The following is a 72,089-nucleotide window of genomic DNA, read 5'->3' as shown; positions in this document are numbered from 1 at the left end:
GAATTTATTTAATTGTATAGAAATGGCAAATCTGTGTCGAGATAAACATTCAAAGCACGTTTTGCTAAAAAGCACATTTAATAAAGTACAGAAAATGTGCTGATTGTATTAATTGCACTTAGTTTTAAAATATTTTAGGTTTTTCTTCAACAGACAAATATTATTTGTGAGTATTCTCATAGATATTAGCCGTAATCACTGCTACCAGAATTTAGCTCATATATTTTATGGAAGGAACGGGGGACCAATGGAAAATCGGTAAATAAAATAGACGAGCCTACTTACCAAGTATGGTGTATCCATCTCTTACATGTTTTGAGTTATGCTCAATAATTGCTCGGCTATTGATGCTAACCAAATATATGTACAACCTTTGAACCATTTTAACCTTTTCACAATTGGTGCAGGGTGACAAAACAAATACGATTTTCTAATGGATAGTGCTTGACTATGAAATACCTTGTACTTCAATATGTAATCCTTATGACAAAGCACAGCTATACGAATCCTGTAATTATTGCAGGTCAAACATATTTGTATAGATACCATCTGATGACTTCATAATGTATTCTATTAAAAGACGTGACATGTTCGTATATAACCTTGTTTGTGAGTGCAGGGTATAAAAGGCATCAAACCATGTCAGCCGTTTTGTATTGTGCAGTTGATACTTGTTTACTTTGTCATGCGATATGTTTATTTATGATATTGCCCGGCTAGACTAGCGGCACGACATTGACACTCAAGACGAAAATCACAAAAATCGATTGGTTCAAACCTAATTCGTAGGAACACGAAATATATAAAAAAATATTCTCAATATTTTGCGCAAAAACTGACATCATTGCCGAGCGCCATGGTCTTAAATCTATCTTTATTTTATTTAATTTATATTTGCCTGATTTTGAGCGAATAAACGATCTTTTAAGATTATGCCGCTGTTTTAGACCTTAAGTAGCCACTCGACCGACTGTGATATTGGTCAGTATGGGGCCGATAATGCGGCGGCTCACCAGCGACCAACCAACTCTGAATGAAAGATATAAGCATCTTATAATTTTTTCTTTGAAACAAATTAAAGTCAATGGCTGCAATTTGTTCATTAAAAATCAACCCTATGGCTCTTGATAATAAAAGAATAAAAGGAGGCATAAGAAATTAAATCACAATTATATTGAAATTGCTGTTGTTGCATTTAACCGAGCGACAATAAGGGGCAGGTTTCCTTGACGGCCACCAATATGGGGTTGGCTCCAAAGGACGCATTAATTGAATGCAGCTGCAGCTGTTGTCAATTTGACTGTGGGCCGGAGCTGCCAAAGGCGCCACCCACTGCAATACATATTTGAGTGGCTTTTTAAAAGCACCGCAACTGATGGAGAATCGGCGTCTCGACTGACCCTGTAATTGATTGTCACCCGCTGCAGCAATTAAAATGTCAGCTCAGTCGACATAAGCTTCAATTTCAGTTACTCTCCTTCTTTTTTAGACGATCGCTGACTGTCTTTTTTTCGTATAAATTGAAAATTAACTGTGCATATTTCATGCCCCAACCGTTGGCCTTTATTTGGTTTGGATGAAAACAAAAACAAAACAAACAGAATGAAAAAGTACATGCAAGTGTCGCCCAACGCCTACTTCTGTGGCCGCCAAGCGAGGGGTGAAAATGTCGCCATTGCCGGTGGTCACTTGTCCAGGCAGGCCTCTTGAAGGAAGCAACGACAAGAGCAATAGCAGCAATGGCTAAGTAAACGCTATTACCATTTAAATTTCTGTGTTTAACCAGGCGCAAAAAGGACACTTGAATGTTCGTTGTTGTTGCGGGCAGCTTAAAAGTTACCTTGTTGGGTCGCATCCTTCACCATTGTGTAAAGCTCTGAGGTTAACAAGTGAAACAGCTTCTCAGCTATTGGCAAGGATAATAGCATGCGGTAATTATATAATCGTTTATCGGATGGAACGAATATTGGATTTGCACAATATCTGTCCGTCTGAACGAACGTCATATATTTTTCTATTCACAGTATAAGAAATACATTGACCAAATGTGGATCGAACAGCCTCTGATAGTCTACCCAACAATATTTTAGCTACCGATACATCTGAATAGGATGTTTTGGGTTCCCGGCTGCCTCAATTCTATTATTAAGACATATCAAATTGAATATAATATTTTATATTAATGATGTGATATTCAAAGTAACTCACAAAAAAAGATTAATTAGTTTAAAATAATTATTTAATAAAAGTTATTTTTAAAATGTGTTTCGCATCTGTCATGCTGACTGTAATAACTTAATTAGTTTAGAGTGAATGTGAATGATATTGTTGCGTTTGGCTGGTGCCCACTTTAGCCAGATTGTCCACTGTTGGTCCTGTGCATCCAGGCCAACATTGTCAGTTGGTGCAACGCAGCTTCCATTCGCTTATTTTTGTTGAAATTGTTGAAAAGCTAGTTTTAAGTAGCCCCAACCAGGAGTGGAGCTGCGGCAGGGCGGTGGCACATTTCGGACTTAGTTGTTTTAGCAACTGGCGCTGCTCATTTGCTTTGTGCTTTTTGTGGCGTTTGGCATGTAAATTGAATTGAAAGTGGATATTGTAACGTTTGTATTTGGGTTTTGTTTAGCTTTATTTTATTTTGCTTTGTTTTATTTTAAACTATGCGAATGGTAAAATGAAATGTGAAATAAAATGAAATGAAGCGGTTTAGCTTTGCATTTTAAATGTCGCAGCGAAAGCTAGAAAAAGAAAACAAGTAAATGTGTGATAACGAGATACCCTGCATGCGATTTCGGTCTAAAATTACTGCAGTTTCTAAAATCGGCAAGGCTGACTGGTGGACATACTAATGAACATGGTTGGTTACTGGGCTTGCTTACTTCGAGCGAACTGAACGATTTTAAAGCAACACTTGTTTGATCAGAAACGTTCTCAAGCTTCATTTCGTCAAACTGAATTCGTTCCACATACATCTATTTTCGTTTAGTACACCCTTCTTGTTCATTTCTATGCCTACAGGGTGTTTATAGAAAATACCAGTTGTGACTGCGATTCCAAAAACGCACTTAATGCTCGACAAGTTGTTGTTGCTGTTGTGGGGCTTTTCGCTATTGCTGTAACGGACGGTTTCAAGTTTCACTTGCTGCTTGCAGCAAAGTGCCAGATCATTCATCAAAGCCTTCGCAACAGCGGCAACAGCAGACCCGCTGTCAGCTCCCAAATGCCATCAAACATAATAATCAAACATCAGCAACATAACAAACGATCCTGGCAACCCGAAATGTGGGTGCCCAAGAGCCAGTCACTCAGCGAAACCGAATCAGAGCTGCCCTCCATCCCTGCCACACACCACCACATCAGTTGCCATACTTTACACTTTACTCATACGGCTGCGCCTGTGTCTGTGTCTGTGTCCCGTGTCTGTGGAACTGTCTGGGCTTGGCCTTTTCTTTGCGCGTTGCCATATTTCTTAGCAGGACCGTTGACCTGCCCAGCGCTGGAAAGAAAATGTTTTCACTCAAAAGCAAATGCAATAAAAAAGGCAATTTATCAGCATAAAATATTATATGGCATGCCATTGAGTTGGCTCATATTTTCTCCATTCCTTGCGTCTCCCTTTTCAATCTTTCCCCTCTAACACTTTAACCAATTTGCGCTATTCGTTTATCCGCTGCACATTTAAAATTTAAACCGCAAATGTTATTGCCTCAGCTTAGCGTGGCGTGTGGTTGTTGTTGGTGTTGGCGCTGCCAGTGAAAGCCAGGCAATTGTTGCTGTCACTCGAATTAGCGCCGCTTACAATGGCAGTCTCAGTGGCTTTTAGTAACCCAACCAGGATGACGTTTTTCGTTTGACTGTGCCGTTATTTACGGGTAAGAGTATTTGCCAATGGTTGGGCCACTTGAGCTTCTCTAGCTGCTGCTTTTGCTTCTGCTGCTGTTGCTGCTGCTGCTGCCAGTTCCCATTCTCATGGGGTATTCTTCTCTTCTCTGTTGCATGCATGCTCGTTGACATCATTTGCCAGTTGCTGCTCGTTGGGCTTAACGCACAAAATGCTGCTCACTCGTTAGGCCTCACTTGTTTGGCTGCCACCACCCTCTATTGCTGCTGTTGCTGCTTATGTGAAAGTCAAGAGTTATCATTATGCGCCTCAAGTGCGCTGAGCGGGCTCAGCTGCTGTGCTATAAGAGAACTTAAAGCCACACTAGTCAGACTACAGCATCTGTATTTTTACCATTTTCCAAGCAGTTGCAACCAAATTGTGCCAGGCGGCACATAAGTCGCACAAAAGCCATTCTTTGGCCGAGCCAAGAAGCCAGGGCCAAGTCCGCACAAAGCCAAGCCATCCAATGCCAGCAAGTGACAACACAATATGGCCTAGCGAAATGTTGTGTGCAGCCATTGCGATAAGATCACCACAAAACAGGACACTTTCGGTTTGGCCCGATGCCAAAAAGTAGCCGCTGGTACAGACAAATCTGCTGCTGACTTCTTAAAGTTCTTCTTCTTCAAGTCCTGGCTGCCTAGTCCAAAATTAATTAGCTATTCAATTTGGTCGAAGTTTTACGCCCAGCTCAATTCCAATGCTGTTGATAATTCCGTGCTTCTGTCATCTTAACTTTGCGTGTGTCCAAAATCGTGTGGAGTCAACTTTTCAGAATTCAGGCGGCGTCTTTCTGGCAAATGCTGTGCCGCAGCTTCCGCCACCTTACCCAAAAAGCTGCCCTACGACTGCAACGATGGTTTGTTTATGAACTGTGAGTCAAAGAAAAACTTATAACAGTTTTGGTAGACTTTTTGTGGTGCTTGCGTTTCAATTGAAAAAAGTAGCTAATTTAATAAGAAATTTTTGTAAAGCTACACGAAAAAAGGCTTAAGTTCTACATGAATAAAGTTATAGAAAAGTTAAAGTTTTGAAATCTAATTTTCAAAGAATTTCTCCACAACAACAACTATGCCAAATGCTGCAACTAGACCGTTGGCCTCTTGTCGGCAAATACCAGAAATAACAGCTCGCAAGCTAAACTATTTGTTTTAGCATTTGCCTGGCCCTTAGTGGACATGAGAGCCATTTGATAGGTTGCTTGAATGTACGCAATCCTATATTCACACATATGCACAAACGTATATTGATATTATGTGTACAAGTTACGGAAATTGATGGCTTTGTTTGCCAAGGTAACAAGACTTGTAACTTGAATTTTGAATTTTAATAAGGATATTTCATTCTTATTAAATTTATATTTTCATGATTGTATTAAACTATTATTATTAAATATAAGCATAGGACATAGTTACGTGCTATCCAGATAACTTTTTAAGTAGTATTGACAGTTTACTAAGTGTCGTTTAGACAACTCATCTACCGAGAATTGACTATTTGCAAGTTAAATTGAAGCATATTTACGGATTCGCCTTTCAATTGATATGCTCAATCGCATTTTCTGTGCATGTCATGTGCTCATCATCCACTTTTTGTCGTGTTACACCATGTTGTGATTTATTTTTAGCTACAATTTTAAGCGTTAGCGTGAAATATTTTACAGGCAATCAATCACAGCGACTCAGATATTGAAAAAATAAGTAAGCATTTATTAAATAGATATATGTGTACTCTAAGATTGAAACTTGGTCGAGCTCGGAACGCGTTGTGTTTCAATTCCTGTTAACTATTTTATAACACATTTTTAATACCTTAAAAAAGGTTAGTAAATATTTCAAATCAATACAATAACATTTTTCTTAATGTTAGTTAGTAAGAAATAACTGCCAATTGGCTTGAAGTAATTTTACTTATATTTTATTTGTTCGAAATATTTGAATTGACTCTTGTATAACAAATACGCATCACGTTTTTTAGTTTTAAAATTGCAGCTACTCTTTGAAACTGAAAAGTCAACAAGCCAACAAATATGCATGCAACTATATTGGTATTGCATATTTGATCGACCCAAAGGCGTTGAGAGGAACTCTCTAAAGATTTTTAACTAATTGCCAGGTGAAGAGAGGTGAACAAAATCGAAGTAAAAATATTTGTTAACCGAGTCCCAGGTGAATCAGTGGCGGATCAGAACCATAAGCATCCACCCAACAACTGGCAGTTTGTGGAAAGGAGCTCAGCGAGAAAATAAAACAGAGCAAAACACAAGCGAGTCCACGATAAACGCCAGCGGGGAAAACAATGCAATTTTTACTGTTTTAGTGAAAATTCCAAAACATAAAAAAAAAACACTTTGCGCTGGCATGTGGCAGCCGCCAGCCTCCAAAAATGTATTCCCAGCCAAGGCAGACTATCAGCCCGACAGCTGGATGGACATAATGAAGTCCAGTCCCATTCAGCTCGGTTCAGCTTAGTTCAGTCGGTACTTGAACAAAAGAGAAATGCACAAAATCAAGTTGAAAACGCGCTTACAAAATGCCTGAAATTGAGTTTGAAAATAAATTAAATTATCATGGCGCGCCATGTAAGTAGTTCAGATTGAGACTGGGACGTAGCTTGGGGTCTGCTGTCAGGGTCGAATATCCCAATGAATCAATTTCAGCTTAAATGCCAATTTAAAAAGGCAGCAACTTTCGACACGCCATGCGAACTGTCCGCCAGCAAGTGTATCTATCGAGTTCAGTGGCAATTTTGCATATTGGCTTGCCCTCTCTCCAGCTGCCTGTCTCTCTTCCCCATTCGCAGCCCCCCGTGCCCGTTGCCCAGTGGCAAATCACTGGGGACTGTTTGAAAAAAGAAAACTGTCGAAATACTTGCAAATTTCATTACACTTTTAAATTAGTTTGCCACGCGAAGTACACTCAGCGTTCACTTTAAGGCCGAATGATTTCCCTGCCACGAATGCAATTAATGATTAAGCCGCAAATGCAAATTGTTCGCGAATGTCGACTCAAATTTCTATTGGCATCAAATGCATGAATTGCAAATGCGCGACCACAATCAATCGAATTAACCAGAAATCACTATTATATGATTACATTTAACCTATTACATAATTACTCTTTGCATATTTGGAAATGCTCCTTCTGAGGCGTGTGCGAGGCAACTGACAGACCGACTGACAGATAAACAGCCGCTGAGTGTCCAAGGCAGGATGAGGACGAGACGCCGTTTCCGGGGAGTATTATTTATTGTGCAAGCAGCGGCAGAAGCAACGTGACTTGCAAAGTGAATGCTGGAAAAATGATAACGTAAATATGGCCATGACACCAGACCCAGAAAGTGGCCAGGCAACAGCTAGACGAATTATCAATGCTCTATAGACAGTGAAAGTGTTGACAGAAACGTGCTAGGGTTATGACCTATAGCAACGGTTTTTCCCATTGTCCAACTAAGTCTGTTGCAATCTTTTACTATCAGCCCGAAATGATGCTCAAAAGAAGGCAACACTTTTCGTTTGCTTCACACTAGGTTGCCGATTATAGCCTTAAGCTAGTCGGATGCTTTGGCCATTTTGTAGCGCATTGTATGAATGTCTTCACACAATTCGTGCGAAATAAATTTCATAATATTGCAACTCATGTTCGTAGCTTCGTGTTTCTTGTGTTTTCGGTGTGTTGTGCCTTGCGCCTTGTGCCCGGCTTCTGTTGCTTGCGCTTGTGCTTGTGTCTAGCCTTGAACGCTTCGTTAACTGCATTTACGGGTGCCGGGCACGTCCTTACTACAGCTCCCGCTTCAGTGGCTCAGTGTATCACAGATATTCGACATAGGTATACAGTTTTTCCCGTAACTATGTGTGTGTCTGTCTGTGTGGTCTGAATGTATACCGTTCACATTGCAAAGCGAATTTCCGTCAAGGAAATCAAAGCTGCAAAGGGTAATAAAACTTCGTGTGTGGCAAATATGAAATTGCTGAGGACTACATGTAGCAGAAATCGTGAAAATTCATTAAAACTTTTTCAATTTTAAGCTGCAGTCGTTAAATCGTTTATTAATTTCGCTTTGTCGCTCGCTAACTTAGCGCCAAGTTGGCAATTCTCGGCGAAAATCACGATCCGCTTGCAGCATGATTTCCCATTGCTGTTAACCCAATTGCCTGGCCATTAAATGATAGCTGCAAATGTGAGCGACTCATCAATATGCGCAATTAGTGACTGCCGATTGGCCTTTTCAAGAGATAATCGATTAGCATAATTGTCGACAATGAACTCGTTATGACATGGCGCACATACACAGCCTCAGTCCTCGACACCACCTCCGCCTCCGCCTCCGCCTCCGCCTCCGTCCTAGTGCCACCTAGTCCACACGAACTCATCCATAAATATGCAATGCAAAGGCAAATCAAAGACAAACTCAATTTGTTGTCATTAAATTAATGACGTTTGCCGCTTGCTATCTAGGGCTTATCCTTAAATTTAACATTAGCATGGTCCATCCCAATGTTTTAGGCCCTCTGTTGTCGTTCTGCTGATTGAATTTCATGCGATAATCGCATGCCAGCAATGCCATCATGAGCGGCAGCAAAATCGTAAATTAGTCTCAGCAATTATGTTTACCTACATCTAATTAGTTTAATTGAAAGAGAACAAAGGCCAGCAGCAACAGCAGATACTTTCACGTACGAGTAACGATGACAACGGCTTACAGCCCAACGGCTGGCTTTGCACTGGCCAGTCTCGTGTTAGCTGCCGTGCTGTAATTTTGTATGCAGCTCAAACGATTCTAACCGCACCAACTGTTGATCTGAATTGTACCGATCAAGGTGGGCGCACAACATGTTAACAAATCTACTATTTGTAGATACATTCAGCTCTGCAGCCACAACTGCAGCAGGGCAAACAGCAACAGCTACTGAACAATAATCAAGCTAGTTTACAGCCCAACACCTGTATGCCCTTACATCTGCAAAGCTCTGATGCACCTTTGAAACATACGGCCCTTGTGGTTACCCTCACCAGCCAAAAGGACTTTATGCAGCAAATCGCGTAAGAATGGCGGGCGAGCCGAAAAAACATGGCGTCACATTCACATCCGCGCTCGCAATCGCATTTGCGTCGAGTTAAAGTCGAGCGCCATTTTGTAACCGCGACACTTAGCACAGACGCGCCGCATTAAATACAAGCGAATGCGTTTTGACTGCACACACCTACACACACACACACACACACAAACACACACGTGTGCTCGCTTGGCTACAGCGCATTAGCTTGTGCTGCTAATTTCAGTCGCTGCAGCAACTTTCGTGCGCATCATCAACACAAAACTAATGCGAAAAGTTTGCAGAATTTTTACTTTTAATTGCTTGAGTGTTTGCAACGCCAGGCGTTGCACGCAACCCACACACACACACATATCCACGCACTCACACGACCACACATGTGCACCCACACACAGACAGGCCGGCAGGCCGACGCCCCGTCGCCACTGGCCACAAGCACCGCAATTTAGTTAAAGCATAACGCTAGCCAAACCGCAGTTGATGCTGCTGTCGACAGCCACGTCGACTAAGGCAGCCTTCAAATGCTTTGGCGGCTCTCTTTTCCACAACGTCTGACGACCCACCCCGCGATATGGGTGGGTGTCTCCCCGTTCGCAAGCCAACTGGATTAAATGTTTGTTTTCATTTAAAAATATTGCAATCCCCTTTCGCTTGCCCTTTTGTCCTCTCATTTTGCTAAGCTAAATTATTTCGTTTTGTTGCAGCTGCGAAATTTTAAGACAGCAAACAATTTTCGGACCGGCTCTGTCTGTCTATAATTGTTTTAGCTGCTTATGGTTCAGTTGTTGTTGTTGTTGTTGCACAGCCTTGCTCGTCAGTGACTCGACGACTTAACTGTTTTACAATTTCCAACACTTTTATTTATTTTACCACATTGTTTTTCCCGCGCAATTTTCAAAATAAGTTAAAGTTTCCATTGCCACAAACACATTCGTGTTAAATGATTTTAGAAAGCCAAATCGCAACGATAACTATACAACAGACATTTGCATATGAAGTGCATTAAAAACGATCGATAAAATGCCATATCCAAATCAAGCTTGAACACTAATTAGATTATATGTTAAGTCCTCCAGACCTGCCACTGTTGCACAAAAAAAAAGACGAAGAGCCATCATAAATTTGTGTTGAGTTGATTAATTTCTCCTTGACACCGTCTTTAGCGTTTGGCTCAATATTTATAAGTAATATGAGAAACACACAATTCATTTGGTCCATGGTGAACAACAAAATGTAATTAAACTAAATATAGTTAAGTATATAAATTAAATAAAAACAAGTAAGAGGTTCTAGTCGGGAGCTCCCAACTAGGCGATACCCTGAACCCTCTTCATCCAACACCAAATGCAAATATATATACTATTCTAGAAGCTATATGCTAAGTTTGGTTACTCTAGCTCTTATTATTTACAAAAATTGCTCAAAAAAGAGGATTTCGATGTAGATTTTTATCGATTACTTGGAAACGGGTAAATTATCGATTATAGGAAACAAACTCGATCTGCACAGGCACTAGAAGGACCTACATCTAATTTCAGGTCTCTATCCCTAATAGGTTCTGAGATCCTTGCGTTCATACATACGGACGGACGGACAGACAGACAGACGGACATGGCTAGATCGACTCGGCTATTGATGCTGATCAAGAATATATACACTTTATGGGGTCGGAGATGCTTCATTCTGCCTGCTACATACATTTACATTTTGCACTAATACAATATACCCTTTTTACCCATTTTTAATGGGTTCAGGGTATAAATAGTGGCTGTTTGGAGCCGTTTGAAAGTAATATTGTCATACAAAATTCAATTTTAACAACTCTTGAATAATATTCTAAACTCGATTAGCTGTAATATAGCTGGAATTAATGCACTCATGCCGAACAGTATACCCCTCTAGACTTCAGTAATTTGTATGCCATGACAACTATATGAAATGTTTCGTGTTCAGCCCATGTACATTTATAAATCATACGCACCGTGCAACGTCAGTGTTGATGCGGCTTTAATTTATCACTCGCGCGCTTTGAATAGCTTATATCAAAATATGGTGCATCAAGAGAGTGGGTTGGTGATTGGCTTAATTTCGGGCTCTAAGTGTCAGCGTGCATGAGGGCAACATGGGGAACGCAAAGGGTAAAAGACGAGTGAGGGAATTCTTACTCTGAAATGTAATTCATTCTGTCCTATGGCTGCCTCTTTGTAGTTAAAATGATACCCAGTAAATGTATGTAAGCAATTTTATATACTAGCAAGCCCTTTGCTTATATGGAGTTATCGGTAAGCATAGCTTAGCCTATTCCATGGACCATTCGAGAACAGCTATGGCAAAATAGCCAAACAGGTTCATAACCAGCTTAGCATCGTTTGCTACTGAAGAATTTCATTTAGCAAATGGCGCGCGTGTTAAGTACAGGGACTTGCCAGACAAAGCTGCAACCGCAGTCGAATCCACATTCCAACACAGCAGCAACCGCGCCGCCCCATAGAGAACAAGCAATCCAGATCTGGTGGCCATGACATTAGTTGCAGTTGCATTTAATGTTATTGTTAAACATATTGTTTGGAATTTTCCCACTCTGGGGAATTGTATGCTTTTTGTTTTCTTTTTGCTGTTTAAACAATTGATTCAACTTGAAACTAAATTGGAATTCATTTTGCACTTGACCAATGGCAATTTCTAAAGCTTTCTATTATGTATGCCTGAGTAAATGGCTTTTTAGAGGGAGGGCTTGCGATTAAAAAGTTCTTTGACGTTGTGCAACGAGCTAATTTCCGGCAATGTCAGTGCCATTAAATGCAAAAGTTGATGCCCAAAAATTCCGTCAGTCAGTCAAATATCAAAGATGTCTTAATTATAAAATACAATATATAAAGACACTGTTTTTGAAAGCTATATTAAAAGCAAAAATTAAGACTTATTATGGCGTACTGCACGAAATTACCCTGTAATCTGGTCAAAACTGTCACTAGTCCTTTTTATATAATACAAATAATACCCTTCTAAATGCTCGGCTCAAATATATTTCAGTCAAATATGAAGTTTCACTAACGCCTTTTAATCACTATTCTACCTCTTAACCCACTTTGAAGCGAACAGGGTATTATTAATTGCTCTTTGGATAATATAAACTTTGTTTGCTTAGTTTGCCAAGAGGCGGGCCACGCAAATCGATGGGGTCAAATTATGTGCCCCAGAGCCGGAAGAAACAGCAGCAAAAACATCGGCAGCATTTGAAATAACAACAACAACAACAGAGGACTGACTGGAATTACAAACAATGTAAAATGCACTAAATTGTTGCAACTGACAAAGCATCTTTCTATTCGATGGGGACAGAGAAATGTTTGCAATCAAATCAAATTCGAATTGAGTTGCTCAACTAGAAATGAAAATCCAAATGAAAATGAAGACGAACATGAAAATGAAAATGAAAACATCACAAAAAGTGCTTGGCCCCAGAAAGATGTAGGCAGCTCTTCAGCTGATTGCAAATCGAAATTAAATTGAGTCCAGATACGCAAACAGTCTATATACTCGTAAGTACTCGTAACTCGTAATGTACATAAATGTATATCTATCTATATACGAGTATATGCACTTACACGCATATAAAGGCTTCCTATTAAGCACAGTAATTAACTCAACACTCAATGGAATGCTTGCCAGTTTTCATGCTCCTCGCAATTATAAATCAAACGGGCAGCATCAAGAACAAAAAATAAATCTGGCGAGAGAATGATTGCCGGGCAACGATGACGATGATGGCGAGCAGCCATAAAAATCAGCACATTGTGTATTTCAATTATGAGCATCGTTATCTGGATGCAGAATGTGGCAATCATTACGCTCGGCCATCACATAATTTTATTTGATTTTTATTTAATTGAAATTTATCACAACAATAAGAAAAGAGGGAGGCAACTTTGCGAGTTTCAAGGCGCAGCTCGTGCCCATGGTTGCACCGTGAGATTCTCATATCTCTTGAGAAGTTCGCTTGTAATGCAGCACGAGAATGTGAAATTAAATGAAGAATAATGAGATTTACAGCCTTTGTTGTTGGATATACCCAGGCGTGTTATGAAATCTCGTTTCTTCTCTTCTTTTTTTGTGTTTTCCATTATTTTGAGTATATTCGATTACTTCTGCCGGTCTTAATCACAATTCCCTTGATTACACCAATACTTATTGAGTTGTTAAAATTGCGACTGTTGATTAAGTTTCTCGACTGATTGACGTAGTACTTACTGCAACCTTTAACAAAATATGCTATTATTTCACAACTGAAACTAATTCAAATAATTTGCTTCGTGGTTGCTACTCACAAACGATCAACAAACAAATGACCAATGGCCATGTGTGAGCTTTGGCCTTAGGCCAACCCAAGTTAATTGATATTTAGCACACCGAAGAGTAAGTACCCTTGTAGTCTTGTGGGTTAGAGTTTTGCGCATATGTGTGGAGTATTGCTGATTTTGGTGAAGATATCTTTTTAAAAAAGGAAAAATGCCAAAAAAAATAATGCACATTTCATGATCAAATAATAACACACTCTAGAAGGGTATAATGAAATCAAAAGCCAAAGCAGTAGCGTTCATTTTGAATGCATAAGACAGGCGACATTTTACGCACTAGTAGCCTGTGGCTTATGTGGTCGGAACACATTTTCAGATTAAAGTATTAAAGTTTTCAAATTGGATTAATGTGTGTCAATTAAAGAAAAGTGTGTGTGTGTGCGTGTGTACATGTATGTTGCATGAGATTCGCTTTTGAGTGCCAACGCTCCCCCTCTTACCTGTTTTTGCCCTCGCCTGCGCGTAGATTAGTTAATTAAACAAGAACTAAGGTTGAGGTTGGCAGGATTTGACTGCTGCCTTATGCCCCGACCACTAATTAAAGGCCACTTGGGATTTGAGCTCTTGTGGGTTTGGGCTTGATGTATTTTGGGGTTTAATGTTGCCGGAATGGTACATGTATAGTTTTACCCTAGATGACAAAGCATTGGTAGCCAAAAACTATGTTACTATAAGCTGCAAACAGAAAAATCTGCTTCAAGCTGCGAAAACATTTGCATAGGAAATTCTTATGTCTTGTGCCAAGTTCCGATGCGAAAGGCGAACAAAGGACACAAGGCAGGCCGTGGAGCCATTTGGCTAATTGCAAGTACGTGCAGGCATCGACGGCACGCCGATGCCAGGACATGAGGCTGCGGCAGGTCGAGTGCCTGTCATGACGGTACAGGCCGGGCTAACAGCTGGCCGTTGATAAGTAGCTCTGTTCTCGCGACGCAGTCACGTTCAGTTAGGAAAACTGATATAAATTATGAGAGCGCGTATATTTTATACAACTGTCAGCACAGTTGCGCCACTAGAACATATTTGGCTCTCATTTTTTTGTTGTCTTGCCGCGGCCCAAGTTACGAGAGTCTATTCCCGCTGCAGCGGCAGCTGAGCCGCCCACGCTTCGACAACTTTGCGACATGTTGCAGCGCTGGTGGAGGCAACGCAAAAAGCAGCGCATTGCCAAAGATATGCTTCCCTGGGCAATAAATTCGCAGACTGCCACACACACACACACACATAGGCACACCTATAGGACTCGGCGCTTGGCCCTTGGCAGACTCTTCGCATACACATGCACGTAAACACTCTCATTCGCATCTTGCTCTCCTTGTGTCTTGGCTAGTGCTGCTTCTTCTTAAGCGTACACAGAAGTTTGTTGCCAAAAATTTGCCGCCATTGGGTGTGAAGTTGGCAGCACACGACCTCGGCGATCTCCTTCGCCCACGCCTGTCTAACATGCTCGCATATTTTGCTGGCGTGAAATACCTAAAGGCTTTTGGAGAAAATTTTATTTCAGGCTCTGTTGCTGCGGCTGCTGTTGTTGCTGCTGCTGCTGCTTCGGCTGTCTCTGTTGTGGCCATAAACATGCACACAGATACACACTAATATACGCTTACAGGCACACTCAAACACCTTCCACTGCAAAAGGCAGTCAACTTTGCGGAAAATCGTTTGAAGCGCTTTGCACTTCGTCGACATCTTTCCGCTGGCTTTCTGCGGTGCCTTCAAGTGCTCGCCGCTATGAGAATCCTGTCTCAACACGAACGTGTGTGTGCGTGAGACAGAGTTTTTACGTCTGTGGGCTTGTATCTTGCATTGTTTCGCACTTTTGCCGAAATGTCACTTTGAACTTTACGATTTCACAGTTTTCTATCTCCAGGGCCGATAGTTGAATATGTCGGTCCGCTTAAAATTCATGAATACTCTTAAGTCGTATCTATACTTTTGAGTGATAATCTATATAGTATATATTAACAATAGATTTCGTGTATGGGATCAAAATATTTTTCAAATTTTTATAAATTTTTTCATCAGAATATCTTATCGCCTCATGCAGATATTTTAATTTGAATTTAAGTTTTTAAATATTTATTTACTGGTAAATATCATACATATTTATGTGTCGGTACAAAATTTGCATGCATAAAAATGTATTGGTTTACATTTTAAAAGCTGCTCACGTGTTATTTTTTGGAATAAAATCAAAAAACTTGTAACAAAATTAATTGTATATAATTAAGAATTCTTTGCAAAAAAATACAATAAATTCAAATAGGTCCAATTATTTCATTGCATATCCAACAAGTTAAATATTCTGTGTATGCAAGTTTTGTGCCTTTGGCATTTTAACCTCATCCTAATTTGGTATATTGATTAAGCATTGGTTACCGTTAACTTCAAGTGCAATATTGTGACATGGGTTTTATATTATGATTTATTATCAATTCTTCTACACGTCACACAATCCAGAAAGACCAGAGCTTCGCATTTCATAACTCATTTAGGTCTCTGCACGTGTCAACAAACCAAGCGTGACAGCGAAAGCATCTGATGGCATCCACCTTCAGCTAACCACACAACACACTGATCCCCCACACAAACACACACTGGCTTCGAGGAGAGCTTTCAAACCGACAGTTACAAACAAACAAAGGCGCTTCAAGTCCTAGCTTTTCGGGCCTGGCAATCAATCCAAATGATATACACATTCCAGTCTCCGGCTCAGTTCTGGACTGGCCTGGGCCTATGTTTGCTTAGCTGCCAGGCCAGACAGTTGCCCAAGATTTGATGTATTTGACATATAGACTGCACATCAGTCCTTTGCCGCTATGCCTCGTTTTTTATATGAGGCCAAAGCGCTTGTGGCCTAGCACAATATGTCTTAGTCGGCCGCAGGCTACGTGCTGCGCGAACGGAATGTGACTGCGTGTTTAACTGGCATATGGCTTCCCAGTGGATTAGCTATTGATATTTGATTGGGCTGCTGGGCAAAGGCAAATTATGCGAATGTCATGTTGTGCGCTGAAATCTAAATTATGACGGAAAATATTGAAAATTGTATGTACTTAAAATAGGTATGTATGCCGCCCACTTCCAATCTCTGTTTACAAAAATATATTAAAAATGCATTAAATTGTTTTAAAAATATTAATACTGACAATCTGACATTTACTTAATTTAATTAAATGCTGCACACTGTCGCATTTGTGACCATTTTTGGTAACTGGCAAATTGACACGAATTGGACATCAGGCTCGCATCTAATTAAAATAATGAGATTCTTGGTGTCGCTTTTGACGGAAGTATTTGGGGGGCGTGGAAAAGATTTAGCGGAAAGCTAGCTGAACACGCTACTTGGCACTGTCCTGCCGGAAGACAAGAAATGCGTAACAAAAGGCGCATAAAATAGCAAAATTTACAGCCAGAAAGAGTTCTCTTAATGTGCCATGTCGGCCGCTGCGCACGCCGCCAACCAGGACGACACCAGACACCGAGTCCGTCGACACCGAGTCCAGGACTATGTCCAATTTGATGTCTATTTTGGACGGCTTACGACTGGCGACCAGCGGCTTTTGGCCCCATTTCAAGAGTTTACTTATTGCGGCTTTTAAGAGCTTCCGTTTCGTCACGCATAACGCTTTCCAATGACATGAACATCAAAATCATCAACATTCCTTGAGCAACGACACGATCCGTTACGGGCACGTCTCGGCCCGTGTACGACGCCAGGCATAGCCAGGATACGGTCAGAATGTGTCTGCATCTATTAAGTGACAGCCTCTTAAATGGCCACCAGATATAACTACAAAGTTGAGCATGTGTGTGTTGTGTGACTAAACAGTACGGTCTGTTGGGCCAATGATTAAGGTATTTCATGGGCTGTGTTTGGTCATGTTGGTACATCCTTTGAATGATGCCGACCCAACTAGTTGTGTTCGCGACGTGCCACACTTGGTTACAAGCCTCTGTAGGGGACTAACATGGCGTATGCATATCTTTTATGAGCTTGTTCTTATAACAATTGACATCAGCGTCCACCGTCAAGCGGCGAGCCAACATTTAATTTGACGCCAAGTACAACGACGAGTGACTAAAATCATATTGACTGCAGTCAGTCAGACAGGCGAGACGAATGAAGCACGGAAAAATAAATAAACCGTTTGTGTAATTATCCGAATAGGCACAGCGCGCTGCGCCTAATTGATTGTTTTATTATTGATTGAGTGTCTTTTTGTTTTATTTCATTTTTGTTTTTTATTTATCTATTTACACAACTCAAATCGCCACAATCTGAGCACAGAGTCCAAGCCACGTGTAAATCACAGTTGTAATAATATTAGTAAAACGCCAGAAACAACACCAACAACAACTTGGCAGCTGGGCTTAAACGCACGCAAATATTATGGTAAATAAATTGTACTGTAAACATCATCAACACGTTCAATAAGTTGGTAACTTAATTACCAGTGCAAACAATAATATGCAAATACAATGAGAGCATAATACCAGCACCCCAAAGCATACCCAAACACCTAGGTGATGAGCTCAGCATTTAAATCAATGAGTAGCATCTGGCAATCAAAGTCAATGGCAACTGCTTTAATATGTTCTGGGCTAGGATATAAGCCGAGTCAGCTTGTGATTCATTTGGCATGAGTCTATAAACTGCTTTTAGGCAGGGCACAAAATACAGAAAATATCATTCCCATTGGTGCAGCATAAATTCAGACATTGAAAACTATTTCCGTTGCAACGGAGGAACATTAAACGTGTGCTAAAAAGGGCCGTAAATGAAAATTACCTATATTTAGCTTAGCTCTGAAAGCTCACGAAATTATGGTTATATGCAGCCACAAGTTCGTAATCCATATTTAATTTAGAATTGAAATTTATCCTAATATCCTAATAATATAATTTCATGCACACAATTACTCACACTCATATAAGTATCAACTCAGCTCAAGTGCATCGAAATTATTTCGATATTGGCTGATTTGAGGTGTCTCAACTGACGCTTCACTCCCCCTTCCGACAATTAGTCAGTAATTTCACGCCTGACCTAATAAAGCACAAAAACAAGTATTTGGATAAAAATCTAAGGTTACTTTGGAAGTATGACTTTTAAATACTCTAAGTTAAAAGATTTATGTAAGAAATAATCAATTCATTGAATTTATATAAAAACTTAAACTAAACTATATACACGATAAAACTGATGACGAAAAGTATAGCAAGATAAAAACCAAGCCAAACATATATAGCCACTGATGCATACATAGTTCGTCAAATGAACATAAGTTTAAACTCGTAGAACATCGCGTATTCGGCTGCTGACATTGGATTTTTCAAATATGGCTAGGAAGGAACAGTACTTGGAATCCGCTTACTCATTCATATATTATATTTTGACTCTCTTATGCCAGTTGCTGCTTTGTGGTGCTGGCGAATTAAGTGAGAATATTGAAAGTTGGAGCAAAATGCTTCCACAATTTATTGACAGTCAGGCTGTTGACGGCAGACAGAAAATTTTGACATACGATTTCAATTTTTCATGCATTTCGATTTCGCACTGACAAGCTGTAATGCGATTTATATTTGGGATAAAACAGATGCGCTGGCAAATGCAATATGCCAGTCAGATTGCTGGCAAAGCGGGTTAAACGCAAGCTACTTTAAATATTTAACTAAAACTATAATCATGAGATAGGTCAAGCGGAAAAGCAGCATACTTTGACCGCAACACAGATAATCTAAAAGCCTTAATTCATAAATTAAGTATCTCAAAGATACCTTGAATAGATTTCATTCTGCAAAGTGAAAGTAAAACTATTAATTTGTGAATCGTAAAATTATGTTCAAAATAACCAAATGTGCAGAATATACTATATACAATAATTTTGCCCCGCCGCTGCCTACAAATCGAACGATGAATATCTAAGAATTGGGCAATAATTTATGAAGCTGGCATTGGAGTTGAATATTGTCAAAGCAGTAGGCGGCAAGCTTACAGTTTCGAGCATACAATTAATTGATTAATTAACACTGCATATGATAAATGTTGCACAAGCAGCTGTCCATATTGATGGCTAACTATTTACACAGCAACTAGAATACGTACCTAAGCATTATAATAGCCTATATACATCGGTCTGTAACCGCAGAAGCAGCCACGTGTGACTTTCTTTAGGAAGGGGCGAGCATGAAACTGCCAAGTAATGTAATTATTGCAGAACTATTTATCATGTTTGGTGTCGGGTAGCTGGCACTTAAGCGCTTCGCATCGCCTAAGGCCTGTCAAATGTGGCGTATGCTCAATACCAAAACCGACCCTCACGCTCGAATATATCGTAGGTATTTATGTGCTTTTGTTGTATATTAAACACGGTTATGGCTGCCAGGAAACTATGCGAGAGGTTAACTAATTAGCATGTCAAAGCCATCCATTTTGCAGCTGCCCAGTTATCCGTAGAGCAATCATACAAACCCCCTTGTCATGCCAACCCTTCTTCAGCTCAACCCTCGGGCTGGTACCGACTTGAATAGCCAAAGGCGTAAATCCCATTTAATTATGCTTTTACTTTCATAAGCTTTGCACATACTATAAAATAACCGAGCTCATTTACAAGCACATCACTCGAAGCCAAAGGAATCTCGCTCGTAGCTATTTGAATTTGCTTTTCAGTGGCTTAGGGCAAAAAACCAATTTGCTGTCAATGTCATTAAAGGACCTAAGAAATTGGTGGTCGTTAAACAAAATAATCGGACCCAAAGCTAAATTTAAAATTACTTTAATTAAATTACTTAGTTGAGCGACAGGATTAGCAACACATGTCCTCCATGTGAATCTCACAGGAGCTAACCGCAAACTGTCTAAGAATGTAGAGATTTAAAAGTAAAGTTTTGAGATCTGGTTCCATATTATGCAATGTTATTTTGTATATGTAATGTATTATTTTTCATATTACCAAAAGAAAAGCATATTATCCTTTATTATAAGTACGCCTAGTTGTCTATTTACGCCCGTACACGTGGCTCTTGTGCTTATATATACCAACCTTACCCAGCTTTCGAATGCACCGATTTTTGATTCCCAGAACCTCATAGGGGCGACACGCACGACCGCTCCTGAGCAGCCTTCCTGGCAAGTAAATATATTTGTGACGTGTCTTGTGGCCCACAGGATTATCGGTCTTTATGCCCTGGACCGTATTACTGTTCGGTTTGCCTATGGGAGCAGCCCGAAAATTATTTGTTTCTTCACTGTTTTCAACTAGCGCAGGTAGGTAGCCGGCAGCTGCGTATACCCTTTCTCCATGAAGATGGCTGGGCAGAACAGGTACTCGCTCGTCGTTGCCGAGCAAGTGCTTCCTTTCTGGCGTGCAACCAATGGGCGTCTGTACTTGACCATCGGGGCACTCAATGCTGCGGGCCAGTCCAGCCTTATCCTTGGCCTCGTCCAGATTCTCATCAGCCCAGGCTCGCTGGAGTATCTGGTGCATATATAATTCACGATTGACGCAACCTTTATTGGCGGTCAGCACCTCGGTCGGTTTGCACTTCTTCGTATTCTTGTCCTTGGTTTCCGATAGCCTTTGTTTCTGTGGGTATTTTTCATCACCCGCTGGCTTCGACTTATCCGGATGCTTATCATTCCTTGGTTGAACTGACTTATCCGGTTGCTTGTTGTTCCTTGGTTGTACCTGTTGTACTGGCTTAACCGGTTGCTTCTCTATCTCTGGATTTAACGGTTGTACTGACTGATCCAGTTGTTTCTTTATCGTTGGTTGTACCGGTTGTACTTGCTTAGCCGGTTGATTCTCAGCTTGTTGTTTTTGTTGATCCGGCGCCTTCTCCGTCACCTGCTTCTCCGGTTGTATTGGTGGTTTGGGCTCCGTATCTGCCCTTGATTGCACCGCATTTGTTAGCGGTGTCGGCTGAGTTATTTGCCCAGCTGGATCTTTCACGGTCGAATCGACCGTTAGCCCAGTTTTGCTTACCAAAAGCAAAAGCACAACATAGTACATGCAATGATATAGCTCCATTTAGCTACTGTTACGTTAAATTATTGGCTATAACTGTTCTGGTCTTGGGCAGATCTCTATCATGTAGGGGCACAACTGGGCGTTACGAATCGTTTACGTTTGGGCGTGCAATCTCAATGCAAAAATAATTAAGCTTTCCATTAAATGTCATTGGAGACGCTGCTCCAAGGCGAATCAATTTCGTTCTTATTTGGCTTCCAACGACTTATTTACCATGCAGCGCGTCTGCCATAGTTAGTTGTTATTGTTGTTATTGCCGCTTCGCTTTGCAATCTCAATTTCCCCCACAATAAAATTAATGTTTTACGTAGCCAATTCCGAATCGTTTATTTCACATAAAAATGCGATAAATAAGCGACGCATCCTGTGCGATGACGTCGAGAAAGAAGAAGCCCAAAGGCGGCAGGATAAGTCCCTTAGCTGCTGCTGCTGCTTTTGCTGTTGATATTGCTGTTGTAGTTGTTGTTGGCTTGTGCACCTACAGCTTTGAGTGTTTATAGCACAAACGATGCGGAGGATGTGCTGCGAGGCGTACGCGCCGGCTTTAAGCGCAAAGGAGAGCTGGAGCAACTATGGGTTCAGAGTTTAAAAACAAAGTGCACAGTCCGAAAACAACAATGAATAAGATAAATAGGGTGGCAAAGGTTGGCAAAGTGAGAATGAGAGAGAGAGAGAGAGACAGAGAGAGAGAGAGAGATAGAGAGAGAGAGAAAGAGAGTCGAGGAAGAGCAGTGAGATCCATTGAAAGCAAAGACAAAAGCTTCCCTCGTTGCAGCACCATCACGCTGCTTGTGTCGTCTGGGCTTACCCACCACAATCACAGCAACTGCAAAAACAGAAATGCTAACAAGGATGTCGTCCACGTGGACCGCTGAACTTCTTACGTGACTGTTGTTAAAAATTTCATGTTAATGGCCACACGAAGCTTTGCTCCTAACCCTTTGCTATCGGCTCGCGCACATGTGTGCCGCTTTCCGCCCATCTGTTTGTCTGCATGTGCATGTGTGGGTGTGTGTGTAAAGAGGTCATTGTGCTGCCATATTTCGGTAGCACCTTTATGCTAGGTGGCTTTTTTCCTTTTGCTGTCCTTTGCAAATTAAATTTCGACTTGTGCACACGGTCCAAGCGCGAAAGCCAAACTCAGCCATAGGACAGAGGAAATGATTTTAATTGGGGATATCTTTTGAAACACTTGCCCATATTTATGGACTCCTTGATAAAGCAGTAAGAGGAGCAGCAGCAGCTGCTACAAAAGGGTGCACAATTAAAGGCGGAACTTCCTTAGAAAATAAAATCAAAATAACAAAGCGAACACGGCAAAAAGATAGCGCTGAGAGTTCCACTGAGATAACGAAAAATTAAAATGGACCCAGTACTGAGCGATTCAAGGACATAATGCGCTTTACTTTCTGCACTTCAGCTTGGCACTTGCTTCACTGCTGTCACTGTCACCTAGCTACCAAGCCCACAAAGGTGACTAGCTAGTCGGGCATTGTTCCTGCGGCCTTTGCAAGACTTTAGCTTTGGCTTTGGCTTTGCTTATTTTTGCGCATTGTTTGTGCTAGTGGTTTCTCTTTTGTTTTTTGTTTTTTTTATTCCCTGTTCCCATTGAAAGTGGGTAAGATGGGTATTATGGTTTTCGGTAAATGCATGTAACATGCCGAGCGACTCATCTTCAACCCCATATATATTGTTATTCAGTGTCAATAGATGCGGCGATTTTGCCACCTTCGTCTGTCTGTGTCTTCGTTGGTTCGTACGTCAGTAGGAATACATCGACCTTATAATGATTGAAAGAGCTACAGGTGTATATATAGAAATAGTTTTAATAATGCTTGTGATGTCAAATTGACGCCATAGGCAGGGTATCTCCTAGTGAGGCATTTCCGACTCGAGAACTCTTAGTTGTTTTATTTTGTATTTTTGTATCACTTTGAGTATTTGCTGTTTGTCCTGGTCCAATGGCTAGTTTGTTTGCTTGTCAGCGGCCCGGGCCTTTGCGAGGGTAATCAGATGAAAGCTTTAGTGTCAATTGGGCCAAGCTACTTAATTGCGAGAAGAGAAGCTTTGCAGTTGCTGCATTTATTTTCATCAGATTGAATAAGGCATAGTTACTGCAATGGGACAACATGAAACTCATAGAGAACACTTTGAAATTCATTTGCAAGGAGTCAAGTGGAAACACGTTATGTGTGTTTGCTTGCTCAAAAGTCATGTACGGGCAAGTTATTTGGCTCAAACAACCAATATAACAAACAACTAACACAAGCTGCACACTCGCACACATGCAAAAACAACAACAGCAAGGCAACAGTGTTGGCAATTGTTTTTGCAATGCCCACATCCAGAGCTGCATAAATGTTCATGAGAGCTCATGAAATATTAAATGTTTATGAATTTCAAATGTTTCTAACTTCATTTGCATAATCCTTGTGTTTGTCAAAACAACTAGAAAGTGTCACATATCATTTACATGCCGTCTGACGAATAGAAAATGCGACACGCAGCACTCGACACCAGGCAGACGACACACAAAAGACAACATTTAACATTCAAAGGCAACACGAAATGTATCGCAAAACGAGCAATGCTCCGATGAACCGTGAACCCCAGACCCAATATGAGACCCCACAGTAGTGAGCAGAAGTCAACGTTTGTATATCAAGCAATGGAATGCTGCATAATTTATGCAACACGCTTAACAGCTGCAAAAACACATGACTATTTCATACCATTTTTCTAGATAAAATTGGTATGCTTTGCTTGCATCGTAAGTATCGGATTCGAAGTTTCGGTATCTATTACTTATAACTTTATTAATTTTAATTGAAATGAATTTTAACAAACTAATCAATTTTATTTCTCTTTTTATCTTATACACTAAGCTCATACAATCCCTTACTACCTTGAAGAAATAGTAGTCAAGCCTTTCAAGAATTTTTAAGCAGCATTGAATAATCCTTCAGTGGCGTTCCTAAGCTGCTAATGCCCTCGCACGCAGTGCATTCGAGGAAGCTCTAGAGCTTTTCTCCAACGCACGTACATACCCAGAAACCAGTTTATTGTTATCGTTATCGTCTTGCCCCGACACTCTGCACGTCGCTGCCAACTGGCAGTTTGTGCATATTTTATTGCGTCCGTTTCCTGTTGCATTTTTGTTGCATACTTTCAGGCTAATTCGTGCTTCATATTTTTTGTCCATTGTTATTGCTGTAGCCTTTGCAGTTGGCGTGAATTTTTATTGTAAATTGCTTATGGGAGAGAGTAGCAGCTGCGGGAGCAGCGCCAGCAGCAATATAAAAACGTCAACTGATGGCCTTCTTATCGAGCGGCAACTGTTTCCTTGGCTATTTTGCATTAATTGCCACTCTACGCAGGCTTTGGGTGATTTATGAGCGCAGCTTAGCAGTGGCCACTTTCGCAAATATAAATACCAATAAAATAGCCACACACACACACACACACACACACACGCACGCACACACATACATTCCCTCGCACACAGCCAAGCCGTATGCTCATTCAAGTGTTCGAAATTTATAACACGAATCCGCTTGCCAAACAAGAAATTAAAAGTTTCTGACCCGCACACACAAACTTTTTGCACACGCATGTGGCGCATTGTAAAATTTATTAAACTAACTGCAAATTAGTGCAGAATTACATACACACACAGACACAGTTGACAACACATGTGTGTGCCAAATTTCGGGCGATGAAAAAAGAAACTGCTGCATAAATCAAGGCGCCTGCAGCAGGGCAATTGTTAAATAATGTTGCCAATTGGCTAAATACTTTCGTCAGCCCGCGCCGCTGCGCATCGCTCTGCGTTTCAGCTTCCACAATATTAAAGAAAAAGCGGCACCGCGTTTGAAAAGAAAAGTAATGCAGTGAGCATTCCCATAGATAGATGTTTTTCTGTAGCGGGGGGAGCACTTTCTTTTGGTGTTTTTCATGTATTTTTCCTTTATTTTTTTCTTGCGAAAATTGTAAAACAATTGTTATAAATTTAATGCGCCTTTTTTGGTGGCATGTTCTGGGCTTGATAAATGCAGACAATTAGCTAAATGCTTCACTGGCGCCAACAGCCGCCAACAGCTAGACAAGAGGACAGCTCTCGTTCCCGAGCTCCGTCAGTCCCGCGCTCCTCCAAAATGACTTAGTCATTGCGCAGTTTTTGACACGCGTCCAAATTAGTCGCTACTGCAGTGCAGACAAGGAAAACCAACAGATGAGTGAGACAGCGGGCTAAAGCAGCAGCATAAGGGCGTGGCCAGTACACCCAGTTGGAGGTCTCTTATTAATTGCGGCGGGCTGTACTGCAGGCGATAATAAAAGTTTCAAGGTGCTGGTCAGCAAATATTATTAATGCATTTTGTTTGGCCAGCGACTTTTGCGAACGCTCATTGCCATGGAAGTAGCTGCCGAGAAGTAAAAGTACAATTTACAACAAGACAGCCTTTTTCAGCATATTCAAGGCAAGATATCGCAAATATCATGATTCGCAATGCTTTGCTTTTCACAAATATTTTGGCAAAGCCACATTCCTATAAACATGTTTTGAATTTGGTATGCGCGCGCGCGTATGTGTATCTGTGTGTGTGTGTGTGTGTGTGTGTGTGTGTGTGTGTGTGGGTGTGTGTGTTGCACTTGTAAATCCCCTTGGCGCATTGTTATTTCCGCATTATAGAAAAGAGGGCATTGAGCAACAAGCGGAAATGGCTTAAAGGATATTGCAATTTTATTTTGGGAAAAAAAGCCAAATCAACCAACCAGAGGAACTGAAAATATGCAAAAGTGAACAGCACTCGAGGAAGAAGAATGCAAAAGAAATTGTACAAATATTACCTATGGTATACATATATGTACTAACAACTAGCATATTTCCCAATCGGCATTTTAATGGCTAGTTTTATAGCTACAGTTTCTGTTCAAGATTTAGCGCCGGTTATTGTTAAGTCACATGAACCTAATCCCGTCCAATAACTTACAAAACTCTCATTAATAAGTTACTTAGCAAATTAGCAATTTATGTGATATATCTGCAACAGCTAAGCGCCAAAAGTTTAGCAGACAAAGTAATTTCCCTTTACTTGCCTCAAAGTCGGTAAGTTTACTTTGGTTATTTTCATTCGATTGCAGCACGCAAATGCCAAAAACTTCAAAAGTGTTTTTGTCAAATGCTTGGGGTGCGTATGTGTGCGTGTGCGTGTGCGGTTGCGGCTGTTTCTCACAAATTCGCGTTGGGAAAACATTTAATACACACATACACTAACGCAATACTAGAATATATGTGAGCCACAGCAACTGGCTAACGAAGATAAATAGTCAAAAGTTTGCAGATGCCTAATTGACAAGAAAATCGAAAATTTCCTTAATGAAATGCAAAAATAACTAAAGAAAATATAACTTAAGCTGAGCTCAAGCGACTTCTCACCTTAAGTCTCTAGTTGTAAAATTAATATTTCTATCTCTTTCTCTACGAATGCTGCCTTTTCTTACTATTGCACAGATTAGAAATGTTGGAAAAGTCGCTGACTGCAAGAAAGCAGCGTAATGGACAAATTGTAATTTAATGCTCTTTTGCACCTTCAAAACCTTTCAATCCCTCACAAGATACGTAATCACATTCGAAGTGCTCGCCTCCCCCAAGCCTCGTTTACCCCTCAGCAAAGTCGGCGTAATCACCAACACTTGATGAAATGTTACAATTTATAAGACTAACCCACAGCGCGTTCCCTCTTTCCAAATGCCTTGGCGTGCATATATCTTGTGTATGTGCATTTGGGCGTATGTGCGTGTGTATGCGTGTGTGTGAGAGCATTATCCTTGCAGCGGCAGCTTGCTGGTTGCACAGTTGCCATTTGTACATTATTTTGAGCTGTACTTTGCTGTGCTCAGTGCTCGCTGAGCTCTTACTGCAATTTTGACACACCTGATGAATTTCATGCACTTAAGTGAAGAACTCCGCCCCGCCCCGCCACGCCCTATTTGAAGCTGCATCTGCACTTGTGCATTTTTAAATTATTTGATTGAAATTACAAACTGCAATTGGACGTGCGTCATTTGCACTGACAGACTTTTGCTGATTGCGGCTTAACAGCTATTGGAATCGGGATTAAATAAAGTATATAGGATATAGATATACATATTGTCCTTGTTAATAGCTCTGCCCAGGAGCAGCTGCTACCAATTAGCAAAGGCCAAATCGCCAAGCGCAAAACTAAACTCGTTAATTTTGCAGAGCTGACTGTGCCTTCGCCTCAGCGGCCAATTAACAGTTTTAGAATTTTTCATGTTATGCTCCACTGAAGTGACCTATATGGTGAAGGGAAAAGGGAATGGCGTCTACTGCTAGGCCTCGACTGCTTTCAGCCTTGGCTGTATCCCAAACTAATTTCGGCGCAGTGGAGCATGTGGCAAACTTTTTTGGCATATGTCGCCCATTATTTGCCATAAAATTTAACATGAGGCAGCTGGCGCACCTACGCAACACACACAAATACACACCGCCTGCTACCTATCATATGTGTGTGTGTGTGTGTGCGTGTCTGTGCCTGTATGTGTTGTTATTGTTCTTGCTGCCTACGTGCACCGCGTGCGGTTGGTTAGCTAAAACGGACCCAGCGGCTGCCGCTTAAGTTGTTCTGGCAAAAGTTTTTGTCATGCCTGGGACTAATTATAAAATAGCTCAAAGGCAACTCAAAGGCTGCCCAGAAAATAAGCGAGACAGACAGACTGGGAGTGGAGAGGGAGGAAAGAGAGAGGAACAGGGATTCAAATTTAAAGCTGATTTTGTTGCTGCGGAGATGGGCTGAGGAAGGGGGCTGCGGCAAACTAAACATTTGCCTGCCAATTTGTTGTTATTTATTTTTATGTTTGCTTCCGTTTGCCATTCTTCTCTCCCTCTCTCTTTCTGTTGGCCCCAGTAACTTGTAATGTTTGGCCATTAAAAATAATAGTGTGGTTTTTGTTGTTGTTTTTTTTTTTTTTTTGGTTGGTTGGTTGTTGATTTTGTCGTTGTTGTTTTACATAGCCAGCGAGTTTTCGGGCTACATAAATGCTACCTTAAATCATTTTTTAGATTTTATACCCTGTGCGAAAAGTGTATGAGCAGGCATATGACGCGTAAAAATTCCTTGTCTGCGTTGGTCAGATGAAAAATTCCCAAGTATCTCATGAGTATTTTGTTTTAAAAAATTCGTATGAATTTTAAATTTACAAATTCCGGCATTACAGAAGCATAGCCTGCCAAAAATACGTCCGAACAAAAATAGAGTAAGGCACGTGCGCGATTCTGTGTCTTCTGAAGAGTTTGACATGCGGCTCGTAATTGGCAAGCAGCATGATTTGACTTAGCCTGAGGCAGTCACTGGCATGTGCAGGTGTATCTTGGTGCTGGCATGTTCATGTGTGGATCTTGTTGTATTAAATTGCCAAAACCCCTTTGGCAACATGCGACAACACCACAAAAATTAGCACTTTAATCTTTGCTTAATTCGTGTCATTTGTGGCAACAATTTTTTTTGGGCCAAATTTGTAGCAATTAATTTTGAGCAAGCGGGCGAGTGGTATGTTCATTGGATTGGGAATGGGAATGGGTCTGAGGATTGACTATAACTCAGTGGCTTTATCAAAAAACCACTTACACACACAATCAACTTAATGAAGCCATAATTATTTGGGTTAACAGCTTGCGGCGAACAGCCAGAGCGACTATGGGGCCAGCTTCATTTCATTGCGGCCGATTCGTTTCTGTGTCCAACAAATCAAAGCGCACGCCTGCTAAGTAACCAGAGCAACGTGCCTTGCCAGAAAACAAATAAACGTACATTTGCAAGCCTATTTAACTAATAGACAAGCATTATTTTTCCTTTTCTACTTTTCTGGACATTCGATAAGCGCAATGGACCGATGAGGAATAAAGAAAAGCGTATGTAGAAATCATATAGACAAGGGGAAGAAAAATCTTCAAATTTCAAGAGTGATGTAGTTACTCAGAAAATTCTGGCACGCTAAATCAGCCAGCAGACGTTGAAAAAAAACGTTAACAATTATCGATACAGATACAAAACATAAATAAATAGCTTAAGCATTGCCATACAAATAATTGCAATGCGGTAAACTGTGCCAAATGGGCTGTTAACGTGTAATGCATATTCAAAATTATTATACATTTCAGTCAGCAACCACTTATTTAATTTTACACAATTTAACTAAATAAGATATCAATTAAATGATAGACCATACTGATTATAGAATGTATGATATTATTAAATTAAATTATTTAGTTGCAAGCGATTGTTGCCAGATAATTTTCGTTCTACTTACAGGCGAGCTGATACCCTATAAATTCTTAAATTGTGAAAGTGTAAAACAGGCAAAATCGATTACCATTTGCTAGGCTTAGACCTGTGAAGAGGTCCTACTCGATTCAAGCACTGTTGCCAGTTAGAAACCAAACGAGACAAAAGCAATTATTAGTCGGATTTCATATTTATAGCCTTACTGGTTTTGGCTGAGACATGATAAAGCAGGCAATCAGTGTTACAGCCAGCTGCTTTATATACAAATATAAAGACTTTTTGTGTGGCACGTATGTCTAGACAAACATTGAACAATGGTAAGCACAAGAAGTTTAATCGGTTATTGACATCATCTCTGGTTTCGTTGACAGTTGCAGCAATTGAGACATTGAATCACCTAAGCATACACATATTTAGTTTATTTTGGGCAACGAATCTGTAAATCCTTTCAATTGCAAAGCCCGCTCTAATTAGTCTTTTTTGTGCGACCACTAAACTTGAAAAATTAATCATATAGTCTGCAAACAAGTAACTTCATAGGACCAAAAGCGATTTTTAATGAACATAAAATTGTGCTAACCTTTGCATATTCGCATTGGCTTATTTATGTAATTAGAGGGATTTTGAACACGCCAACAATTTTGATAAACAATTAAAATTTAATGCTGCAATTAAACGCAGTTTTTCATTATTTCATTGTGAGCGCTGGCAGGCCCCAAGGCAACCGCCGAACTGTCAAAATGTTTGCCATCAAATGCTATTACGAAAACGTATTAGATTACACAGCGAACATTACAGTTAGCTTGTTTACCAAACAACAAACAAAAAAACGAAAACAACAACGCATGTTTTATGGCTCGACGCTAAAATATAAATATAATATAATAAGCCACATGCAATCGGGTATAAATACATCCCAGCATAGGTCAGGTTCCGTTAGGGCTAGTCGTGTTTATGTTATTTGCCTCTGTCAGGGATTCACTTCAGGGGCTTGTTTGACTTTCCCAAGCGGCTGAATATTTGCTTAGGCCAGCCCCGGCTTTTGTCAATAGTTGCCAAGATCAAAGCCAGCACAAAACTACTTGATTGCCCAGGGAGCAGGTGTCGCGTGCTAAAGCAGCCGTTACCCGAACTTGATGAAGCGGCAAAACGCTCATTCTCAATGCATGAACCAAGGCGGCAACGCACGGGCCGACGCAGCCTGAACTTTGCATAAAATATGAAGCCGCAAGGTTACACGTCTGATTTGATATACATCTGTTAAGGTTAGACAGCAATGCGACAGATCCAACTACAGACATGACATGACAAGCAGAAATAGGATATCTGCGCTTAATAATGTGCTCGATTCCTGAAAACTTGTAAGCTTAATTATGCATTAAGTACATAGCATATTTAAGCATATTATTTAAAGCTCATTATGTAAATGCTGTCGGAAACATTATGTTAATTAAATATAAATATTACATTTGTTATAGCAATAATATTTTAACTACATATATAGTGATATGTGTAAATATGGTATTTGGCACTACCTAAAGGCAAAGCTGCAGTAACATGCTCTACTATCAATGTATCCACTCTCGACGTTTTAGGCAACCACTGGGTCTGAGGTACCCGTATGAAATGGATTATTAAATCAGCTTGGAGCACAAATATTATCGTCTTGCTCGTGCTGTTATTAAAAATGATAGACACGTTCCTGTTGTTAATTATTAATTTTCGCAGACTTCATAGCGCTGCTAGCTAGAAACGTGTCGCAAATAACTTGAATTGCATAATAAAACGCTTCTCCGGCGTGCACATGACGTTCAGGTTTTTATAAGCTGTCAATTTGTTTACACGTCAACGTTCTCCATGTTGTTGTTTTTGCTGATGCTGGAGGAGCTGCCATTGACTTTGTCGCAGCCGCAACTGAAATATTAACGCTTCTTATGATGCGCCATGTCTTGGTTCACATGTATAACTCCCGGCAGTGTCTTGTGCTGCCAATGTTCCTGCCCCGGCTGCTGCTTGTCGCACTTGTGGCAAACACTTTGCGAGGCGCATTTAATATTTTCGCCAGACCCACGCAACGCACAGATAATGCTCCTGGGAGCTGGGGTAGGGGTAGGACCATGCTGAACCACGGCTATGCCACAAAAACAAGCAGCTCAGGTCGACTTTGACTGCGACATAAGGCGCTGCCTTGTTGGTGGCTTTCACGCGTGCGTTTATCTTGATGTTGTCCCAGGCGACTCCACGGTCTAGGTGTGTGTGTGTGTGAGGGAATGTGTGTGAGCCTGTGAGTGACGAAAAACGCATAAAATAGCATAATTTGTCAGCATGAACACGGCAAGAAAACTTCAACAGAATAACAATGAATCCAGCTATGCGACATGGTTCTGTCCGTCAATTGACAGACGACCTAGTCGAATGGTCATAACAGAAGAAGTCAGACTTCCAAATAATTGGGTCACTTTGACAAATGATCAAATCCGTTTTTAATTTGCCGAATTCCAAAAACTTGGCCCACGAAATGTTCATTAACACGGTCAAAAGCAAGCGACTAGCCGCTTTTCAACCAGTCTGTAGCGAATTGTAATAAAGGCCAGTCTGTCAATTTTAATTAACCAATGAGCAACGCACCTGACCTCTTCAAATCTGGCAGCATATGGAGAGCAAAAGCATTCCAGCTTTGATGACGCAAAGGTTCAAATAGGTGGAACCAGTGTTAGAAACGATGCCTTTTCTGTGGTCAGGTAATTTATGCCCCTTTAATTATGTGATGACTGTTTGAGAGAGGTTTCGTCTTATTGCAATTGTGCTGCCGCCTACCATGCCCTCCACTACTGCTGTTCCTGCTCCGGAATACGACAATGTGCGGGGTTGTTTTGTGACGTGTACAACAAGTAACACACAAACTATGTTTGCCATTTACTCTATCTAGTTCTTATTTCAAGAAAACTTTTGGCTCTTCATATAATGCTTTTTTTTATTTAATTTGCTTGGCTTTTAGTTCATTACGAAAAATTTGTTTGCCTTCCGCTAAATTGAATTGCATAAATGCTAAATAAAAATGCTGTGTGTATACCTTCGCGAAATGTGGTTTGATTCATTGCTGCATATGCTTGGAGTTTTGAACCAAGGAAAATCCGAGAACTTTGGCAAGCGGCAGAACTGGAAAACGAATTATATATTAAAGACTGAGTAAGAGACCGTTTTTCAAATAATAACAATAAATTATTACAAATAAAAGGAGTCATCTGGAATACCCAAGGCATATACAGGCTGAAAAGATTGTTTAGCTAAGGTACAAGTTTTTTATAGAAACAAGTCTAGTTGTATATACACCTCCCATAGTATCATATCATATATGTCTTCAAGAGTATTCAATATTCGATATGTCTTTTTTACGCTCTTTCTTGTTCTATTGTATGAAATTTTTGTTTATTTATATGCACCAACTGTGCAGTTGGAAAGTTGTGTTTGCTGTTTGTTGTACGCTTAACGTGAGTTCAATTTTCGAGCGCTGCCAATTAAAAAAGTTTTTACCCAGCCGCAATTGGCGCTACAACTGGAGCCCGAAAGTAGACTTTACTTTTATTGCATTATACAATAAAATCCATTTGGGCCACGCATCATTGCCTTGTGCCTCGTCGATATTAAACACGCATTCCTGCACGTATGTATACCTAAAAATATTTTCAATAAATTTTGGTATGCAGTTTTATTCTCATACTGTGTTGTATCAACGCAAAAAGCCTCAATTGAATTCTAGTATTATGCATTAAGATTTTCGCGTTTAAGTATTTGTAATACTGCTGCACACTGCTAATTGCGGTCCAAATGACATTAAACATATGCCTGCATAAAGGGGTATTCACGCACGGAAAACGCGCTCCAGCGTAAATACTTCAAAGATATTCTCCGCCGAGTACTCTGTACATTGCAGAGCCTGACGCTGTGCCTTACTTCCTTGGTGACATAATTATCATGTTTACACCCCTTTATATGTCTGCAAGAGGTATATTTCACGAAGAACCAATGTAGATTACAATTAGGATTATTTAAATTAGCTTTCAGCTTGACTATCTATATCTATAACAAAATAATCTGTATTAATTGGATTAAAAGTTATCCAATGTACATAGCTGATGCGTTGAGGTTTAATAAAACTTCAATTTCACTACGTGCAGGGAACAACATAGGGTATTTATCCAGTCTATACTATATTGACGTTAATGTAACCAGGGCCGGAACAATGAGACAACAACAGCAACAGCAAATGTAAGAGCGACTCTTTTAGAAAGCAGGCCGCTTTGGCAGCCACAATTTTGATTTAATTGTTGGCATGGCGACATGTTCTTTTAATTTATGCCAATTTATTTAATCATGCACTTGCTGCCTTTGTGGCTCACAGGACGACAGGGACTCGTATTATGTTATAAGCAGAAAGCTTGCCAAGCTAGAAGACGAGCTGCTCCGTGGCATTTGTAATTAAAAAGCACTCATGTTGGCCAGATAATTTGAAAAGTAAGTAAGTTAATGTAAGACAGCGCTTTGACGCTACTCTGACGCTGCTCACGTCCCAGGCACGTCATAAAAAAACCAAGAGCGAGCGCGATAAAAATACATTTATCAATCAAAACTTCAATGGGGAACTTTTGCGTAAGTTGCAGCATAAAAATATTCATTTTATACGACAGAGCGGGCATCCGAGCTAGGGGCGGAATGGGGCAGCTGCTGTTGAAGCAACCATTTAATAGCTTTCATTTTGCCAAAGCAATTCTCAAAATCTCGCGGACACAGGACCACGGCGGCAGGACGTGCACGAAATGCGCAAATTCACGCACGTCACTTGAACTTGCACAGTAACCCGGAGCGACGGCAGGGAATACGGGTCGAGTGGAGCAATGTGGCTGGCGGGGATTGGGCTGTGTGGCTAAGGCTAATTTGTGAAATGTGTTTTGCTCCTTATTATTGCTGTTGCTGCTGCTGTTGCATCATTCATTTCATTAACAAGCCATCAGCACAGCCCGCGAGTTCCCTTGCAAGAGCTTTAAATTCTTATAAGAAGTCCAAACACAAAGCTTGCCGATGAAAACTTTTTCAATATATATTTAAGCGCATTTTATGTTTTCACTTGCCATTTTTCAAGCTTACTTGTAGATTCTCATTGTGATTTTTGCTTTGAGCTGGCGTTGCAAATCGCTTGAGCTGTTTACTTGTATTCACAGCTTTCTATTAGCTATTGGGAGTCTCACGCATCAGCTGTTTATTTTGCATATGCTCAGTATATGCCAGCGAAACCCTAAAAGAAGGAAAAAGTATATTGCGAAATTATGAGAAGCTGCTGAGTAAACCTATTCCAGCAAATATTTTGGGCAAAAAACGCGAACAACTTACTCGGTTTATAATCAATTGCAGATCGTGCACATTTAAAAACCATTTCTTGTAGTCTTCCCCCTAGAAAGCCTACATGTTGGTCTCGTTTTTGTTTGGTTTTGTGTTGCAGCTATAAGGTATTTTTTCGTACAGACCAACCTGGTTTTAATCTCTCAATGCAAACGAGCAATGGAAATCAACTGGGCAGTGTTTTTACACTTGTTTTCATTAATATGGGGAAAGAATATGGTATGCATGTAGGATGTCCAGGTATCTTTATTCCATGCACTCAGATGCAAGACAAACCCATTTATTTATTTCCCAGGCTTCACAGAAATAAATATTCTTTTAAAAAACAATATCTGTCCTTACTATGAAGTCAACTTCTTTGATGACTGCATTTAAGATTTTAAGATTACTTAAGAGCTCATTGGAGGGTATCTGCAAGTCGAAAAGTAGATTTCTCAGAGAACGACATGTTTCACATCGGGAACATATAAAAATAATACGGATTTATAGGTGTTTATGGGATTTTATCGAAAGGCTTACACATTTTAAGCATTCAGTTCCCAGTTTGTGCAAATATTTGCGCTGCTATTGACCTGCTATTGAGCAGCTGTCGGTCTGTCTGCCGGTCTGACAGTCCGTCAAGGGGGCTTGATAGGCGGGGTCTTAATTTAATGCGCTTTACTTGACCATTTTTCTTTTTTTTGCGACTTTGTATAACTTTGTAATTAAATGCAAATTAAGTGAACCGTATTTTGCGCCTTGATTTTTTAACCCTTTTTTTTTGCTGACAATTTTAAACTTGCTGGCAAACTCATTGGTAAAACTCTCAATAATGCTGGGACTCTATTAACGCCAATGTTGCGTTAATAGACGCTACGAAGCTAGATGTAAAATGGAAGCCAAGGGTAGCGCTCACTCGCGTAATCCGGGAATGAGGCAACTTTTCTAATTAGGATCCGCCGAAGAGCGGCTAAGGAGTAGCGGCAAACATTTACATTTGCTGAGAATTCACTTTGGCTCTAGAACCAGACCAGAGCCTGTTGCTGGTTTTTATGCATACAAAATTCCGTAGTCGCATAATGAGCTGCTAAGCAAAGTGTTGCCAAGGAACGCAAATCAGCACAAATCAAATATGCAATCTTTTCGCAATTGCAATTGGAAGTGCAACGCAATCAAAAAGTAGCAAGAACTTATTCCAAAGCATTAGAAATGCCAACAAAACAAAACTAACTGAAACTTTTGGTGCAAAAACCAAAAACACGCGGCAATCGACAATGTCGATTATATAGTATAAATGTCTGTATGCACTCGTATGTCTAAGTTTTAGGGTTTGCTTTGGTTCTCTTGCAACTGGCAACTGACAATTGGCAACAGGGAAACTTAGCCAACTGCCTGAATTGGAAAAGTGGGAGTTACAGCTGTTGAAAGTTAAACCGTAAGCATCAAAAGCGCCAGCTCGTAATTACAGACTGCAAAACGAAACGAATCGAAAAGTAAACGACGCGACTTCGAATGGAAATCTCAATTGAATGTAGGCGCGGGGGCAACGGTAGCGGGAAATCACACTAAAAACACGCAAACCTGGCAAAACTTCAAACCGGTGACTGAGCCGTCGCAGTCACGGACAAAACTAAGGTAGGCGCCAGCTGAAGCCAGGCGCTCGAAAAAAGGGTAAACTTTCCGAAGCCTTGAAGAGGCATCTTTACCGATTTTCCGCGACGCTGCGTTGCACAACAATATGGCGGCGATATCTTAGAATGTAGCGGCGGGTGCAAGTCGTATGAGCGATTTGCTGGCGTGGGCTTGGCCCGAGTAAATTTACGGCAAACGAAAATTAAGAAAGTTGCAGACACAGGCTGGTAGTACGGGTGCCAAACTTGGCTACCGTTTGCATCGCGTATAGGCATATTTATGATGCACAGCTAAGCTCCGTGTGTGTCGCCCCAGCTTGATAAATGTGCAATGTTGCGCCACGACGTGGCAGGAAATGGATTTTGAGTCGTGTCTTGAGTTATGCGACCGGCGCTAATCGAAGCGTGGCTTGCCACAACAACAACAGCAACAAGAGCAATTACAATTGCAGCTACTCTGGCAACTGCAAATGCAACTCTGGCAGCAGCTACGCCTTCAATTATTGCTTCAAGTTGCATTTAAGCATTTGTTAGCTCAAGCTGGTCAGCCGAATGGCAGCAAAGAGCGTGCAAAGTCAAGTGTGGGCCACGGCAGAGACCTGTGCAGCGCCAGCTACAACGCCTTGGGGCAAGACAAATGCTTACAAATGTTGCCAGCGCTTCTCTCAGCCAAGTATTTCATGGATGTACGCTCTTGTCTGGCATCTGGCAAATAAATGAGTCAGCATTTGTTAGCCGGACGGCAGCGTTGATTGAATTGTTATTGTTATTGCCTGGGAGTTGCCTTAAAGTTGGCTTAAGCAGCTCAAGAGGATTCTCTACCTGTGTATACATACCCAACCTACCCACACCCAAGCACACACTCACGCACGCACATACATACATAAATATATACATATGTATATTCAGAGGCACTGGTACTTTTCAATTAAAACAATTGTCAACGACAATAAGTTATACAACTTAGCAGTTAGCTGCTCTGTCCATGCTCCTGCCCCTAATCTACTCCCCGCTTTCATTTTTGCCGCTGTCTTTGCCTCAGTCGTAGCCGGGGTCGTGGCTCGTGATGTTGCTGACAGTCGCACGTACGCTTAATTAGAAAAAGTTGCAGCGTCCACCTCGACGCTTTGGGGCATGCCCACGCCTACATCCACGCCCAAACCAGCAGCTGTCAGCATTCGCCCACATTTTTGCAGCGGAAGTAAATTTACACTTCAGTTTTTATTATTTTCCGACGAGCGCGCAAAAGCGCGACTAATTTTCTCGAGCACCTGCCCAGGCTTTCATTCCCATTTCAAACCCATGCTTCCTTTACAAAAGCACAATATTGTACCGAAGTTTGTATACCCTAACTTCATAACCTGATTGCATGAACCTGATTTCAAGGGGGTTTTCTTTAAAGATTTCTTCCCTTAGTGGATAGTAGATAGTCTGCCCCCTCAAACACTTGTATAAAATTTCATGGCCTGGCTGCACATTATGTCCATAGCAGAGTACTCAACTGCCTGTTAGCTCCTGTGATCTGGCTAACAAATGGAAAATGAGCCGCCTGCGTCTTGCGACTAGCACATAATTTTCTAAAAAAAAAAGAAAGAAGATTCCCCTTAGAAGGTGGATGGAGAGGACTGCAGTGCAGTTGGTTACTTGGCTTTTGTTTGCTTTTGGCTTGTATGTCTCGTTTGCTGGCCTTTGTGCTAGCTGCTCCCGCTGTTGGTCCTCTGCTGATCCGGTTGTTGTCAGTTAGCTGGCTGGCTGGCAGATTTTTTCACTTTGTGCCTTTTGGCTTGGCCAACCCAGCCCTTGGCCAGCAATCCACCTGGCCGTCGTGACGCCTTGCCGGATGTCACGTGCGCATCATTTTCCAGCACTTTTACTGCCCCTCACTGCACACGCTGTAATTATAACGGCGTTGCTTAAATTAGTTGCCACGGACATGCCACCAGCCAGCAGTCATGCAGCCCCGCTCTGACCTGTGGACCTATCCTGGTCAGGAGCATGGATCAACATACATACAACCTGTGTGCTGGTTCAGTTTCGGTGGGCTGGGCCTCCATTAAACACGCTCGCATGTGATTTTTATAGGCGGCTCCATTGTTGACGTTGTTTGTTGTGGCTGCTCTGCTCGTGTTTTGGTTTTTTTTTTGTCTCTGCTTTTCTGTCAACGTCAGCGTGATTAGTTGTGCCATTTTATGACTGCTTTGTTTAAGTCTCTGTGCCTGCTGCATTGTCAAATCCATTTGGGTTTTGAGCACACGGTCCAAACGATAAAAGTACATATGCATATATGTGGACATGTATGCGAAAAAGGGCGTGACTGCAGCTAATACCAATTAACAATCTCATAAACCTGACACACAAACTCGACCTAAAAAGAAGGTGCTTGACTCGCTTGCACTTACATCATTAACGGCATCATTTACACAGAGCATCCCCCGCGCAGCCACAGCCCCAGTAGCCGCTAGTTGACGCTTTAGAAGACTTTAAGTTGCAACTAATGAGACTCCGAAACATAATTGTTGGCATTTAGTTAGACGAGAATGAGCGGCGCCCCGTTGACGGGCAAAGCACTCACACCTACGCACACACACAGACAAAGTTTAGCTAAAAGTGACACGGCATGAAAAAGAAGCATCACAAACATCAGCGGCAGCAAAAACAACAACAACAACAGCAACACGGGGAATATGGGGAAGCACAACGAAAACAAATGCACCTAATGACACAATTTCACACACCCACACAATCAAATGCTCAAACACACACATAACCACACGCACAAACGCACATACACACACACCCACACCCACACCAGGATATCAGAAAAATGGAGCACTGCATGTCGACAAACTGTTATACAATCCAAAAGAGCGCCCACACGGCGAATGCCTTTTCTCTTTTTCTAATTCTCTCTTTCCGCATCCTGATGCTCTCTCGCTTTTCGAATTTCGCAAGCGAACGCTGGCAATTAAAGGCGAATTCAGAGCAAATCCTTCGGCTGCCATTTCGCCGCATCGGCTTTGCAACGACGGCGGCTTGGCAGTTGCCAGCAACCAACAAAGTGGAGCAGTTCGGGCCAGTTTCTGGTGTGCACTTAGCCGGCTCAGCAGCCAAGTCCGAGTGCCAAATGACGCGATACTACATGATACTTGTCCAGTGATAGCCGGCATTGTGGCTTGCCCAACTGTTTTCTGTGTGTGTGTGTGTGTCTAAGTGCTGCTACTGAACGTAGCTCTAGCAGGAAGTTCACCAACATTTCTGGTATGTTGCATATTTATTTTATTTTGCTTTAACTTGAGGGCAACAGCAACAGCACCACCAGCAGCAGTTGCAGTTGCAGCTGCCGGCAGCAAAAGTAACGCCGTCAAGTTTCAAGTTGCAACTTATAACCTAGTTTTTTGGCTACTCGTGCCTTACCACAACGTGCATGTGTCAGTGTGCGTGTGTGAGAGTGTGTGTGTGTACGGCTTGTCCGATTCGGGTGTTGGTGGGTGTATATGGCTTGGCGCGCATTGCTTGCACTTTACTCGAGCTGCTTTTCCCTTTTTTACTTGCATTTTATGGAATTTCTCCGTGTACATATTATTCATGCCACTACCAAAAAAAAAAAAAAACAGAATAATAAAAAGAAAGGAAACAACAGTGGCAGCAGCAGTGGCAGTGGCAGTAACAACAGTGAAAAGTGCAATGGCAGCCAAGCTCCGGCGCAGGCAGCCGTGATTTGTATGAATGCTGCCATTAAGCTGACGACGACAGAACTGGGGGTGGAGGGCGTCATATAAGAATTGCTTACCTTAACTTACCGTGCGTTGCTTTCGTTACGTGCCAGTTGCCCATTTTCCACACGTTTCTAACGGCATCGGGGCGTATGCGTAACACGAAACTCTCGCCTGGCTGTCATATATATGTCCGTCTGTTTTCCAGCATATTAAGAGTAACAAAAATGACACAATAAAGTTGGCAAAAAAAAAAAGGAAAAAAACTTTGCGTTAACAAATTCAATTGCCTTGAGTTTTATTTAAAAACAAATGGTGGCAGATTTTTTAAATGACAAGAATTAAGATAACAAATTCGCAGAACAGCACAAAGAAGAAGAACGTTGAAATGTTGGCAAACGGGGAAAGAAAATAAAGCAGCGTCAAGAAAATGGCTGGCAAAACTTTTGTACCGACAAATAAAACAAAAGCCTGTCAAAGCCCGAGCGCAAAATTGTTACAGCGTGCAAATAGAAAAGCCCAGCCATGCAACAGCAACAACAACAACAACAACAACAATATCAAGCTATGAAATACTTAAGCCAAAGTCGCGACACAGTCAAAGGCAAGAAGCCACATGGCTCAGCCGGATGTGCGAGGCGCCCTTTAGGAGTGGGCGTACGGAGATTTGCTTTTGCCCGCCCGACCCAGCAAAAAGTCTAATAAATTAAGCAATTTACATGAATTGTCGTTTGCTTTGCGCCCCCCGCCCCAGACAACTCATTTGTATTTGGCTGCAAGCAGGAGGCGTGGCAGTCGAGGGATTTGTAAAAAAAAAAAAACATAAAAGTTTGTCGCTCGTTGACAATAATTCAAGACTCGGCTTGACAGCAGCAGCAGCAGCATCAGAAGGCCGCAAGGTAGAGGGCCCTGCAATTTGTTTAATTTTATTAAATATATCTCAGTGCTGCTGCTGCCGTTGCTGCTCCTTGATGAGGATGTTTTTGCTGTAATTGTTGTTGTTGTTGCTGTTGATGTTGTTGTTGCCATTGTTTTGCTGTATCTGCATTTGGTTATCTGTGCGCATTTGCAAGTTTTTATTTTTTGCACTTAATTCTTTGAAATTTATGTGCATATTTCTGCCATTTGACTCTCAGCTGTGTTTGTACATACACATAAATACACATACTACAGCTACTATATGTATCTGCTCAAATAAATGCCATCTAAATGCCTGCGGGCAACTGCCTCTGTTGTGCTGCTGCTGCTGGCGCTGCTACTGCTACTGATGCTGCTGCTGCACCATGTTTCGGGGCGCTCACAGATAAGCAACAGTTAAAAGTTTTTTGCTGTCAAAACTTTTTGGCTTAGAGCTGATTCTTTCCTGTAGTTCTCGTTGCCACTGCTACTGTTGTTGTTGTTGTTGTTGTTTTGAGCGTCAACACGTGGCACCCGGAGCTAATCAAACTATTGATTGTTTGTCTGATTGTGGCAGCGGATTTGGCTTTGACTGCGATCGTTTTTATTGCCAACGCAGCAGTGACAGGTGAAAGTTGTGGCCAACTTTCAAGTTTCTTGGCCCAGCCTGACTTTCACTTTGGCCGACTAATATCAAAAGTTTTCGCTTTTCATTTGCTCTAGCAGGAAATTGATTTTTGATGTGTTGCTCTACCTTTCCCTGCTAAGCTCTCTTTGCCTGAGCTTTGAACCCTTCAAAACTTAACTTTGTCAATTTTTTTCAGTTGCTTTCACCTTGGCTCTTGCTCTTGGCCTTGCTGACAGCGTATCATCTTGTTGCTAGGTGCTAACCTCTTTGACATGCAAACCATTTTTTTCTGAGCTTGCTTTTGACACTTGTCGCAAGCTGTTTATTGATTTTGCATAAACAGGTAAACGGAAAATCGCAAAAAATGTGTGTGTCTGTGTGTGTGTGTGTGTGTGTGTGTGTGCGCGAGTATGAGTGAAAATTGAAACCCAAAGACAACATTGTTAGCGATTACTTTGCATATGCTACATAAAATATACGCATCGTCGCAGAAGAATTTGAAGCATTTGCTATTTTTAAACAACTTGCTCCAGAGATCTAACTCGTGGCCTTGTCCAGTCGAGTTGTTTTGTCAACAAACTAAATGTGGTCTACACATCGACCTCACCTTGTAATGCCCAACCAAAAGCTGTGCTAAGAACAACTCAATGCAAACATGCACGTAAACACACTGAACTTGCTGCAGCAGTCCCGAGGGCCATCTGCAAATGTTTAGAAAAGCACTTTGTGGTGCACAAAGTTTCACTTGACATAAAATACTTAAAACGCTGCCCCTAAAATTTGCTCTTCCGCTCCTTGGTGGCACCTTTAGCCAAAATAAAAAAAGAAGCCCAGGAAAAAATTGCTCTGAAAAATGTCTGTTGCATAATTATTTTTACTAAACGCACACATTTTTGTCACTTGCCAAGAGTAAAATGCCATTTTTGCGCTTATTTAAGCCATTGCATAAATTTCAACACAAAATGAATACCAACACACACATACATACATACGCAACCGCTCACACGTCATAATACAACGCACACACATATGCAAATTTACTGGCAAACGGGTGCTAAAGGCCAAGGCATGCAATTGCAGGAGCCCGCAGCAGGTCCAGCGCCATAGCATGATAATGTCGGTGGCCCCCTTAGAAGAGGCAGACGTGCTTCAGATGTTTAACACATACACACGCACACACAAATACACGCGCGCCCACGCACCCACTCACACATGCGCTCACATTGAAGCTCGCTTCAATGTCAAAGTTGCGCCAGGAATGTGTGGAAAATTATTTTGCGATATAACGCGCGAATGAAAAATGTATAAAATATTCAAAGAAGCATTTTACATTTCAGCGACAGGACGAAGAGCACTCCCGAAATTTCAGGCACAAGAGAACTGGTTGGGAAAAAATAAAATATTCAAAATTTTGAAACAATTCATGTGAATGCAAAACGCGTTGGCAATTTAAGAAATGAAGGAGATTCGAAGTGGGAATAAGCGCGGTGTTAGCCAATTTGTAAATTCTGAGTCTTGAAACTTAAGCGATAACGACGGCGACGTTTCAGCCGTGTGGCTGGCAGCCATTGCTTACAATAATAAAAAAATAAAAATAAAAATAAAAAACTGATTTAAGTTTTAAGCGTTTGACGCTTTACAACCACAATGTCGACACAAAGTTTCACATACAAACCCCAGCAAAAACAGGAGGGGAGAGAACTTTCATTGCCATGTTAACCCAAGTCATAAAGTCAAGGATGAAATGCAAAGTGCCGAAGTTTTAATTTAAATTTGCCAAGCTCCGCACTAAAAGAAACAAAAAAGTATGAAAATCCAAATAACCTAACTAAAGGAAAGCCATGCGCTTAAAAAACCACAAAATAAGCTGAAACAACAAAATCTACAAAAGCACACCACAAGTAGGGAAGCTGCAATTTTCTAATACCCTGTCCAGTTAAAAAATAATTAATTTATATATGCATTATTTCAGCTAAACAAAACCAGAATTTTTATAATATGTTACTATCTCCGTATCCCACCTATACAAAAGTAATCATATATAAAGTAATATTTTCATCGGTTGGCTAAAGAGTATGGCAAACCGACAAGAAAACTTTCGCAAACCGCTAACAATAACCCAACCTCACTTTCAATGGCTTCAATAACTCAGCTAAGTCGCAAAAGAAGAACATGATATAGAGCTTGCACACCCTTCTTGGACTCGGAAACAGAAAAAACGCCGAGAATTACGATGCCTTTGAGTAACACACTCTCAGAGGTTGCTGAAAAAACCGCGGCTGTTATCTGCATAACTCATACGCACTGTGTGTCAGCGTTGGTGGTCGCCAAGCAGCAGCATTTTTGCATTGCCCCAACACTCCCCCGACTGTAGCCAGATGCTTTATCCTGGCTGGGAACGCACAACGTGGAATGGATCCAAGAGCTGCAAAAATTTGCAACACACAGCGTATGCTTCCACACACTCGCACACATACATACATGGCTACCAGCTTGCACGTTAATATACCCTCAACTCAGGCTTGTTGCACTTTCAGCTTACTTGAATCTGACCAGAGTTTTTACTTGGTCCTCTTCAGCAAAGCAAGCTCTCTGTATTTGGGATTATCGACTTTTTGGGAGGTTTCGCTGATCTATGTAAAAAACGTTGTCTTAAAGTTTGGTTCAGATGTTTTCATAAATATTTTTAATTTGTTGATTCAAGTCTTCAATCATGCTATTCAAAATCCGCTTTCATGTTTAGAAGTATAATATCATTATAATTTAAATGGAATGCAAAATGTAAAGGCCTATCGATTAGCATTACCTTTGTATTATATTTGCTTCTAAGACATTAACTGTAAAGCAACAAAAAGATTCAAGACTCACCTTTAGGTTTTTCTCTCGACTTCCCCAATGCGCTTTTGACTTTGCAGACCCAAGTCACTTGGCGCTCTTCTGTGTCTAAGTTTCGTAGCATCAACATGACTGCTTGGTCGCTAAAATGAATGTCGGGAAAGAATGACTGACTGGTGACAGAATGCCTAACTGACGTGCAACACGAAACGAACTGTTGTGGAGTCTGAAGTTCTTTGACTAATGAGGACGCATTGGATATATGCGCAGTGCGAGTCGCATGTCAATAAGCCACAGCAGCTACAGTAACAGCAGCAGGAGTAGCAACAACAAAATGAAATCCCTAGTCGAGAATGTTCCAATCGCAGATAGCTAAGGATGTCTAACACATTTTCAACCTCATGAATATGTATGTGTATTAAGCTGCAGAAAGAAACTTTGCTCCGAGCTACAGAAAAAGGACTGCTTTGATACAGGAATTTAATTGTCGGATTCGAGGATTGAAACTGATCAGGAAAACAAAATTTATAGGTAGATATCACTATGGTACCCAGTTTTTTTCGCATTATCCTTAAAGAATATACAGGGCATAACACCAAAATAACGGCTAAGCACAATTTCGGCACATACAGCACAAAAGAAAAAGGTGCTAGCAGAAGGAATTAGTGACGAAAGGCGGGCCCCTAATAAAATGAGGACGTGCCGCTGATAGCAGGTAAATCCAAGCCTGCATACTTTGGGGACTGGTGACATATTGGATACGCTGCTCCTGCCCTGTCTGGCGCAATATACACAGGGGAGCCGTAAAGTATTTGTTAGTGGAGCAACATAAGAAGTAGGCAAAAAAGTTGCCGAAGTCACAAATCATTCAATTTGCCTTTCAGCTTGGAGAAACTTGGGAAAATGTTGTGTGAATTTGTTCGAAAAGAAAAAAGGAGTTGCTGTTCCAACTGTCAAACTATACTATACTAAACTATACTAGAATACGAAAATGTCATCCAATTTGCATTCATATAATTTGTGACAGTAGAGCAGCAAATGCTCTCCTGCTAATTACAGTCATCTCTCCTTATTTTCTTCTTCTTCTCCAGCACTCGAAAAATACAATGACAGATGAGACACACATGGACTTAAACGTGAGGGAACTTAAAAAAAAGATACGAAAAAAAGCAAGGCTTTGGCATTCACTGGTACTGAGTGGCAAATGAAACTTTCACAACTGATTGAGTCAATGATGGTGCCATTAAAAGTCGCAAATTGCTGTTTTTGTTTCAATAATGTGTATGTGTGTGGGTTTGTGTTTCTGCATGTATTTGTGTGCGTGTGCTTGTGTGTGCCAATTATAAATGTTGGACTCGGTATTTGACATTCTAGGAACGGAACACGCCAAGAGATTTATTTTTGATATTTCCGCTTTGGTGCGGTAACAGGAACAACCAAAACAGCAACAACAACACACAGCTCAACAACATGAGCAACATATGAGAGAACAGCGAATGCTCTGAAACTTTTTCGATAAAAATGTAAATTTATTGGATATGTGTAACAAACAAGCTGAGGCTTATATATGTGTGCACACTGCTACATGTGTGTGTATCTGTGTGTATATGTGTCTGTCTGTGTGTGTGTGTGTGTGTATGATGAACAGACGAATGACAATAACGTTGATGACGCTGACGTACATGTGGTGGGAGCGTGGAAAAGCTGTCGGTGGGTTTTCTGGCCATGAACGACTGGGTGATGATCTCTGCCCATCATGCACGACTGGCTGAATCATATTTTTATGATTTTTTATTGACGCATTTTGATGTGCCAGTTAACAATTCATTCATTGACTTCGATGTTATTTGTGTATGATTATTGTTTATATTGTAAGTTCGGGATCGCATGCGTGCAGACTTTTTAGTAGTTGATGTTTGTTTTCGCTTATTGTGCTCAACTTTTCTGTTTTATGTTGCGCTCCAAATTATTCACAAAAACTTTGCTTATAACGTACAAAATTTATCACATAAAATCAAGAAATAAACATGTTGGACCCCGGACACCCCCATAGAATTAGTCGTAGGCACACGGGAAAATAAAAACTTTCTTTTACAACAGACTTAAGTAAGGAACAAGACTATGAAATTGAGTACTTCACATAACAATTTCAATAACGACAAAGCATCAGATGACAGAAGCCAGCTCTACAACGGACTATTATTAATAGAAATTTATGTTTTTTTTTTCAAATTTATTTTTGATTATTTTTCAAATAAGTCAAAACCTTTTGCAACTTAAATCAGAGTTCAAATTTGTTGGTCAGTTTCCTATATTTAAAAGTTGTTTCATCCAGAGAATTTTTTCCCTTTCCGTGCTCGGTCAGTCAAAATTGAGTTTGTCAATAATAAATAAAGCTATTTAAAATACTGTGTGGAAGTGGAGGATCCGCCGCAGATTTAATCCACTTCTTGCGTGTGTTTAATAAAATAATTAACGCTTTAATCGAGTAAACAAACAATTGAACAAACAAACAGCACGACCCTTGGATAATAAAATACTGTATATCAATTTTTCATGGAGCTTTTGTCAGATGCTGTGAACTGCGTTTGGTCTATAAATTAATCAATGAATTACATTCAACAGTAATACATTTTTGAAGCAGGCGCTTAAACTGATAAGCACTCAAAATTAATAATGCACACAATCAGCGGTAATCGCACTGAAATGCAAACAATAAACAATGGATATTAAAAAAAAAAAGGAAAAGGGCGATGCCAGCAAAGAAGAAAAAAAGGATGTTACCCAATTTCACAAACATCTCAATTCACAGACAGAGGACACAAAGGACAAAGAATGACAAAGACGACAGAGTGCTATTATGTTGAAATTATGCGTTACAAAGTCAGAAGCAAACAGTTGGACAATGAAGGGACAACACATATCCCTTACCATATCTGCTTAAGATGCAGCCAGAGGAGTCTTTTAAGTGTGATGCGAGGGTAAAACATATTTTTAAATCAAAGTGAAAGAAAGCAAACCGCTATTAGGCCACATCAAGCAGGGCGGCAGGCTGTTGGCGGCGGGTAAATCCAAAAAGGTTACAAATAGCCAACATAAAAAAGTTTATTGGTGCAAAGGATTGAAAACAACGGCCGGTCCGGCGACAGGACACGCACAAGGACGCAGAAGAACGGCCAGAACGTACCGTGCATGCCAAATCGCTGCCTTAGTATGCCTTGCCCCAATAATATGCTCAATGGCTGGCACTGTCGTATTTATTGTTGTTTATGTGCCCCGGATCTGAATGCCAGCCCAATCGAAACTGTCATTGTCCGAAATGAAACCCGCAAACGCCTTTGATTTTCATTTTTCGCTTCAGATTCAGGGCATTTCGCTTTTCGCCTTTCGATTGCTTTTGTTAGCCGTTGTTAAAAAACATTTATGCGCCATAATCAAAAGCAATGCGACACCCACACATGTTGCCATTGTTATAGCCACAATTTTTGTTCTTCTTAATGTTGTTGTTGTTGTTACTGTTATTGTTTTTGTTGTTACTGTTGCTATAGTGGCGAGTTCACACAGTTCAGTTCAGTTCAGTTCTGGACAAGGTTATGGCATTTGATTATTGCCTAGGATTAGGCTATAATTGTGTATCGCATTTCGTTATTTGTTTTCATTCCACATTCTCCCCGCATCGCCAATGGCTCTTCGACTCCAAAATGCTGCCATAAGCTGCGCTTATAATGCGCTCAGCGCTCTTTCATTGACTTTGGCGGATAAAGGGGGAACGAAGCGTTAGAATGTATGCTGCAATAGGTTGTGATGAGCTTCAAAGCCGATAAGTCCGACAAATTGATGCGTTTAATAATCCGCCCCTTTAATATACGCTGCGTATGAGCTATATTACGCCAGAGGCTGTGAGCTGCGCTCAAGCTGGGCACAACGACGATAACAGCGGTAACCACAGCAGAAACGCCATAATGAAACCGCTCATTTACACTCAAACAATCTCAGCTGTGCAGCAGCAGCTGGGCAGCCAGTTTCGGGAATTGGCTTGAAAATTTCTGGCATATTTGGTAACGGGTCATTAAATACGGAAATTGAGTCAACAAAGTCAAAACGCCAAGCAGGAAGGAAATACACAAGCCACAAATACACACACACGCTTTCATACAGTTAAGGTCACAAAAGAACTCGACAGGATTTTTGCGGCTACCAAGAGTTGAGTCTAAAATGAAGATTCTTTTGCTTGGCTGCTCGATTGTTTTTTTGCAGCCATTTGGCTGTGACCAGCACAAACACACATCCACAAGCACACGCACATGCAAAGATCGGTAATTGCTGCCACTGAAAAGAGCAACAGCGGCAGATTTCTTCTTCTTTCGATTGGCTGCTAATAACAGAGAAACGCTTCCATGCACAATACAATAACACTAAGAAGACATGTGTGTGTGTGTTTGTTATTGTGCGTGTATGTCAGAGTTAAAGGTTACCCAATTGGATTCAAAGAGCATATGTGTGTATTGACTGTCGGTCAAGCGTATAAGGCAAAACGTATTTCGCATTCACATATTTGAATTTCTCCAATTTTCGCTCTGTTTATTTTTTGTTTTGCAAATCAATAGCAGTTGTCTTGAGGTTTCTGTAGATGTTTTGGTAGTCACCTAAACCAAATATCTTTATGGGCACTTTGGGACTCAGGTATGGCCTCACGCAATTGCCCTATAGAGACGTTTCCCCTTTCCAAGCAACCACTGTTTGAGCTGCTGGACAAGAAAGGATACCTTTGATGCAGTAGAGAAAACTTTCAAAGTGAACTCTTTAGCAGATAATTAGTGTAATTAAACGCCCATCCGAAATGAAATACCCTACTTATTTTTGCTTATTGCGCAAGATTTTCACAGCAGGTGAGCGAAAATCTTTAGTGACTACCATGACTACCATTGTAAGCTTTGAATAGTTTGGGTATTCTAAGTTTGCTTAACAAACTTCTTCCTTTGCCCAGGCTTTTTCCCACGTCCTACTGTACGCCCTCGCATTTGCATAAAATTTGTATTATTACAACGATTATGCAAAGAGTTCGTTTTATGCGAAACTTTTGCGATGCATCAGCCAAAAACGAAGAAATTATTGTGGAACAAGCAGAATTTATCAGGAAACAGGTTCTGTGGCCTTTGGACCTATTTTGGAACATTTATACATACCTTTAAATGATGTACAAAACAACACAATATCAAGTGCAGGAATGCAAGTAGAAAATGCTCTTGATTAGATGAGGTTATTCTTCCACTCTGCATGCACGACAACAAAAGACTCGCGTAGCAATTCAATTTATCAAAAGCAGCGCTCGGATGTATGCCATAAACATAATTAAAATGTTTTTAATTTGCGTTTACCAAGTGGCAAGAAAATTAACTTTTCAGCATTGTTGGCGACAATTTCATGCAGGAGCTGACACTCTTTCGAGCCAAAAGCAGGGAATGGCTGGGCCACGGTTCGGTAAGGGCTACAACAAGCGCAATTAACATATTTTATCAATCTTTTCACGTTGCCTCTCGCCACTGCCCGTCCACACTTACGCAATTTAAATAACTCAAGTGGCAAACGGCACATCGCAAGGACACTCGACACAGGCGCAGACATACGAGCATCATCAGGCAGGCAGACAGACTGCAAAGCTGGGAGGTTGGGAGGTTAGCAGGCAGTCAGGCAGCCATTCACATAAAAACATTAACACTTTGTGTGTGTGTGTGTGGGCCAGGTGCAGAGAGCGCGGGATCAAAGTTGGCCAGGCCACATTAAGCTCAGCCGGTTTTTTTCCCGGGTCACTGGGGCCACAAGGTCGCCCCGCATTACGCACTTGGCCAAGTAAGACATGAGGCGGATAAACAGGACTCGAACTCAGCGGATACGCGGGGCAAAACCAAGCACATAAATTACACTTTAATTTTGCAACATTTTTGGCCACGGCTTATAAATCAACAACGTGGCAATGGAAGGGGCACCAGCAAAAAAAAAAAAAAATACAAAAATATGAGCAAGTGCCGCCATGGAGCGACAGCTGCTGCCTGGGTCCTGCTTTTCGCCTGCCTGCCAGGCCCTTGGCCATGGGCAATATTGAAATTTCAATTTAATTACATGCATTGAGCGGAGCGAAGGCACTCCAGGCTGTTCGCCAGTTGCCAACAAAATGAGCTGTTGGGCAAGAACAACAACAACAACGCCAACAACAACAATACCAATAGAAACCAAAAAATTGAAGTGCACTGCGGTTAAAGCTTAATTTGTTAAGATAATTGTGCTCAAATTGTATTATTATGAAATGGGCATCCGCTTTTGGGTGCTTTGCTCTTCTCGCACTTATTATCAAAATTAGATTTCAAGTGCGCCTCGACCGCAGCCCGGCTTAACTTTGACCTTAACAGCCGTAACTCAGTTCGGCTCTTTGCGTAATTGGATAATGGGCGAGATTTGGCTGAAACGAAAACGAAAGCCAAGCAAATCCAATTAGCTGCGACCAGAGTTGACGCCATTGAAACTTTCTTCCCTTACGCATTAAGTATATGAACCGGAGAGGGCAAAAGTGTCAAAGATTTAACAGTCGTGCTTGTTGTAATCTAAACTGAATAAAAAAGAACACGCTGTCAAATACCATTTTATAAAAGTGCGTTGTCCAGTCGACTTGCACCCATTGGAGTTTCATAATATGAAGATTCTTCTTTTTTTGTTTGCGTTAACAGGTTGTAAATTAGGAGTAATAAAATCATATGTTCTGATAAGAGACATAATATTGGCCAAAATTAAGGAAGTGGGAATAATAAATCCCGGGCTGTTTAATGATGTCTAATGTTATCCTAGTACATTTTAAATATCTAGCGAAATTATGAACAAACAAAATTGATTAAAATTTGACTTCCGCAGCGCTTTGGTCGAACTTTTTTTTTAGTTTAATATTAATGGGGGCGTTCAAAGGGTCAACGAGGCGTATCCCCAACAACAATGCAACCCATTCTGTCGAATTCTGGGTAATGCTTTTAATTAATTCTTAGCAGCAGAGCAAAAGGCAAAGCAAAAGTCGCGAATCGAGTCCAGGCAAAGATTCAAAGTCAAGTTGCCTGCAGCGCTTGCATGAAATAAAAATATTATGAATAAAATCCATTCATGCAAAAGTCGCCCGAAACCCAACCGCAAGTGCGCCACTTTGGCATGAATGCATGTGTGAACGTGTATGTGAGTGTGGTGGCTGTGGCTTGTTAAGGCAACCACATGCCGCTCGCAGCAGGGCGGGCGAAAATCAATTTTAAAGTGAATTTAATAAAAGTGCATTTATGCGCATTTTGTGGCAATTAAATGCAATGTAAATGTTGGCCAATCGGAGGCTTCACTGTGAATGCTGGCATATTAAACACATGTCGCCTGGTCGCCTCCTCGCCCTGCCCTCTGGCTCCGTCTGAATGTGCTGTGGGAAGATCAGGCTCTCCAGGCATTGCAGGCACGTGGTGTAATTAAGCTGATGTGCAAGTCTTTGACGTGGTGCGAACATTGTCAGCAGCAGGCAATTAAATTGATGCCTGAACAGACAACTTAACCCACAATTTCGGGCGCGTTCTGCCGCGACAGATTTATGACAATCACGCTAAGCAACTCTAAGGGGCTCGCTGGCTAATCTAGGTGACGGCTGGAGGGGAGGCGTGGCCTGGTGCTGAGTTCGGCTCACCTGGCAACTGCCGTCGCTGGTCGTAAATGTGCGAGCCAAACACTTTGAAATAAACATTTCAATTTGTTGCCACCGCTGCTGTGGCAATTTGGTGTGAAAAACTTGTAGATATTTTTAGATGTCGCCTTCTGCCGACTCCTCGCCGGCTGGCTGCTCGCCGATTTTATGACCATGTGACGGGAACATCTTCGTGCCAATTGCATGGCAGGCAAAATGTGTCAAGTGAGCGGTAACTGATGTAGCGAGTAACAAGCAGACGCACCACCATCAACCACCAGCAGCACCAGTGACTTCGACAGCAGCGCCAGCGGCACGGTGAAGTACAGCGGAGTAGAGCGACATAAGCTGCAATTGCATACAAAACATCGTTCATTGTAGAACAACACATGACTGAAGAAAGCAGAACAGCTGGGTCGGGGGTTCACTTAAAAAGACGTTGCCTTCATTGCGGCAATTGTCTGAGCCAGTTAGCTGCAGCCACTCTTTGAGAAAGACTGTCACTGTCAATGTCTCCTTGCCAGAGCTTGGCAATAATTTGTTTATGGACCTGGCTTTTGGGTTAGAAGCATGCTGCGTTCTCCCGCCCAAATACATTACACGCGCGATGCTAATCTGCTTTTAATTAAAAGCAAGGAACAAAGCTCTAAGCAGCTTTTACTTGCCCCCTGCGTGAGCCTTGCCCAACTTCACTTAACTCAACTCGACCCTACAGCGGAGCCGACTAATTGCCATTTGTTTTGGCTGCCTGGTTTTTATTGTATGTGGCATTGCAGCCACATAAAAGGCATTTGTTTCTGGCCAAATGTGATACTGGCAAGACATGTGCCTACAGCGCCAGGAGTTAAATAGGTTGGGTGCGATGTCAATTACAATACAAATGTCTTCACTGACAATGACACGAAATGAATGACAATGAGCATATGTATTAAGAGAAGCGGCAATGAGAAAACTATATATGCAACCGTCCTACGAATAGAATTAACATCAAAATATCCAAGCGGCATTTGCAGAACTAATTTAAATCGGTCAACAAATTAAGGTATTTCTTATTAGTGCGCAAAAGTATGCAGATATATATATGTTTATTAATTAATCAAGAAGAACCAAAATTTCTCGTTTTTGTATTTATTTTTTTCTCTCTCTCTCTCTTTCTGTCTCTTTCTTTCTCATTCTCTCTGTAAGTCTCTCAAGCTCCATCATTTTCTCACAAGCTGCCAAACTAACGAAAATCACATAGAAAGCCGTTACTGAATAAATCAAAATATTAAAAAAATTTATCATAAAGATATAATTCCATTAAACTGTCCTCGTCGCCAAGCCATTAATGATTGATGACAAAATATTAAGTAAAATCAATCAAGCTATGAAACAAGTTCAACCCTGACTAAAAAATACCATGGCCATGTAAAATATGTCAAAGACAATTAATTATAAAATTCATAAAGCGAACGCAAACGCCCAAAAAAACAACCGAAAAGCAAATAACAGAAACGTCCCGTTTCCAACCAAATGTATGAAAAATGCGGCTGACAAAATTGTCTTTCATAATAATTTGTACAAACAAATACGACGGGGTGGCGGGGGGTGGCAGACCGCCTGCCAGTACGATACAAAGGTAGAAATAAATCAGTTGTAATGGAGGTGGCGGGTGCGGCAATAATTATAAAAACGATGTTTTCGTAAAAATGCCAGACAAAAACAATATGAATATTATAGGCCCATCCTATGTAGACAGTAAAAATAATGTTTGCAGGCGAGAGCAATAATAATGTTGCTGCAAACACGTGTTTACAGCAGCAATGTGATGCGACCGCAGAGCAGCAGCAACAACAGCAGCAACAGCTGGGAGCAGACAATGACCCCGGCCGCACATCCCCGAGATGCGTCTGTGTGCACATTTTAATCAATAAACAAACGTAAAAATATGACAAACAAATTAATAAAATGCAACAACACAAAAGATTGAAGCAAAGTTCGGGGGCGGCGCACACAGAATGACAAAATGTGATAAATGAAGCCGCGCGTAGGCCTGCCAATGACAATGGAACAGCACCGACAACAAGGGCTGTCAGTACGGAGGCAGCCTCTGACTAAATATAGATGCCCCTCCACCCTCTTCAACAGCATGCATTGTCGTGTAATTGTGACAATTTGGTCCCATACAAATGGCATAATAAATGTTGAGCGTAGGAAATGATGTGTGAAGTGCAGCCGATCTGCCACCCTTTGCTCAACCCTTACCCAACCCTTTGAAAGTTGCCGGAAGTGATTTCTGGCTCAACTGAACGGCCAATCGCGGGTTTAACTAGACTGCAATCCTATTATTCGAAATGCTGCTGCTACATCATTGCGCCGAGTTCCAACAATAACCAAATTATTAAACGAGACAGGGTTCACCAACTATGAGATACTCTATATAGAATATGTAGTTTTCGAAAGTTATCGTCAAATTCATATCATTAAAAAACTTTATATAAAAGACAATTCATATCTATGATATACCCTTTCTGCACTGTACGTTGAGTTTTTCTTTCCGATTCGGGCGCTGCGAAGAGCAAATTTTGTAGCCGCGCCTCTCAGCTGGACTGAGCGTCTACCAAATGGGGTACAACGGGTTGGGATGACGACATCTAGGGACAAGGGCAACAACAATTTGTAGCGACGATGCCAACGGGCAGATGAGGAAAATGCAGAGCTTAAAGGATTTGAAAATGTACATTTCCGGAATTGTAGCGCATAATTAAGCAGCCGCGGGATGCCATAAATAATGAAACTGGTAGATTCGAAAATCCATAGGCAGCATCAATTAAAGGCTTTGTTGATGGGCTTCTGCAAAGAGAGCGTGAGGTTGTTGGCCAATTAGCCAGCCATCTATATAAGCATGCATACAGATACACACACACACACACTTATGCAATACAATATATGCTTGTGTTAGGTAAATTGAATAGAACGCATACCGATTGACCGCGCTAAGGTCAACGCAAATGCTTATCAGAGTGCCCCATGGAGTACCATAAATCAAGCGGGAAATTGCGGCACGTGATCGCCGCTGAAATGCGACCACCTCTGTTCGCTGGGGGAATGGGAGCGGGGGCGACTGAGGTTCAGGAGCTGCACTTGCCTGGTCATAAATTATTTATTTAGAACTTGGCTGAGTTTAACGGCATGCAATAAAATTAATATATATTTTTGCCCTGCGCTGCTTTGTCAACAACTAATTGAAACATTATTTGTCTATCTCTTTCCAGCTAATTGCAGGCCAGACCATTAGGAAACTTTGTACATGTGTGGGTATGTGTAAGTGTGGGCAAGTGTGTCTGCCACATGAAGCAATTAGACGCAGCACTAAAATCGCCTATAAACGTCAAGCAACAAAAATGTTCGCGGAAAAGCAGCCGAAACAGCGGAAAATCTAACGAGCAGCAACGACACTTTCCAGGCACTTGGCAACATACATACAGAAATCGTAAGCAACATGTTGCCAAGCAGCTGCAGCAGCAGCGGCAACATTTTAAATTTATTGCTAAGCGGCAATGGCAACAACAAAGTACCCGCAAACACTTCGTGCGTGTTTAGTCGCATTCGTATCTCTGTCGGCTGCGTATCTGTATCTGTCGGTTGTGTGACGCGCTCGTTGTGACTCCTCTGCAGGAGCGGCATAACAGAATGACGTATTAAACGCAGATAAACAAAGTGGAGAGCGAAGGATCTGTTTGTGGTACGGATTGTAGGCGGTGTATTCAAAAGGTAGCCGTGCGTAAGCCTGAAATCAAATACGTAAACAATAAATCAAAATAAAACGTGCTGAAAAACCTACGAACAAATATCAAATAAAAATACATATGCATAAATTCATCAAGTGAAAAGAAAAATCAAAGTGAAAACATTTCTAATTTTTTAGCGAGCAGAGAGTCAATATAAAAATCAAATAATTATATAATATTAGATTCAAACAATAGCCTTAAGTTGAGGAATGAAGAGTAAATTTCTTAAATAGTAAAAGAGAGTAAAAGAAGAGTAAAATTAATAAATAAACCAAACAAAATCCTAGACTTAATCGAAAAAAGTGTGGCTAATGATTTATAATAATGCTCCCCAATGCATGCTAGTCTAGACCCCAGCCCCAGCTCCAACTCCAGCAACGCGCCAAATTAAGCCAAATCTGGCAAACAGCGTGCCAAATTAATTAACTCGCTCGTCAGCTACCCGCTGCACATCTCTGCCGGTCCATTAATTTCACACTTAATTAATGTCAGGCTGCAAGTGCGGAGCAGGGCCGGTGACAAACGCTCGCAAAGTGTCCAAAAAGCGCGACTCGCTGACAATGTGGCAGACGCTATCAGCGCTATCCACATCACTCACAGTGCTCCCCACGGTACTCACACATGTGTCGGACTGTAAGTGCCAGCTCATCAGGTCAAAACAACGCACCAACATTAGTGGCACAAACACGGAAATGCAAAGTCATAGCTCGAGCAGCGGCAGCAATTCGGTCAACATGTTGCCATCAACATCAGCAGACACCGCGACGACAACGACAACGGCGACAGCGTCAGCGATGACTTTGACAATGACAACAACAGCAACAGGAGTGGTAAAAACCGCGCGTAGGTGCCACTGCCAGCCCAGCAACAACATTGCAACCAGCATCCTGCAGTGGCTGCTGCTACTGTGCATCTTATGTGGTAAGTACGAGTTGCAGCAACAACCAACCAACAATCAGCAAATGAGCTATGGCCAAAGGCCGTAAGTGACTTTTAGCAAAATGCGCTTAAATGTCTCTGATTTAGTGGACCACACAAAAACCCAGGCATTTCCACAGCCACACAGTCAAGTGATATAGAAATGGGCAAAAAAATAAATAAAAACAAGCTAAAAAAACTGCTGCAGCATTAGTCCTGCAACAGCTAGAAAAAAGAAAAACAACCTCGCAGCACAAATCAAGATGAATTTCCGTGCATTTTTGTGCAGATTTTTGTGTGGCTTTAGCCAAAAAAGAAAGATATATATACGCAGACAGGACGAGACATGAGAGTCCGCTTCCAAGTAAATGCAACGAACGCGCTCACAACCGAAGGCCCCAAACGCTTGTGTCTGTCTTTGGTTTTTTAGCCAAATCTTAAACGCTACAACAAATAAATGACTAAGAAAAGCACTTGTCGATGATGCTCGACAATGTAATACTCTATACCGAAGTAAGACGACAACCTTTTATTTTTTATGTCATTGTTATAAGTTCATAAGCAAATCTATATAAAAGATATAACTGATGTACTTACAGTTTTATTTTAATTTCGACAGAGAATCAAAATTAATTCGTGAATGTTCATGTTCTTAAAACACAATTCCCAATAGTGTTTAACAACAAACTGCTTTTATAAAAATTAACCACGACGCTTGCCCATTTGATGGGTATTCAAGCACTCACTGCCAATATATACACTTGTTACACCTTACGCTGCTCGTAGGAACAGGGTATGAGTTAATGGAAAAACATGTGAAAGGAAAAACATTTGAAAATAGTGCCAAGAAAAAGAAGAAACTAAAACGAGCAGTAAAAGGACACGAATCGTAAGACAGAGAGTGAGGGCAAGCGAGACAGACGCACAGCTGAGACAGCAAATAATACAAATTGACTCGTGTTTTTCATTTTTCCGTGTGTGTTTTTCACCGTTTGCTTTGCTGCTTTCAATAACTTTGCTTGCTGCAGAAGGTGGCTTTTTTGCTGCTGCCGAAGCAGCCGCAGTTGCTGCCACTTAAAACTGAAATTAACTCCAGCACACGAAAGTGTGCAACGAAAAACGAACATGCCAAATCAGGGAACATGTGGGTTATTGGTGTGTTTATGTGTGTGCATGTGTGTGGGTGTGTATGTGCACGAATTGCTTGATTATTTCGTTTTGAAATTGATGCTGCAATCAATTATAGAACAACACAAAGAAGAGAAGCAAAACGAATCGAATTCGGTTAGCGAACAGCAACCACAGCAGCCAAGAATAATGGCCAAGCCAGCAATTGAGGTTCCGTTGCCACTGGCAGCGCAGCCACGTTTAAAGCCAAGTCTTTGTTATTGATTTGCCAAGCGAACCCAAGGCGAATATGCTGCGCTATGCTAAAATAAACTGAAATCAATTTGGTTAAGCTCAACCAACCACTCAAGAGCCAGCCGACGCTGCCACCAGCCACCCAACTAATCAAGATAAATAAATATTTATAATTAATTTAAAATATAAACACGAAACACAGCGCGGCCCGCAATTAATTTCCGCAAGCGGCAGCAAAAGGAAATTCAACTAGAGCCAAAATATTGCGTATACGCAATGTGGACTTAATCGACAAAGCTGACGATGGCCGCCCTTGTCTTGATAAGGTTCTCATCAGAAACTTACAGGCATATGAATAAATGAATGAACGCATGAATAAGTAATCAACTGAAATGACCAGCACCACAACGAATGGCTAACGAATCAGAGGCTAGTGGCGGGGGCGGAAACAGACCAAGTGGCACATTGCGAAATTAAGAAAATGTGTAAGCAACGAGAAAGGTTAAAGCGCAGCAGCCGTTAAAGCAGCCCAAAAGGGTCAAGCAGCGCGTTAAGCGACTGTCAGCTATGGGTCAGCCAATACGTAGCTAATGAGTCCCAGCCCCAGCATCAGGTGTAGGTATCCTCAGCAGCAGGAGCATATCATGGGGCAGGAATGTGCGTGAGCCTGGCTGCCTGCGCGTGCTGCGCGTGCAGTCGATAAGCAACGAAAGGCGACTGATTGTGCGTGCAACATGAGGCTGACCGCAAATGCGCACAGATACGCACATTCATATGGTAAACACACACACGCACACACACACGTTCGGGCGGGCGCACCACAAATGATTTATACAGCGCGCTTTTTGTTCGGTTTGGCGCATTAATTACGCACATTTTGTTGAAATTTATTTAAGCGCACAGCACGATACATTAAACGATTTCTCACACACACACACACACACACAAGCTCTCTCTTGAAAAAATAATTAAATACAACGCACGCGAATTGGGCTGGGCGTGAAAATGCTTTCCAAATTTAATTACCAAAAGTATTCGTTATTCGATTTTGCGTTTAAAAGTCAATTTGCATAAATAACATCAGTGAGTCCCTTTTCTAACTCTAAGCTCTATTTGCCGACTAGCGCGCTGCATTCATAACATGAGTTCTTAACTAGAAATTTCAAATTTCAACTATAATGAAGGCAAAGCGAGAAAATTCTTCTAAATGCTAAATGTAACAAATAATGTTTTCAAGTGGAAATGTTTTCTTGTGAAAATAAACAAAATGCAAGGCATTTCAATGCTTTCGTAGGTAATATGCAACCAAGACTATTTAAAACTTTATTTTCTAAATGATAAACAGTCAAAAATACATCAATTAACCATTGAAAAAAATGATGTCCTTTTCATTATTAAAATGCAATACATACAGATCAATTGACAGGAATTTATCAGGCGGGTACCTTGTTGCTACATCGATAGCAATCAAAGGTACAGCCCACACGGCAGACATTCACTTTTATATTTTTGGCGCATCGCCCACGCACATACACACTCATACACTCACACAGCTATAGAGCCACACGGAGACAGATGTCAGTTGGTGATGCAGCTATTACTACGGTTCGCGGCTTTTGATAAGCTTTTTGATGACTGTTTGACAAATGTAAAAGTTTCAGCATTTCACTTGACTTCAATAAAACCCAATATTAAATGTTCAAACACGGACATTTCTATCTGAAAGCCAATTTTTTCTGAATTCGCCATTGGCGAATGTGTAAATAAAATTCTATATCCATGTTCAAGTCACACAAATATTGAAAATATATATTAAATGTGTAGTTCGTTAAATAACTTTTAGAGCTGCATACAACAATCTCCGAAATGAAATTTTAATACTTTTTAAGGGAGGGTTTTATGAAGAGATTATGTACTTAAGCTATTGATGATTATAGCTGACACTATCAAACACGCGCATACACAGACATATCTAAGCCATTCAGAAGCCATAAACTGTGCAAATAGAAACCAACCATGGAGAGCAAATATAAGTACATTATAACAACGTCAAAACCGTTCAGCCCATCAACGCAACCACACTCTCTCACAAACACACAGAGGCAATCAACCAGTTGGTATTAGCAATAAATGTTGACCAAAAATGTTAGTTGAATGGCCAAGTTCTCAAAACGCATAAAAACTATAAAAACTTTTCAACATTTCAATTCATAATTCAACACATAATTATATCTGGCTGGCTCTGTCTAGCTGTATTCCATGCCCTCTCTCTTTCTCTCTCTCTCTCTCTCTCTCTCTTTCTCTTTCTCTTTCTCTCTCTCTCTTTATGTGCGCACTGGTCAGTTGAAATGTGTCAGCAACTTTTCAAAACTGTAACAGTGCCAATTTGTCCAAAAGTACCATGGACAGCCCTTGGTCCTTCTCGTCCTGCGCCGCACATTGCAATTTGTAATGAGAATTCAACTCAAATTTCGCTGTTCACAAATTTTGAAAACATTTTGCTGGCATTGCTCATTCACAGTTGATATGCAAATACATATATTGCTTGCCTCGCTTATGCATTATGCTAAATAATTGTTCACATTCTCTGCCAAGCAGCAAGGGCAGGGCAAGTGCCAGAGTTGTTCGCCATTTTTGCAATTTGTTTTAGACAACAATATTGCGTTAATTATCACAGAGTGCCGTCAAAATTAATTATAGCCGCCGGGCAAACTGAGTAAGCGAGTGTGTGTGAGCCATCAGTTTAATTTTGCGCAGCTTGTTATTGTTAAGCACGCGTAATTACATGAAGAATTCATGTGTGAAAATTTGTTTTTGTTAACCCAAAATTGTTGAACTTTAAAGCCAACGTTTTATGGGATTTTATGCACAGCCCAGAAAGAGAGAGAGAGTAATTGACAGCCCTACAAAAAATACGCAAAGAGCAAATTGAAAAACTTGCGAGCGCGTTGCTTAACTTGCAGTTGAAATATGAAAAATAAACTTGGCGTTCAGCTTCCTCAGCCCAATGCCACGCTACAAAATGTGCAAGCAAATTTTTAAAAATTATTGCACATCATGCCCCAGAAAGCCGCAACGGGATAAGCAGCTGCCGGGCGCGCCGCCAGGATGAGCGCAAGCAGCAAATGTTGGCGGCGGGTGCGCAAACAGGCTTTAGGGCAGACAATAAGTTAAATTAGTTTGCTAGCAGCACGGCGTTTACGCCTCCAAGCCCTTAGCGCTTTCTCTGTCTCTCTCTATCCCTGTCTCTATAGCTCTCCCGCTCTGTCCACATGACAACAAAAATATGACTCATAAATTATCACAAGTGAGTTCATCACACGGCTTGCACTTGCCACATTGAGTGGCCGCGTGTATGTCTGCAAAAGTTCGTCTGGCTGTAACCGGCTCGGCAGCTGCTCCAGCATGCCGAGCACTCCCTGCAACCTTCCACCTTCCACCTTCTTCGCCCGCGCATATTTGTAACTAAATCTGTGAGCTCAGCAGCAAAAGTTTATGTGGTCTACATATGTGTTTGTGTGTGCGCATGTGTATGCGGATTGCCTGTTGAGTGGTGTGTGGGTAGTGCATATTGTCATAATGTTGAATGCATGATATATTGAATTGTGCAGTCAATAAACGTTTTATGATCACAGCTGCACATATTTCAGTTTCTCTCTGGCAAACTTGCTGCGTAAATCGAAAGCTATTACAATGACTAAATCAAGCCAAATAGGTATATACCACATGACGTACATGCACATGAATCCATACACACACACATATGTGTAGACCACAAGTTGCCATGAAAACCCATCATGGGCTCTTAAATAGGCAGAAACTATATGCTGTAACATTAACGAGAGTGAAAGAGAAAGAGAGAGAGAAAGAGTCAGAGAGAGGTAGAGAGAGAGCGAGCGAGAGAGAGATAGATAGAAAGAGAAAGCGATTTACTGTGCTGGAAAAAGCAAAAAAAATTCATCATCACGTTGCCTATCCTTGGCTTGCCATATGCTCCATTGGCATCTGCTAAAGCTACTCGATGCGCAGTTACAAAACTGCATGGCCATAAAGCTAAGCCCGAACTAATTTTGAAAGCCGACTAGGCCTAAGGAGCAGAAAGAATGGCGAAACGACGACTGCCAAGCGTTACAAAAAGCAAAACACTGTCAGCCATGAGAATATTGTCCACGAGGATGACGCAGGATGCGGCACAACAAGCAGCAGCAGCAATAGACGCAACGGATATTGCGCACAGCCTAGCCCCACTCCCAATGCGATGTGAGTGACGCTTGGGTGGAGGTTGGTGCCGAGGCTGTGACAAAATTGAAGCAGTCACTGGGTCCGGGCAACACTCGGATGATATTGCGTTGCTATCAAGATTTCAGTTGGAAACAAAAGTGAAGCCGCAAAAAAAAATAAAACATGGACATTGTCAGAGGTCGAAGCTCAAATGCCCTTATTAAGCACAAAGTACACAACATATTTCGGAAATGGAATTTGATTATATATGATTTCATCAGATAATCGATAAGCATTGTCTAAAATTCACATTTGCAGAAATATTCTGTAGCATACTTTCTGGTGTCATTCTTCCTTGCATATAAAAAAGATTGTGTGTACTAAATTAAGCTTGCATTGGCAAATAAGTCGAGTCGAGCTCACATATTCCGTTTGCGCTTAGAACTCAATTTTTAGGAATGCTTACTATCCCACCGGCATAGATGAATATCATTTTTAGAAGTTTTTCATATAGATTTATGCCTGTGTATCAACCGAATACACGGATACATAAATAAATGTTTTTTTTCTATGCTACCACTTAGCCAAAAAGTATATAATACCCTCAATAAGAGTAGATACCGGAAAAAAACGCATAGTCAAAATGCTTGGTGACAACAGGCAAAGGGTGAAACAATGACAAGAGAAATGGAGATAGAAAGCGCAGCAGGAAAAAAAATAAAAGAAAATGATAAGAAAAAAGGCAAAGAGGTTTACAACTTCTCGTAAGGCGGCTTAAACGATTTGCGAGTTTATGAAAAGCCAAACACACTTTACACACAATCTGATCTTATGAGCTCGCGCGTGTCTTGGGGTGTGTAAAAAAATTGTAAAACAAATGGAAAATTGCTTTTTGATGTAGTCAGTCAAGCTGGCCGTGCGCGCAAGTCGACGTCATCATCGGTTGATGCTGCTTGGCACGAATGAAGCACTTTAAGACGATTGCTTGGCTTTAAGTGTAAGGCCCAAATGCTTGCCGCAAGCCAGCTGCATGTTGCAGTTGCAGTCACGTTGCACAGCCTGCATTGGTGAATCGCAGCATATTTTAATCCCTGCATTTTATGCGGCCCAATGCCCATGAAAAGCAGAAGGATGACGATGTTGTGGTTGATATGGATGATGCCGCTGCTCCTCGACGGACATATATCGTATCAATATTGTTTTACGGTCCCTGCCGTGTATGCAAATGTGACCACGTAGTGCTGCCAGCCACTTCTGCTCACACCAGAGGACGTTGAAAGGCCGGAGAGCTGGCAAGGAGTGTATACAACGCGTGCCTGGCAACTGCTGGCAATTTGTGGGCTTTACCTTTGATAGGATGACTGCAGGGCAACGTGGGCGCTGGCTACCTATCCCCTGCCATTTATGGCATACTCATGCACGCTGCATCAATTTGAATAAATCTCATATAGCTTTTTCTCTCCTTCATTTCCAGATGCCGCCCAGGCGACGCTGCGTAATGTCAACCTGCTCGTGGAGCCACCGGCTGTGCGACGTGGCCAGTCGGTGGTGCTGCGCTGCGAATATCAGCTAGATGGCGCTCCGCTCTATTCGATTAAATTCTATCGCGGACAGTTGGAGTTTTATCGCTTCACGCCTGGCGAGTATCCACACACGAAGGTCTTTCAATATCCCGGCATCAAAGTGGACGTAAGTCCCTACCTTCTTTCCTTTATACAAACCACGTCCATTCCTCCCTTCCTTTAAACAACACAATAAAGCACTGATGTTTTTACAGGAAAGCAGCTCGAATGCAACCCTGGTGCTCATACGCAATGTCAGCTTTGGCCTCTCCGGCAATTTCAGCTGCGAGGTGACTGCCGACGCACCCCTCTATTCGACGGCCACCGCCTATGCGCAAATGCAAGTTGTGGGTGAGTATCGCATTAAAAGAACGGGGCCAAAAGTCAACCCACCCGCCTTCCATGACACGCCCTTCTCATTTGTGCGCCTGGCCACAAGGAGCCCAGAACAATGGCAGCCTCATCAAGATCAAGCGGCTGACCGTTGATGGTACTTCACACGCAGGGTCCCACGGCCTCTTGCCTTCCGTTACCATCCCTTCTGCCCAGTTCCTTTACACAAGCAGCTGCAATTAAAAAGACCTAGGGAAATGCCATAACCAGAGTATATATCTGCGAAATATCTTTAGATGCATTCCCTATATATCTTTAAAATATTTAAAATACCCGTTTATTATATAAATATATATAATATTTAAGCAGCTAGATAAAATGATTATAAATTTATAAATTTTAAAAACTGCCAAGGCGAGTATTTTTTATGAATTTGCGCTGTTGCAAAACCCTTTATTATTTTTTGTTTATTTTTTCCCTTTTTTTTTTTTTGAGCAACAGACAGAAGCAAACAAATGTTTGTTTATTTTTAGTACATCAAAGAGTAGTAAAAGGTTGCCTAATAAACAATTATTTTCTCTAAATATGTTACAGAATTCCCAGAGAAACGACCCCAGCTCTTTACAGAGCATAAGCGCTATGAGCCCGGCGATGTGTTGAGGGCCAATTGCAGCACATTGCCGTCAAGACCACGCGCCGAGCTGCGCTTCACCATTAACCAAATGCCGGTAAGTGTAACTGTATGATACTTGCGGCTCCCTGCTGCTCCTTGGCCCCATTTCCCACACTCAGCCGTGCAACTTACTGTCCAATCACGGTCCTAGGTAAGGTTGCGGCAGTGGGGCAATGAATTTATGCATTATAAAGCAGAACTTGTGGCATAGCCTAATTAAACAACGCTGGCTTGGTAAATGGGAACGTAAATTCTGTATAATTACGAAAGCCACTTGCTGAGCCTTAAACTCATTTCGAGCACATGTGTTAGGCTGTGGTGGGGCTTCGTTTAATCTCGTGCAATGTGCGCCATGAAATTTGTCGTTTATTTATGAATATGATGTAACAGGAATGGAACCCGAACCTAATTAAAATTTTCGGCTCAAAGCGAAATGTGAAACCTGCACACATACAGAATTAAGTCAATAGACGCAGAAAAGGGTTGCGCGCTTTGATTTGATTGTGCGATTTGCCCCTGTCATTTATCATTACACAAGAAGGCAAATAAAAATGGAAAATGCCAAATGGCAAATGCCAAATGGAAAATAGAAAAGGAAGCAAACAAGTCACTTGGGTCACACAGTCGAAGTCATATGCATACGCACTGCCTGGAGAGTACATCATTAGTCATTTGGCGGCATTTTCATGTTTGCATCCATTTTGCGACTGGGCGCTAATCAGTTGCATAAATCACAAATGAAATGCGAGCATGGCCCAGCCCAGACCCAGACTCAAGCTCAGGTCCGGGCCCCAGACCCAGGGCGGGGTTATCGTTTTTAAAAAGCAAATGCTTTCCATTTTTGTATCCCATTTTGACCGCAGGCTGGCCAACCTTTTTCTTTGTCGCATTGCTGTTATTAATCATAGCCACGACATAAAATAAATTACGTTAAACTTGTGCACAGAAATTGCCCGGTCAGAGCTGGACAAATCGGACGAGTCGGCAGAGCCGGACGCTGCCTTCAAATGAATTTACGAGACAACACTTTTCAGCTGGCACGCCCACACGAAGAGCGCAGAGCGCATTCGATTGTCGACTGTCGACTGTTGTCTGTCTGTTCATTGTCCTGACTGCTGCCAGGCAAAAGAAAACTTATTAAACGCTTCATAAATTTTTATATTATGTCTACCCACATCATCAGACATAACGTGCACTGGCACTGGCATCCTTCCCAATCTGTTGTCTCTCTTTTCATTTGTGCGTCTTATCCTGCCGTTTTGTATCTGTCGCTAGCTGTTGTCTACTTTTCGGGGCCCACACACACACACATACACACCCGCACACACACACATGCACGAATACGCTCACATGCAGGCCGTTGAACAGTTTATCTAGATGCCGCTTGCTTCCTTCCACTTTCAGTCAACCAACTAATGACAAAAAGCAAGACAAAAGTGCGCTGGGTATATGTGTGTGTGTGTGTGTTAGTGGCTTAGAGGGTTGGGCGTGGGGTAGTTAACCCCTCCGTCTGTCTGCCACGGCGTGCCATATAAAATTTTATGTCTGTGGTGTTTATGGTGGCGTAGACAGTCAGCAACAACACGAACAACACGAAATTTCATCCATTCTACTGGTATTTGCCTTGCAATTTAGTTTCATATGCCTGTAGAGCGGAGATGCTCTTCTGATATTGAATTATGATCTGGCTGCTGGCACTTTAAATGGCATCGAACGGCAACACATAGCCGTCTGTTACTGCAATCCATTCATACATATCTAAATCATGGCAGCTTAAAGCTAGCTACGAACAACACATGTTCAGTTATAAGTAAATATAGAGCCACAAAAAAAAAAAAATGAGTCTGGCCTTAAAGCAACACAACACACCATGCCTTAAACAGGCTTGATTGATATGCGTGGAAAATGAATTATCTCTCTATGGCCTTATCTCTCATCATATATTTGATATTTATAAAAAAAAAAAAAAACAATTAGGAAAATCCTACAATAGAAGTAGTATAAGTTTTCAATTTCCTTAAGACATTTATTTTATTCTATAAATAAGCACACTTATCTGAGCATGATGCATCAAACTTTATTTATTATTTATATATTATCTCTTTCAGTATATACATTTAAAAAAATAGTACAAAAACAAGCAGTAACATGTTGACCCATCCGATAGGAAGGGAGCTGGCGTAGCGACTAACATAATTTGTTAAAAAGTTTTTGTCATATTAATGGAAAAGTAGCTGAAAATGAATTTTTTTTTTGTGAATCATGGGAATTAGTTGGGATTAGAGCTGTCGAGACTTTCAGAGAGTTGGCGGCCAGACAAGTGGCCATTCGACAGTGGGATTTGTGCGCCAATCGATTTTTTGATAAATTATTTATTACAGATTATTTTTGGGTAGGGCTGCTACTGGAACTACTTCTGTAAAGGCTATAAGCGCATAATTAAAGCTGAGCAACAGCTTTAAGTGGCTGTGATTAATGAATCGACAGCAGATGGTGGGCAAATTGAGAAATTTCAGCTCAAATCGATAACAAACTCGATTAAAGGCCCATATGATGCGCATGAAGTTCTCTGAAAGCAAAACAACATTTGTAAATTGTGCAGAATCCCAGAATACATAGCTTCACATAGTTTCTCATATTTTATGCAATCACAATTGGCATCGACTAGCAAATACCTTTTCTGGAAACGCTACCACGTAGTTTGTTTAGTTTTGCCCTTTGTACACAATTAGCATAATCCTCTCTGCCACAAATTAACGTGTTTTGTGGACAAGCCCATATTAATAGACGGCCATCAAAATGAATTTAGACCCTCACACTCAAACCAAATGCAGAATCAACACACAAAGTTTGTTGCCCATTAGAGCAAGATTTAGATTTTGCTTAAAAACAATTCGCCAGCAAAGTGTTTACGCAAGCAAATGCCAAACATTCATTTAATTGCCCCAGTGAATGTATTTGGGTCTGGGTCGGTAGGTGTCTCTTGGGCCCTCGGCTGGGGTTCCGATGCCATAAAGGTAAATCACAAGAAATATGAGGGTATTTACACTTTTGGGTCGCTGCCTCAGCCACATGCTTAATTAAAGCGCTTGGCGTCTTAAGAGTTTCTCGTAAATTACGCGGCATTAAATTCCCAAGGGAGTGCGAGTGAAACAGTAGCCAAAAGAGAGCGAGATCGAGCGAGGGAGTGCGCGGAAAGCGAGTTAACTAAAAATGGCTTTTTATGTCGCTGTGCCTTTGCCAGCATGAAAATAAAAATAAAATTCAAATATAAAGTTAAGCCAAAAAACGTACAAGCAGAAAAATAAAATTTTCTGTGCGGGCGTGTGTGTGTGCGTGTGTAAGTGTATGTGTGTATGTGTATATAGAAGATTGTTGTAAAAAGGGTTAAGCAACAAAAACAACGACACGCACAACAATAAAGCGATTTTGCTTTTTAATGTTGTGGGTGTGCGAGTTGCTTGTGAATTGGCTACGCCCAAAGGAACTATGCTATTCAGATATCCTTTCAAAAAAGGAACTAGATATTTGGCTGGGTATTTCAAATGGGCATTGACTCCGTGCGACGGTTTGCATTTTACCATTAGATGCTTAGAGTTTTAGCCGTAGTTTACTGCATGCGTGGTATTTCATAGTCGACTACTCTCCATTGCAGCTGCCGCTGACCCAAATTTAAAGAAGGCACGTTGTCTTCAACCTCCAATTTCTTACACCTTTTTAGGGCACTAAGCAGCGCAGAATACATGCATAAGTAAATGACGCTCAAATGAGTTTGTAAGTGGAAATGAAATGCGTATTTATTGTATTTAAATTGCCAGCGGTTCGCAAAGGGCGGGCGGCTGTCATTTCAAGCAGCGTTAGCGGCAGGACATGCAGCAAACGGAAATGACACAACAGCCATTTGCAAAATGGCGCCTGCACTTCCTGCGTCAACAACAATGGACATTTGCGACTAAAAGCCTTGCACGATGCAGCTAACGGGTTTTCTTTCGCACCCTGCGTAAAGATGCGCCAAACGGAAATGATGTGCCCCAGTCGAACAGTGAAAATCTCTGGTAAATGAAACGGAAAGCCGTGTGAAAGGCTGAAATGAATATGCACATCCACATGCCTGTGCAGGAGCTTGAGTTTCAGCTAGAGCAGAGAGCCAAGCATACGATTTAGGCACAATTTTTGTAAGGACTTGCAGCTGCTGTTGTTGCTGTTTCTGTCATGACGGAAATGAAATTTTTAAATGCAAACAATGCAAACGGTATGACGGAGTGGCAGCAAGACACATAGGGAGAAAAACGGGTAGCCAGATGGAAAATGTTGCTTCTGCTGCTGTTGCTGTTGCAGCAGCTCAGCAACTCAAAGGCAGAGAGTAAACAGTTTGCATTTCAGTAGCTTTAACAACCAACAAGCAGCAACAACAAGAAACAAACAAACAACCTTGAAAAGCAGACAGTTAAACAAACTGTCGGACATTTGCACAGGCGAAAAAAAAGCAAACAGGGCGTATGAGTACTGTCCTTGCTGTTGCTTGTGTTGATTCTGATGCTGCTCTGTTTCTGTTGCTGTTGTTGCTGTCGCTGTTGCTGTTTCTGTTACTGTTGCTATAACATTGAAAACTGTTTTTTAAAAGCCAACAAGCAAAGGCAAAAATAACAACAAAAACAAAAATATGTCACGCCATGTCCGTTCATTCTCAGTATCCGCTTCCTAGCATCGCAAGTTGTCCCGTTGCCTTTGCCCATTGCTGTTGCCCGTTGCCAGCAGCTTTTGTTGCCACTGATGTTGCACATGCCTCCCTTTCCCATGCAGAAGCCTGCACATGGCTTGCCAGTGGTCGCCGGTGCCGCTGCCGCTACTGCTGCCGCAAGTGCAACATGCTTATAATAACCCCCGCAGACGACAAATTGCCATTCATATTCGTATGATATACTCGCATGGGGTTGTCCACATATCGGCCAGTAACTTTTTTGCGGCACTTTCCCGCACTCGGCAAATATATTTTTAGTTTGCCAAGCGGAAGCGGAAAGCAAAATCAGTTTCAGCTGCATACACCCACCCACACTCACACTCACTTAAACATATACACACAGGGGTATGAATAATTTAAAACATACTCTCTGACATACGTATTTTATACGCATATGGTAGTTAGTTATTTAGTTAGTTCTGCACGAGACTGAAAAAGGAGTTGAGTGCTGTTGAAGGGATTGCAATTAGCTAATCGTGCACAATTCTCTCCGCCAGGTGACCCAAGAGGAAACACAATACATTCGCACGGTTGATAACTTAATAGCATCCAGGCTGAGCCTCAAACTTCAATTGCAAGCGGTGCACTTTGTGGCCGCCGCCAATGCCAATGGAAATGTCAACGGCAACGGTCATGTTCGATCTACCAATGTGCACATGACAAATGCTTTGGGCCACGGCGGAGCTGGAGGACTCATGTTGCGCTGCACGGCTCAAATTGGTGATTTATATCAGGAGTACAAGGAAATTGAATTGGGCTCACCGCAAAAGGATCCGGTGCCAGCCAGAGGTAAGCCACAACCACAACAAACACAATCCAAAACACCTTCCACATTTGTTTTGTAAACGCATTAAATTGCCCATTGCAGTTACACTCTCATCCGGCTCGGGACTGCGGAATTTCTTGGAAACCTATTTCTACACATCGGCATCTGGCAAAGGGCAGAGCGTGGGCAGCTTTTTCATTTGCTGCCTAATCTCCATGTTCGGAATGATAACAAGCGGCAGCTAAATGCAAAATTGATTACATTTTAGCTACAATTACATAGAGTACAGCTTGAACATGAAATGTGTATAGCATAGATAATGGCTTCGATGTGTAGCCAATTGTATTAAGCTTAGCATTGCCCCCGACACCTACTCACTGTCGCACAGCTGCAAAAATATCCCATTTAAAAATACTATATAAATTACACATTACTACGTATATGTTGTACACACTCAAATTAAATATTACAATTTTGTACATATTTGTTTTATGATGTAAGCCATTGCACGTACATTAGATGGAATGCACTGCCGCATACACCCACACCGACAGACGGACGGACTGAGAGAAATATAGACAAGCAAACATGGCTAATTGTTAATTAATGGATTATTTAATGATGCATTAAATATTGCATAAATTATTATTTCAGTTGCATTTAACTCCATTACAAACAGCTGCAATAGCACTTCGAATATCAACTTTAAATATAAGCAGAAAAACTATACAAACAAAAACAGGCAATTTAAAAATTGTAAAAATAAGAAAATGCATTTAAAATAAAACAGCATAGATATTCAAATACGCATACTACTGAGTTAATTAATTAAAATTATAGGTATTTCATATTCAGGTAAGTATATGATTGCATTCAGCGAACATTGCCATAATATTATAGCCAAACATTTATTAATAATTGTTTGCTAATAAGCGTACGATTACACTCCCTAAAATTAGTAATAGAATTTTAATCTTTTCGCCTTTTTTTTGCAAATTTAAAATATACATATCTATTTTATCTATATTTTGTAATCGTCCTACAAAGTCTACAGCTTTGCGTGACTCTCACATTTAATTCATATTTCTTCTTAAGTTACTGAATTATTTTTATTTAATTCTTGCTTGCCCTCGTGAACTTTTACTCTTGTGCAACTAAAGAATAAGAATTTAGAATAATCGGCTTACTTTGCTTTTTATTTGAGCTATACAGTCTAAAAAATTTGTCGGAGTTTAACTACAGATGAAACGGTGGTAGGTATTTTAAGAAAGTCACACATTTTTTTTATTAAATTAAAGTCAATATTTCAGAGGGCTACCGACTACTAATCTGTC

The 72,089-nt window shown here is 41.2% G+C and overlaps 2 protein-coding genes and 1 long non-coding RNA gene across 3 annotated transcripts; 1 reads left to right on the top strand and 2 right to left on the bottom strand.

Annotated features, from left to right (window-relative positions):
* Positions 1 to 20,213: 20,213 nt before the first annotated feature.
* On the bottom strand, positions 20,214 to 21,356 carry LOC115771853 (uncharacterized protein DDB_G0292186-like). The gene has a single exon (XM_030717735.1). The coding sequence runs from the start codon at positions 21,325 to 21,327 to the stop codon at positions 20,296 to 20,298; it is 1,032 nt and encodes a 343-aa protein (XP_030573595.1). The 5' UTR covers positions 21,328 to 21,356; the 3' UTR covers positions 20,214 to 20,295.
* Positions 21,357 to 37,614: 16,258 nt separating this feature from the next.
* Positions 37,615 to 38,765, bottom strand: LOC115771854. The gene is made up of 3 exons (XR_004018984.1): positions 38,611 to 38,765; positions 38,285 to 38,532; positions 37,615 to 38,217 (listed from the first exon to the last, which is right to left on the bottom strand). It is a non-coding gene; the product is annotated as an uncharacterized LOC115771854 (long non-coding RNA).
* A 17,496-nt stretch (positions 38,766 to 56,261) lies between these two features.
* Positions 56,262 to 71,515, top strand: LOC115771852. Its single transcript, XM_030717734.1, has 6 exons — positions 56,262 to 57,100; positions 64,155 to 64,369; positions 64,458 to 64,593; positions 65,170 to 65,303; positions 70,487 to 70,778; positions 70,858 to 71,515. Exons 1-6 carry the CDS (start codon positions 56,665 to 56,667, stop codon positions 70,998 to 71,000), a joined length of 1,356 nt encoding a protein of 451 aa, XP_030573594.1. The 5' UTR covers positions 56,262 to 56,664; the 3' UTR covers positions 71,001 to 71,515.
* The last annotated feature ends 574 nt before the right edge of the window (positions 71,516 to 72,089 follow it).

The sequence above is a fragment of the Drosophila novamexicana genome, unplaced genomic scaffold, assembly GCF_003285875.2.
Source record: "Drosophila novamexicana strain 15010-1031.04,08,12 unplaced genomic scaffold, DnovRS2.1 tig00000108-arrow-pilon, whole genome shotgun sequence".
Classification (NCBI taxonomy): Eukaryota; Metazoa; Arthropoda; class Insecta; order Diptera; family Drosophilidae; genus Drosophila; species Drosophila novamexicana.
Note: the sequence above shows the minus strand (reverse complement) of the source record. Positions and strands in the feature narration are given on the sequence as shown.

What these genes read in the sequence shown, in the direction of transcription:
- LOC115771853 (XM_030717735.1), bottom strand. Translation starts at nt 21,327, where the DNA reads ATGGAGCTATATCATTGCATGTACTATGTTGTGCTTTTGCTTTTGGTA.
- LOC115771852 (XM_030717734.1), top strand. Translation starts at nt 56,665, where the DNA reads ATGTCAGGCTGCAAGTGCGGAGCAGGGCCGGTGACAAACGCTCGCAAA. An exon ending in ATCCCGGCATCAAAGTGGAC is followed by an intron (nt 64,370 to 64,457) that starts GTAAGTCCCTAC and finishes ATGTTTTTACAG; the next exon opens with GAAAGCAGCTCGAATGCAAC. An exon ending in GGATCCGGTGCCAGCCAGAG is followed by an intron (nt 70,779 to 70,857) that starts GTAAGCCACAAC and finishes TGCCCATTGCAG; the next exon opens with TTACACTCTCATCCGGCTCG.